The 72,089-nt window shown below is 40.5% G+C and overlaps 1 protein-coding gene across 1 annotated transcript; it reads left to right on the forward strand.

Annotated features, from left to right (window-relative positions):
* Positions 1 to 3,311: 3,311 nt before the first annotated feature.
* USP12 (ubiquitin specific peptidase 12) lies at positions 3,312 to 42,440 on the forward strand. Its single transcript, XM_065637429.1, has 9 exons — positions 3,312 to 3,592; positions 16,480 to 16,560; positions 22,435 to 22,648; positions 25,961 to 26,187; positions 31,555 to 31,631; positions 31,847 to 31,930; positions 34,414 to 34,611; positions 37,660 to 37,738; positions 39,799 to 42,440. Exons 1-9 carry the CDS (start codon positions 3,545 to 3,547, stop codon positions 39,898 to 39,900), a joined length of 1,110 nt encoding a protein of 369 aa, XP_065493501.1. The 5' UTR covers positions 3,312 to 3,544; the 3' UTR covers positions 39,901 to 42,440.
* Positions 42,441 to 72,089: the final 29,649 nt, after the last annotated feature.

The following is a 72,089-nucleotide window of genomic DNA, read 5'->3' on the forward strand; positions in this document are numbered from 1 at the left end:
CTGAATGGGATGAATTTACCAAACAATACAGATCTTATGATAACCTCAGCCTAAATTTAATTTCCCATTTAGTCATTCTTTTTCTCTCCACAGCACATCAGTTTTGCTTTCTCATTGCTGAAAATACTCATACATTTGTTTTTCTCAGTATTAGGATCCTAGCGCTTTCATGCCAGCTTTCCTGAGCGACTTTATCCTTCAGAGCCATTCAGTGGATTCTACCTACCTGTTTCCTGAAAAAAAATTAATTGTTCCCCTAAAGCCAGGCAGAGTCTGTAGTCTGCTGCTCTCGTTCCTCAGCCCCCACAGGATCATGAACTCCACTCCTCCATCACTACAGCCCAGGCTTGGATAACCAAGCCAGTGATTACCACATCCCCCAGTTCTTCCTTGTTAGTGAAGAGCAGATCCAGCTGCCAGTCACCCCTAGTTGACCCGGCCAGTATTATGAAGTTCTCCTTGATGCCTTTCAGAAATCTCCTTGACTGCTGGCATTCTGATGTGTGCTTGTAGCGGATGTCAGGCAGGCAGGCTGAAATTCCCCCAAAACTCAGGATGTCTGTTCAGGAGATTTGTTCCTCGTTGAAGTTCTCCACGGTAGGTTGCCTGGCCAGTTGGCAAAGATGCTCTTGTTGCATTTTGTCAGGTGGATCTTGTCTCTCCCCAGTGATACAAGAGATGACTGACATATTTTCTCGGACGGCGTTAGTTACCATTCTGATCTACATGTGTTATGGTGACTCTGGAACTGCTTTCAAGGCTCTGTATCCTCAAGAGTACACAAACACATGCATAACCCTGGTCTACCCACCCTTTTTCCTTAGCTGGTCAAATACCTGGAACACTTAATTTGTTAATAGTTCCAATAACCTCAAGGGGCTAAATGATGACAATTAAGGGATAATTTCCAATTGTCTTACTTGTTTCCTCATATTTTATCTCATTTTAACAGTCAATGGTGTAGAAAGTGTTTCTGTATTTCCCCTCGTTCTATGCAACAAGAGTTCAGTTTGCTCATAATGCAGCAACTCACACAGCATTTAAAAAATATCTGTCTCTCTGTGTGCTACTAATTTAGCATCTTCTCAGCTCCTCTGCTTAGTCTCCAGCCATGATTAGCTCACACCTTCAGATGCCGGCCAGCATAGCCTTACATCCCCATCTCTTTTCAAAATGTGGCCCAATATTCCACAATATCTAAATTTTCCCTTGGAACCACAGACAGAAAGAACACTTCACACTAGGTATATTCTGCCTTCTTTCTCTAATTTATGGGCAGGAAGAAACTTCAAGGCAATCTCTGACTTTCTGTTTGAGTGCCTTTCAAGATTCCTGCAGTTTTCTATGGCTTGTATGGTTTCACTTGGTGCCGCGTAGTTGTTTCCCAACTTAATTATCTCCCAGATAATCTTATAAGCCTCTGCAACAGTGCAATTGCTTTTTGCGTTTTTGCTTTAGGGAGGCAGCATGCTGTCATAGTTTCCTCGTGTCATTTTTGAAGACTTCGTCCACTCTGGATTGTACGGGGATATCTCTTGTAGCATGTCTGATTAACGCTGTCAGGAATCATATTACAGATATATCTTGCTGCTTTGTATTTCAGTAGATGAACTGTTGGATATCTGAAGGTTTAACACTTCTGGCTGACCAAATACTTGTTCTTGCTTTTTTGTGCATAAACGGCCAATCCACTTCTTTTGTTTCTATTCTTTCTCATTCTCCTGATGCTGTCCTCCCCCATGGTTTCTGTAGCAACAGTTTCTGAATGTAGTCATCCAAGAGGCGTTCATTTTCTCAAATACTATACTTTTGAAATAAACACTTCTTGACCACAGATATTATATAAAAGAATTCCTTGAGGATATTTCAGGTTACACTAGAATTCAGTTATAAGACTTTCTGAATTCATATTCTTATGTTTCAGCTGAAGGAGAATTTACTATTTCCATTATTTTAGTTGCTAAAGAATGTTTATTTCTGAAGATCATAGAAAGCATCATGATGTATAGATATTATAATATCTTTTTTTACAGTGAAAGGATGCATTTATGATCTAGGCCTTAGGTACAGAGACATTCTTAATGATAAAGCATCTTGATCTCCTCGATATTTCCCATATATGAAAAAAAGACTGGGTGGGACATTCCATGCCAGGCACTGGAACAGGCTGTCCAGGGAACTGGCTGAGTCATCACCCTTGGAGGTGTTTAAAAAGCATGTATATGTGGTGCTAAGGGACGTGGTTTAATGGTGGACTTGGCAGTGTTAGGTTTATGGTTGGACTCTATGATCTTAAAGGTCTTTTCCAACCTAAATGATTCTGTATCTTAGCTAGCTCTACGCTTCTGTTATGCAGACATCAACATCTCGAACAAGTCATCCAGATTTCTGTTACAGACTGTGGACAAACAGGCAAGTCTAGATGATTCATCTCATTCCCAACTAGACACCTCAAGTAGTTGATATAAATGACTGCTCTACAAATCTGATTAATTTTCCAAAATGTCTGAGGCTGGGGCATACAAATCCCACACTCACAGAAACCAAAGAACTGGTAATCTAGAGATGAAGCAGGAAAAAGAAGAGAGAAATTAATAGGCACGCCCCTCCCTGTCCCCCTGTTCTTGGGAGGAACACCACTGGAACAACTTTGACAAAACAACCGCCATTCAGACGTCACAAGTCACTTTGAAGTTAGCCTGGCATTAGAGCGACTAAGTTAATAGGAGGCAAAAGTTTTCTTAGTTATATTTTTTAATATGCTTTTATCGTTGGTTTATAAATTACACCTATTCGCTCCCCTCACCTCTCCAGGCCACAGTGGAACTCTTTCCCTGAAAGCAGCTCAACACTTGCAGTAACGAAACATCCACCAACCCCACCAGCTCTTCCACCGTCACCACTCACCCAGCGGCAGCCCGTTAGATTTCAACTCCAGGGCCCCAGAAGGAATAAAAAGAACAAAAAAGCCGAAGAGCTATGTGCACCGCAGCCCGCCCTCACACCCGGCCCCGCACCCACCGCCGCCTGGAGGCCGAGGCCCCGCCCCCGCCCCTTCAAACGGCCGTGCGCGCGCCGCCGCCCCGCCCCCTCCGCGCCGCGCATGTCTGTTCGGCGGCGCCTGCCGGCCGGGGGGCGGGGCTAGGTCCGGAGAGGAGCTGGCCGGTGGGCGGGGCGCGGGAGCGGGGCGCCAGGCGGCGCCGAAGCTGAGGGGCGGGCGGGGAGCCGGCCGGTGACCCGGCGGCGCTAGGGCCCGGCGGGAGGCGGGGCCGGGCCGGGAGGGGCGGTGCGGGCTCGTGCGGTGCTGGCCGCGCGCGGGGCGAGGGGGAGCGAACCTCTGTGGTGGCGGCTGGGAGCCGCGCGCCCGGCCGTTGGGGCCGTTGGCGCTGCCGGGGCTGCGTGCGCTCCGCGGCGGGCGCTGGCGGGGCGGCCAGGGCTGCGCCCGGCGGCTGCCTTCCCTTCCCCTCCCTTCGTACTCCCGCCCGGCCCAGCCCGGCTCCGCTCGGCTCGGCGCTGTGATTGGGCGGAAGATGGCGCTGGGCGGATGGAAATCCTAATGACAGTCTCCAAAATCGCCTCCATCTGTACCATGGTGAGTGAGGGGCCGGGGCGGCTCTCCCCAGCCCTGCCGGCTCCCCGGGGGTGGGGACGCGGGGCGGTGGAAGGGGCTGTGGGGCGGCGTGCGGGCGGCGGGCTGCGCGGGAGGCCGGGTTTGCGCAGCGGCCGGCGGTGGGTGGTGCGGCGGCGTCCCGGGCTCGGGAGCGCTGCCGTGGGTGGGGATCGGGAGCCGAGCGGGGTTAATCGGCTTTGGGAGACTCAGCCGTGATGCAGCCGCTGGTGGGGTTGGGTTGGGCTCGGGGCGAGAGGGGAATCCTGGCTATGAGCGGGGTGGATGTGCGTGGGGTTGGACCACAGCTTTTCCCCAAAGCGTGCTGAAAGCTGAGAAGGAGAGCTGCGAGACGTCGTGTCCCGTCCGGGGTTGCTTATTGCAAGTGTGGTTTTAGGGCAGGGTTTCTAGAAGCGCTCTCCTTCTACCGAAACTCTTCGTAATCGTCCCCAGCTTTCCGAGTACGTTACTCGCGTGGTGGGGCTGTAACTGCCTCGGCAGTCAGCAGAGGGGTGCTCCCCTGGTTACCCGCAAAAGGGTTAGTTAATTAGCATCCCGCGGGTCTGCTCGGCCCAGCGCGCTCCACGCACTGGCGTGTAATTCCACTTGTTTGCAGCTATCTGGGTCCTGATAGCAGGCTGCTTCCAGTGATTGCTTTTTCATTACTCTCTCTCTTGATAAATTAGAGTTATGAGCAGATGCACAGATGTGATAAGGCTTTCTTGGTGTTTTTTAAAGAGCAGTGAGGAGCTCAGTAGATTCACTCTTGGAGGAATGCTGCATTTAAGGAAGGAAATATCCCTTAGTCAGTAGAAGTTACTACCTGTCATGGAAGAGATGTGTTGATGGTCCATAGCTGAAGATCTTGCATTTGTGCTCTTCTCTATATATTCCACGGCCAAATGAAAGTTCTTGTTCCCAAACCTGTTTCCACCAGGGAAGGGAAGAGATGGTTAAGGAACAAAATGCACTCTGTCATCTCGTTTGTTAACTTGCTGAATTGGGATTATAATGCCTCGTGATGTCAAACGGTGGGAAATGCTTACATTTTATATTATTGGAAACTGATTTATGGTTTTCATAAATCTTGCTGCAAAGAGGCTTGGGCATGTCAAACAGACATTTCAGAGGTGGCTCATGAGAATTTTGAATGAATAACTGTGAGACCATGAGGTGAGATTGCTCAGATGGTTGTTCATCAGCTGGAGTAATATTTTTGGTGAAATGGGAGATCATATCTTGTTGTTTGGACTTGGAGAGTCTGGCTTCTTGAATTCATGAGCTGTATACCAAGATCTTCATATGGCCAAATGTTGTAGGACAGATACTATGTACTGCAGGAGTTTTTCTCCTCTGAAGTAGTTAGATTTTAGGTTAGACTGTTGAGGAGTCAGTGTGGTTGAACTAGGACAACCTCATTTTATTGCAATTCTAGTTAATGTCTTTTCACCCACAGTTGACCACTGGCTTTTCTGCCATCATAAATTAAGTGCTGGCCTATTGATTTAGGTCCAGTGTAGGCCCTTGCTTTTCTACTTCTGAACAGCATAGAAGTTGTAGGTGTGGACAGGCCAATCAGCTAGTTTAAGAGTATTCTGTAAGTATGGTTATTAGAAATGACGTTATGTCATTGACATTTAGGTCAACCCCAAAACATTTTTTTTCAACTAAAAATCTTCTTACGATTAGCTAAAGTGTCATTCTGATGGCAATTAGGTATTATCTTTCCAATCATAATCCTGTGAACTGAGATGGATAAACTCCAGGCATAAGATTTTTCCTGTGCTTTTCTGATTCATGAGCTTTAAATGTGCTGTAGGGTGGGACAGCTAGCATAGGACACCTGATGTAAAAGTTTTTTCAGTACTTAATAGATAGATACAATAGATTATCCTTTAAAATATTTCAGTAAAGATAGTATGAAGAAGCACTTGGTATTTACTGTGGAGTTGTTTAGAACTATGTGGTTAGGCAGATCTTTTTAATTTTAACAAGAGTCATATATTCATGTTTAAGCATATATTTTGCAAAACCAAAAAGGAATATAATGCTGAATAATAATTTTTTTTCCTGGCAATTCTTCTTTGTGTCAACCCACTGTTTGATGAACTGCCAGACACTTTCCTAAAAATTCTTAGAAGTTTTTCTTGCCTTTCCCCATGCTTCTTACTAAAGCTCTCAGGCTGTTACTTCTCTTCTTGTGTTTGCTTAGTACAAAACCAGTAACAGGCAATTTTTTTCAAGAGACTTTTTGTGCCCACACAAACCTGACATGCACGTACACTTACAATCTGTAACAGAACAGTCTGGAGCTATGTTGAAGAACCTCTTCCATTGCAGTCCTGCATTTCATTACTTCCTTTTATATGTCCAAATTCAAGTTTCACTTCTACTGACTCAATTCTACTTTATGCGTTTTATCTTGGTTGTTCGAGCTCTGAAAATTAGAAAGCAATATATTATGTTTTACAGTACTGGCAGGTTGTGTGGGTACAGTGAAGACCAATATCCAGTATTTTTAGTTTGTTAACCATGGTGCATTTTGAGATGATCTTACAGGAGCACATTCAGTCTACAAAGGGTTGGTTCTTTGATATGCTTCATTAGTTCATTGATCTGTACTCTGGTATTCATACCAGTGGTGGCAGAGCTTGTCCTGTAGTATTGTCTCCTAGTGTTTTATCCCCTTTGAGCTTCCTTGGATGTCTTTGCTCTACATCACCACTCCTGTGGTTCCTTGTGCTGTAGTAAGTCTTAATTACATAGATAGAGATTGTAGAAAAGTACTGGAAAATACCATTGCCCTAGAGTGGTTTACCCACCATTCTTGTTGCAAAATGGATGAGGTTAAAAGTGTGTGGTGGGGTTTTTTTTGTTTTCTTTTTTTTTTTTTTTTTAAATGTCTTTGCACTTAAAGTAGAACTTGGTCTTTTACCCTCATCCATGCATTAAACTGCAGTTAAAGTCTCACCTGACTGAATTATATGGAGTTTTTATGCATGGCTGAGAACTGGTAAAGTAATCCATGCTAACTGCAATGAAGATGTGCCCCAAGCTATGCTCACCATAAACCAGAGATTGAATCTAGTACTTTCAGTTCTGTTGTTTAAAGTCCAGCAAACACTTGCCAGCAGTTGAAGGGTATCAAGTCTTACAGTAGCTGAAGAAAAGAGAATTTTCTTTGTAGCTTAAAAGCTACAAAAAGGTACAAAGGCATCAGTCTCGGAGATACAGAAGGAAGTTGTAATGGTAGTAGTACTTGTTTCTCCGTGTTTCTTCTAGAAAGTGGTTGGTTATGTTAGCACAACCTGAAGAAGTTTAATGAAATTTAAAGACTATGCTGATCTAGAAGCTGTAGTACTATACATGAAAATCTTTTCATGTTTCAGGTATTTGTCTATGTGTTCCCTCCTCTATCTGGCAATTTAACATTTTATATACAGGGCCAGTGTCACTAATGCCTTCAGTGATCAATTCAGCCCCCAACACTGACATCGAATACATAGTTCATAGCCAGATGTGGATTGTATGATGTAACAGTGTGTTCTGTGAGATGAGAAATCTGTGTATATTTTAACAATCCAGATTTTTGTCTTGTTTTTGAAAGGAGTAAGGCTTGTGGGATCATGTTGAGTGGCTTGCTATTGTCCTTTTCCTGCCTGTCTCCTGTCTAAGCGTACTGTCACCAGTACCCTTTTGCTCATTTCAGTTACATTTGTCAAAGGTGAAGAGGTGTTGGTGATACTTAAGTTCATACAAGCATGTCAGGGGAAAAAAGGCAGTTTAGAGGAAACAGACCCTGGGAGCACCCAGCTGAGGGAAGGCTGCGGTGCTCCTGCCTCAGATGTCATAGAAGAGAGGCTTTACAAAAACACTTAATTGCAGGAAAATTTTATAATTAACTGTGAGATAGGTACACATATATAGACTTCATTACTCCATAAGGAATTATTTGTTTACAATAGGGTTTTCAAACCCGATTGTGAAATCTGCACTTAATGTAAATTGATGTTTGCCAGAGTTTGCAGTCAGCCAGAGATGACTATGATGTACTCACTCTTCTTCCTTCCAAGTGCAGTCTCCTCTGAAGTGCAAGTTATAATACTTAAACAGTAATCAGTAATCAGGTTACCAGATTACATAGGAAAGAATACAGAAGACTCATGCTGGAAGAAGTGAGAGCTGAGAGTTACAGCAGGGAAAGAAAAGTTGTGGAAAAACATAACTTCAAAGTGAGGAGGTGATAGAGAAGAAAGCAGAGGACAGGATTAAAGTAACACAGAGGAAATATCAATGTTATGATATTGCTTGATCCAGCTGTCTGACTGGCTTATGTAGCAGGGTTGGCAAGAAGGAGCATGTGCTGTGTCTCAGCTACTGCATTTCACTTTGGCATCGTGACCTGAATCCACCTTGATCAGTGGTCTGGAGTGTTCAGGCACATGTTCTCTTGTGGTGATTCTGTTGCAAGCACATTAAACTTTGGAGTATTTGTTAGGCACTTGGGGTAAGAACTTAAACCACAGTAGGGAGGTTCACTCATCTGTTGGCATTCTTATCAGGATAATATTTCATTATAAATATGACACTAAGACTCCAGCCATGTCATTTGTCATAATAATTTTTGTAGGCCTAGGTGTAATGTGCAAATTTGCTTTACATTTGCATCAAAATATGAATTTGACTCTAAATTAATATTTTAAAAGTCAAATATGAGACACGAAGAAAAAATTCCTGAAGTTGTGTAGCTGTAAAGCAATATTTCTGCCAGCACAGAGAATTATTTAGTTGACATATGACTTAGTTGGATAATTTCAATTATATAATCGGGTGTCAAACTCATTTTGGCCGGGGGCCACAACAGTCTCGCGGTTGCCCTCAAAGGGCCGAATGTAATTGTAGGACTGTGTAAATGTAACTATTCCTACATTTATATATAAATGTTCCTTTTTCTATTTACCTGTCTATATATACATATATATATATATGTATATATATTTACCTGTATGTATGCATATATTCATCTTGCAAGTTCTAAGCACAAAGAAACAATGCACTACGAACTTCGACTCTAGTCTTGCTGACAGAATTTTTAGGTGTGTCAGTGAGAATAACTGATTCTATTACTAGACAAAGCTTGAATATTTAGGTTGGTCATTTGTATAGTTATATTTACTTTTTAAACTACTGAAGCAACTAATTTGCATTAAAACTTCTAGGAATTATTCTGTAAAAATGTGATAAAATTATGTCTGTCCATTAATTGATTTTGTATACTTTCCTCTTTCAAATTTCTTGAAGGAAAGAGGTGTATAAAAGCCCTATATAGGGGATAACTTTTGTTTTCGTACCTTAGGGAGTTCGCTAAAGTGAAATGCTTTTAATAAATTATTTATTTCAATAAAGTCTACCTGATCTTTCAGTTGAAAAAAAAATCTAGGTCTTTTTGTGTTGTAAAACCAGAATGGTATATTAACACAAGTAGGCCAAACTGGAAAACATTTTTACTAGTTTTTATAAACTCAAATTCTTTTTATAATTCCATGAAAATGGGAAATTACAAAAGCAACATATTTGTTTTTATGAAACAGGAATTATGTGGGTTAAAAAAGCATGTGAAACATACCACAGTGTGCAGCTTATCAACAGAAATAGTTGAGCAAATATGTTCTCTTTTTTCTTTATTTTTTTTTTTTTCCTCCCCTTCTGCATTTTGGGTGATTAGATAAGTCTAATTGTTCTAGAAGATGAATATAAGTCTTATAACTGTCTGTACTTTTTAGGTAGTGAAAGATTTCTAAGGTCACCATCAGATCCCCTGTTAAATACATCTTGCAAACTTCCTATATTGTCTGCTAGAGTAATTCCAACTTTAACTAAAAGTCTTTGAAGGTAATAGTTTTGATCTTTTGGGACTCCACTTAATAGGTGTCATTATAACATATGTTGCATGAATGCTATTGAAAATCCATCTGATCGGAAGAAACTGAAGCAAAGGCACCTGATATCATAAACAGTGTTACCCCAGGAATTTTCTGGAATTATACAGTATAAATACGACTTATCTTGTCAGTATTTTAATTTTTATCGGTATGATTTCATTCTGAATTGGGGGTAGTAGATTAGATTAAGTCCATTTCAAGTCTGGCAGCAATTGGGGAAGAATTGTAGAAGCTTCATAACATCTTTTCATGTTTTGAAGATCCATTCCACAGAAGAGCCAAGCCCAGAGCCCTAATTCTCCGAGTCTTCGCTTTGTGTGTGAGAGTAACTTATCTTTGACTTCAGTATTCAAAACAGAAGGAAGTATGACTGTATCTCGTTACTGTGAAGGAAAACACGTTGTGTGTGCTCAGTGGGGCTCAAAAAGATGGGTGTGGTAGACATTCCAAATGTGAAGAGGAGGTAATTTTGTGCTCTGCTATCATTTTCCTTGCCCAGGCAGAGATGGTTTTACTTTGTACTCAATAAAAAAACCCCCTTTTGTCTTTGCACATGACTGGAATATACAGGACTACGTCTTTAAATAATTGGTGAAGAAAATATCACTATTTGTAAGTATATTAAAATATTAACTGAAAATATCCAAATATTTCATAGTTAGATTATCAAGTTGTGCATTGCTACGGCATGTTTTTTTGCAAATAAATGAACAACAAGGATTATTGAATCCCACTCAGTGTATTTCACTTCTGCTTCCTGGGCTAGACACAGTATCAAAATAAATGTGTTTCCATTTTGGCTGGCAGTTCAAACAGCAGATACAAACTAATTTAATATAGCTATTCTGTTTGCTCTTAATCCTGTTTCATATAAATACATGGAAATGTAGGAATTCACATATTCTGATAAAACATGACTGGAAGAGTACAGTGCATTAGTTAGTGTAGACTATGAAATGCTGTATACCTTCACTAGTGGCACTCACAAGGAAGAGTCTTCTAATACACGGCAAAAAAACCTGAAAGCACTAGTAAATGAGTGCTTCTATACTGAGAGTTATTTTTGAAATTTATAAATAGTTAAATTAATTTTACACTTGTAATGTTTTTTTCTTGTTCAGGAAAGCATTGCTATTCCTGGTTACTGAGTTTCCTTTTTATTTGTAATGCTCTTATGTCTCTAGGAAGAATAAAAGTTCTGTTTCATGGGGTTTTTTTATTGTTGTTAACATACCTATAGCCAAGGTAATGTTTAAAAAAATTGGCTTACATGTTCCTATGCAACATAGTTTGGTTATGCAAGTCACCTTTATTTTTTTTGTTCCTTGCTTCTTGAGGGAGGTGGATCACATTGTAGGGAAGGATGTAGCATAGTTCATGTGTGAAGGATGAAATGGATCTTCAGAATTTTGACAACAAATGTGAGTTTTGAGATAAGAAATTTATTTTAAAGGTGAAATTTTTTGTTTTATTTGGGAAATTTGCAGCTCAATAAAACTAGAGGATAAAGCTGTTACAGCAAACTACTGAAAAGATGACCCACCAAGTTATCAACTGATATTTATTCTAGAAAAGGATAGATCGAACCCTCTTACCCCACCCCAATAATGCCAGTGTAATCTTCAAAGCACGGTAAACTGGTTATGAATCAAGTCTTTGTAAGAGAAATGCTGCCTACTAGGCTGGATGATAACAAGAAGGTAGGACACTTTAAAACTGCAATTGTTTTCCTGCTTGCTGACATGTTTGTAGACAGTATTTTTAATATAAGGTGGCTCTTCTTTTTTTCTTTAGGCAAGTGCTGGGTGCATTTATCTTAGTGTTTTAGTTCAGGTAAGGTGTGTGCAATTCTGAAATGATTCTCCCAGGCATCCCAATTGACCATATTTTGGGTTGCATCTTGGAGTGGTCTTGGAGTGCATAAATTAGATTCCTTTTGGAGGAAACTAAATCAAGTAACGTAGTTCAGCTGCACCTTGGTGTTCAGTCACAGAGCCAGCCTAGAATTAAGCTGGCAAAACACCTCTGAAACCTTAAGTGTCTATGTCAGATCATAAGCACCAACTGATTTGCTTCACATATTGGCTCTAATTAGTTTATCCATATGTTAGCTGTTAGTGTGTTTCAGGAGTACTAGTTTGACATGTAGCACCACAATAGCATGGTCTCTGAGGCAGTGAGAAAAGGCAGTAATAAAAGCAGAAATGGCAAATGATATTATTGCTTTAGCAAACGAAAAACTAAATAAACAAACAAAAGCCCCCTTCATATGTCTGCATTTTATATTTTTTCCCTTTTCCGTTGAAAGGTACAATGACAACCAATGGTAAGACAAGGGGTAATGGGTGCAAACTGGAACACAAGAGGTTCCACTTAAATACGAGAAGAAACTTCTTCTCAGTGAGGGTAACAGAACACTGGAACAGGTTGCCTAGGGAGGTTGTGAAGTCTACTTCTCTGGAGACATTCAAAACCCGCCTGGACACATTCCTGTGCAACTTCATCTAGGTGTTCCTGCTCTGGCAGGGGGGGAATTGGACTAGATGATCTTTTGAGGTCCCTTCCAATCCCCAACTTTCTGTGATACTGTGATGTCGGAGTTTTTTTGGTTTATTTTAGAACTTCGAGATAATGTATTTCTGTAAAACTTGAAAATCAGGAAAATTCAACTGTACTTCATTAAAAGATACTACACTTCCCTCTCCCACTGTGTTTTCTGGGCTTTGATTCCACTAAATTGAAATAAAACACTAATTTGGTTAATGTTAAATGTGTTAATTTATAGAAACCTTGAGCTCTTTTGAAAATAAAGGTTGAGAAACTTATTTAAAGGCCTTCCATGGTAAACAAGTATTCTTATTCCTTCATTAAGCATCTAAGGGGATCTTTGATAAATCAAATTATACAGTCTTCTTTTTTTGAACTTTGTGGAGGAGATAAACAATAAAGTTAACTGATTTGAACATGGTGAAACTAAGATTACTCATGATTTATCTCATATCAGTTTGAAGGTAAACACAGGATGAAGTGTATAGTAGTAGTTCAGCTGTACACCTAACTTTCATTATGTGTGAGAACACTCTTTTATAATCATTGATATCTTAACATTGTTTCCGGGATCATTTTCAAAAACAAATAAAAGTTATGCAAATCTTGATTTCATATTCTGTTCTTGTATACACACCTTAGTTGCTGAACTTTCCACTTTATAAAACTATATTGCCTTAACTATGACAAATATATCTTCTACATGCCTGCACAATTATCTCTGTACTGGAAGGCAGGTAATGTAAGGCAGTGTTTGGTGATGTATAAGTTTTATACTGATATGATGCAAAAACCAGTAAATGCTGGTACTATTGCAATATTAGCTTTTTTTGTATTTCTGTTGTGCCTCTGTTTCTTCCCACTGCTGGATGATGACCTTGTGTGCTTCTGCTTGGAAAGGTAGGGAAACTGGAGGTGGGTGTGCTGACTGAAGGTGATGTTTGTTTCTGTCCTCTGCACAATGTCAAAGGCAAGTTCCTGTGTGGGGACTGGGCACCTCTTGTATGGTTTGTTCAGAATGCCCCAAAAAAGCAAGGTTCATTTTGAGATCTTCCCACATCCCAGTTAAGTAGCAGAGGAGAAAATTCTATACTCTGCAGCACAGATCACAGACTGAAATCTCCGAAGTCTAGTTCCCAAACGCAGTAAGTCCATCTCTGCTGATGGAAAGAGGTAGACTCCACTTCTGCCTTAAAGCTTTGCTGGCTCCTGGTCCGAAAGATCAGAAGATACCATGATAGTTGGTCTGATACCATGATAGTTGGTGATGTCGCAGTGCTTCCCCTCTGTGTCTGTATTTGCATAATTGTAGAGTCAACTGGTAATATGTACTGTATTGTTGAATGGGAAACATTTTGTAGTGAGAGATAGCTAGCTTTTAAAAGAGCTTTTATGGGTCAGATGTAAACACACATTTTAGCATACTCTTTCAAGCCACTGCTGCATACTGTGTTTTTGCTCCATGCAACTAACACACCGTGCATCGTATAAATGATTGCTTTGGGAGGAGGAATAACTTCTTTTATGACAGACAAAAGGAGAGCTGTAGAGGGAAGCCTAAGTAGCTTGATGGGTTTTATATTGGTGTAAAACATCTATGCTGGTTTGTAGTAAGAAAACAGTCATAAACAACAGCATTCAAACAGGCAATACTATGCTTTCAAATTATGTGAAACTCTAAGCCTCAAGTGAAACAGCCTTGAATAATCAGAAAACCATAACCATGTTGCGGTATCTTAGCATGTCTTTTTTATTGCCAAGTCAGGATATTTATTGTGCTAGAAAACTAAATACAGTGTTCAGGTCTGTACAAAAGAGAAACATCAAAGTTTATACCATAATATTCTTCCTTCCAAAGATAGAACAAAGCAGCTAGTCCACCCTAGCTGTGAAAAGAGAAAGAAATTCCTAAAAGCCTGCTCTAGAATTTATTTATTATTTAAAGAAGTAGAGATTTTAACAATAGGATAACAAGGCCTCCACAGTTCCTTAGTTCCTTTTTTTTTCCCCCCCCTAGTTTATTTGTAAATAATGTCCACTTTGCCAGAACTTGTGGATGTATTTCAATAATGCTGCAAAACTAAACATTCGGAAGTCATGGATTGCTTTTATCTTAAATGAGGCTTTATACCCCTTTTCCTTACCACCATCATCACTATCTGAGAACAGCTTCTAAAGTAGTAAACCCTGCAGCCAAATCCTCAGTAAAGGAGAAGCTTTATCATACTGGATAATTACAGGGGATATGACTGATGAAAAACAGCTGGGACTATGTTGTGAACGGAGTGGATATGTACTCAAGTGTGGAGTTGCCCTATCTTTTGCTTTATTCTAATTCAAGTTGTTACATTCCAGTTTCAGAACTACTAAACTAGATTGTGTAACTGCGCTAAGTTCTGCAGTACCACAATCATGTCATGGCAGATACCACATAATAGAGTTTCATTTTAATTTTATACATTTTGATACGGTCCTAATTTTATTTCTATCCCACTTCCCTCTGTCTGTAATTAATCTGTGAAATCCTGTGTGCTGTTTTTAGTGCAGTTTGTGATTTTTATTTAATTTTATTGTTGTAATGTCCAGAGCTATTTGCTAAATCTTTTGCATAAGGAAAAAAACTTGTTGGGAAGGAGTCACATCTGGTTTTAAGACTGTTTGCTGTATACTATGTGCTAGTTTAGGTTCAGTTAGGCCTGACTTTAGACTGGAATATTACTTCTTGTGTTATTAGTTTAATAGTGAATGTATACATATATGTGTGTATATATATATATCAGTGGTGTTGTATCCAGCAAAAGGGATTTAGGGACAGATACATTTGCTTTTCTCTAAAAGCAGTCAGTGTAAGAGCTAATAGAAAGCAAGTTGGGGTTTTTTTGTTCTCTGAATTTTCCATAGTAGTGGTTTTTCTGTATCTAAATGAAAAGCGTCTCTTCCTTTGAAACTCAGTGTCTATTTCACCAGTTCTGTCAACAGTCATTGGCTGGAACCACAGAGTAGCCAAAGTTGTCTTCTCTCACTTCTTGTTGAGGATCAAACTCAACAGATTTGTTGGACAAAGGCTGCAGCATTTATAATGCACACCAACACTAGCTGTACTGTGCTGTCTTTTAATATTACAAAGTTGACGGTATTTAACAAAGCACTTTGAACATTTTATATTATCAGTGTAAGAAAGACAGGCCAGTTTCTTTGCTTCCTGTGGAAAATCTGCATTTTAAAAAATTTTTCTGAAATGTGCTACGCAGTATGAGAATTACACTTGTTAAGCAGAGCTCATCATTTGGTCTGGTATCGCCTGCTTTGCAATACTATATTAATGCAATTGTTTTTAAAGAAGATCACTCTGAAAATAATGAATACAGTACATCAAAACAGTATAATTGCATGATAATACATGAAAATGATAGAACTTTGAGATGTTTTTGAAAATGATGTACTTGGAAACATCTATCTCTAAGGTATTATGGATTATGTTGAAATAATTTTCTGATGGTGGAAGAGGGAGTGGTTCCTTATTGTAAGTATTAAGTTATGGCACAGAAGACTTGCTGTCTGCTTTAAGACCTGTGTGAAATGATTTCATGGACAATCTAAACAACCTGAGAGTGTGAATCAAAAGATATCTCAAAGGACTGATTTTTCCACATCCATGGTTAATATTATCCTGCCTACAAGCTTGTCTTTGCATTAAGCAATAGACTAACTAAACAAGTTTGGTTCATTTGCCATGTATGATTGTTGAGCTGGGTCACAAACTCCACTTTCTCCCCCCTTTCAGGGTACAGATAGGAAGGTGTCTCATCTGTTTTCAATATTTAGTCTCTCATTTATTTTTGTTTTCCTCCCTCATGACTAGAAAGAGCTTCAGTGTAAGTAAGTTTAGTAAACCTTAAGTCTTAACGGTCTGAGATCTGAAGACACTGGTTTGGTGTTAGCAAGGTCTATAGTTGTGACCAAGGTGTGGTTTGGTTTTGTTTTTCCTGTCGGTAAATCAAGATAAATCAACAAGTTTTGGGAGATAAAAATATTTGACTGAGTTACTGGACAGTATGCAAATGTAAGAATCAGGATTGAAATACAAATGTTAAAATCATTACTGCATTTCATTACAAATGATATAAAATATAGCTTATTTATGAACAACAGCTCATTGCCCCATATATTTGCTGTGGCCAGACTTCATAGTTGTGACTGTGTTTTAGATGCTTGTGACGTGTATGAGCTGCCACGCATGGCTGTAGTTACTCATTTTAGAGTTTTCAGAGACAAGTCAGTTATCTTTGCCAAATTTTTTTTTTCTTTTTTTTGCCTCAACTAGTTAAATTCACTGTGTATGTAGTTGCGACACTAATACTTTACTGCTTTTGATTTTTCTAGGGCGCCAATGCCTCAGCTTTGGAGAAAGAGATTGGTCCGGAACAATTTCCAGTCAATGAGCACTATTTTGGTTTGGTTAATGTAAGTTTCAGTCCATAACTTCATTGCTTTGAAATTCCATGAGTGGTTTTGTTCAATTACAAAACTGTGACTGGGTGCATAATTAAAACACTGAAAGATAATAGTCATTGAATATACACACCTGTTGAAATGTGTTTCAATATTCAGTGTACTTGTTGAAAAATATGCTACTGAAATAATTGCTGAAAGTAGACTGTGTATTTAGTCCTTTATTTCCTTTTCTTAATTGTAGGATATTTTAAAAATAACTTTCTTACTATTAAAATAAGTCTTTAAAAAAAAAAACCTGTTTAAAATATGTAGCTTCTAGTTCATAATATATCGATCTAAGCGAATGAATACAGTGAAAGAAAAAAAATCTATGAAAGACTGATGATATGAAGTGTTTACATCTGCTATTTGTATTAAGATTTAAAAAACCCCTGAGCCCGAAGATGAAAGCAATGGTGGAAAAAACATACTGAATTGGTTGATTCATGTGTGAGTTTTAAGGAATAATTTAAATTTTAATTTCTGCAATTAACCTTGAAAAGTATATCTTGCTAGAAATTGCATTATTCTGAAAAGAAATATTAAATTCTTTTCCTTATTGAGGCTTCAGAGTACATATTGAAACCAACCTGATTTAACAAGAGCTATCTTCTTGCTTTTCTTGGTGAAACTAATTACTTCTAAAGCTGTCCTCCTACTCTAACATATGTTTCTACCTTTAGGTTCTTAGCACTAACATGGTTCAAGAGTCTGCAATCCCAACAGACACTGTGCAGTCAGTAAACACTCTTAGTGATAAGCTGATTTACATGCGTCTCAAATGCCATGACTTAAATCAGTATTTTTTTCCTTTCTCGTGAAAATTGAAATACCTTGAAAATGACGCATTGTTTCTTTGAAAAGAGGACATACAGTAGTTCAGCTGTTAATATTTGTTAGTTCTGTAGCAGAGCTTAGGCTTTCCATCAAAGCTGTTCTTGTCTTTTTTCAGATCTGTTATTCTGTTGACAGATAACCTGTTTTCCTAATTTCTTGTCCAAGAAACTTAACAATAAAATTGTATTGTGTGCCTAATCTTGAAGTTTTACATATTTTGTACCCTTAAGAAAAGTTTCAATCAAGGACAATCTTCCTAATATATAATAAATATAAAATTCTGTCTTTCTGTAGTTTGAAGGGTGTAGGAAATTTGAGGGGACATCTGTCTTTACGTCATCGCCCTCAAGCATATACATAAGAGGCACGCAGCTAAGATATCTCAGAGTGCTCTTAACTTTGTGTGTAGGACAGGAATGTTGCTTATTTTAGCTTCAAACAATAAAGTTTCATTGACCATAATTCTTTGAATTGTAACAAATAGTAAAATGAGATTCCATTTCATCTATGGCACAATGATGCCTTGTTTTCCAGGTACAGTGGTAGGCTAAAGAAATTCAGTCATCTTGGTTTTTGGATGGTTTTCAGATCTGTTATACTGATTGTGGCTACTAACACAGTATATATATTCCATAAATGTATAATAAGCTTGCAGAATTAAAATCTATCAGGAAAAGGAAAGGTAGCGACCTCTTCATTAGCAAATTACGGCCAATGGCCATTGAGAAAGTATGGCAGAGCTAATGATACTTAAAAGAAATATTAGATAGTAAATCAAAAGTACTATTGAGAAGCGATAGAAATCACAGGTTTTGCCTTCATTGATTTCTCTAATTGTTTTATAGCAATTACGAGAAGTGAAGCTCTTAGAGGTTCATCAACATTTACTACTGAAGTTTTCTAATTTGTTTATCGATTTTGTTTGTCCTAACTTTGTCCAGAGTAATGGAAAAATGGAGATAATGAGGAAATCAATAGTTCTCTTCCAGCTGTGTGATAGTGAGCCATTTGAGATGTCTTGAAGGCAGAGCAGGATTTTAGATAAAGATGATAATTCCAAAATAGAGATCTGTCCATGGTAAATGTCACATTTTTCCAGAGGTAGTGTAACAGAAGAGAAGGCAGAAGCACTGTCTTATCTCCTCTTCAGCTTTATGGTGGAATCTAGGGATTATTCAGAGGATGTCTGAATGAACAATTTGAGAGGTAAAAGAAGAATTAAGACAGGGCAATTATGGGAAGCATATGGAAGACCAGATGGTTGATGGGATGCTTCATTCTGTCAATGAAAACTCTAAATGGAAAATTCAGCTTACGCTTGAAAGGACAATACCATTCACTAAATCAGCAGGAAATAGTTAAAATATGTGGTAAGATGAAAATGTTATTAGTATGATGTCCCATGCACATGGAGAATCAGGAACATCAAATCTGCGTGTCATTCTTCTTTCGCTCTACAGTGCAGTAATGCAAACTATTCAAATCTATGTGCTTCACAAATTAAATTGATTATTTTATCCAATGAGTATGAAATAATAAACATTTTTACTCTCATAGGAGCTACTCTGGTAGCTCTTCAGCAGTTTACCAGACTTCTAGAGCAGAAAGTTTGGTTATTCAGTCTCTTGCAATGGATCTGTGTGTTTTGGATAAATCCTATTTACTGGCCTGGCTCATTGCAACAACTAAAATTTGTCACAGCCGCCAGTGCATCAGAGCTGGGACGAACCCTAGTGCTGCACAAAGACAGTGCTCTAAGCAGGTCTAAGTTCTTGTAGATCTCTTGTTCGTTTTTGTAGATCTGTGGTGTTCAACAACCAACTTTCTTCGCAGTTTTATGTTGCATCTCAAGAGTAAACTATAAGGCGATAAGCCTTAGTGAGTGTGTGGTGGTTTTATTGCAACTTTCGTTATAGTCTCATTTATTTTATTTCCACGTAGGTTTGAGTGTTGTAACTTTGATTTTGGAAGAAAAAAAAAATGTGTGTGGGAAACATACAGAGTACAGTATTTTTGTGAAAGGAAATAATCTCATTTCTCAGAATTTGGAACAGAAGAACAATATGAATTGAAAAAAAAGAGAAATTTTGGTTTTTTACTTTTCCTAGATACATACATCTTAAGGTGGTCCTCACAGAAACAAGGAGGCAAGCAATAAACCAGTTAAAAACATAGGTTAAAATAACTCTATATAGTCTCATTACCTTGCCCTGAATGAGAGAGAGGAGTTTCAGTAGCCTGTACAGGCTGGCAGATTAAGATATAATTTATAATGATGGTCTGTCTTAGAATTTTCTGTTATTATTCTGAGGCAGACTTCACAAGTGTTTCATTTTCCTACAATTGTATTTTGAATAAAGCCTGCTAATTTCTAAAGCTAGCTAAATATCCTTATTGTTTTGAATAGTCTGATAGTCTTCCAGTGCTGTGCGTTTTCATATTTCAGAGTGGTGTTGGAGTGTTTAAACTGTCACTACAAAACATTCAGATTATGGTTGCAAACTTCTTATTATACAGTGCAGCACTTGCACATTTTCTTACAAGTGTTGTGCTTCTGAGGCAGCACCAGCTGCAAAGTGGGGGGAGAAGGAAGGCTGCATTGGCAGGTTAGCAGCAGAGCTGAGTGCTGAAAAAGCAGAATTAGGAGGCGAAAAATAGGTGTGCAGTATGAGGTGGGAGGATGCGGAGACTGGATCAAGGTCTTGGGTGTTTTCTAAATGAGAGGTGTGCTTTTGTGTAGGAGTCGAAGATGGGAAGTACAATAATAATAGTGGTAAGACCAGCATGTATTTGTGTAACAAATATTTGCTTAGTCTAGAAACCTCCCCACCTTTTCCCCCTTGTTGTTTAGTACAGGTGTCATTATCATTTCTGAATTATTAGAAGCTTTTATTTTAAAAATATTTTAGGATTTGAAGCGATGAAGACTGATGCTTTAGATACAAAACAAATGTGAACTAATAAGATTTTCTTCAGGAGGTTGTTTTCAAATGATCTTATATTGCCTACTGTCTTTCTGAATTTGATTGAAGAAAACCTTTTATGAACTTAACCTGCTTGCTTTTATTTCCTACCCACAGGCATGTAGGTTAACATACATTCGTATTAAATTAATCTGAATTTTGTTCAGTGTTCTGAGTTCTCTGTTTCACATTTTGGTCATCCCTCACTGTGTGTTTGCCATTCTAATTAACTTATCATCAGACTGTTCTTTTTTTAAATTGGAATGTTATGAAATTTCTAGTTTGCTGCCTTTTCGTCTTTTGACACTTGCTGTAGAAATTTTAGCACTTTTCCCATTTAATTGAATTTCAAGATGTTTTTTAACATTTTAATGTAGTTTTCTTTTTTATGAGTATTTTTAATTGTAAATTCATAAATAGTTAGCTTACAATACTAAATGTTTTGTCATGAACTACTATGTGATTTCATCTGTTTCCTTTAAGGAAAAAAGCCCCAGTTAAGTTCCTTGACCTACTTGAGTGCAAATTTGGACCACAAAGAAACTAGTATAAATGTTTTTCCCTAGCTTAAAGAAATAAAAATAATGGGCATTAATTTCCTCACTTTTTAGTATGGAGATCTTAAGACTTATTAATATATTTTTTAAAAAATACACTTCTTATTCTTTGAGTTTGTCTTTGTCTTGGGTATTTAGAAAGTAATTCTTTATATTTCAATAATTTAAGGGAAAACAATTTACTTTCCAGTTTTCTGTTTAAATTGGATGGTGTTCTTGTTTGCCATTTTCTTAATTGGAAGAGAGCAAAAAGCAGTTACTTCCCTGTTATTCCTAAGATGTAAAAACTTTTAGTTATTTTTCTCTGTTGAAAGAACCTGCTTTTAAAATATAAATGCACTCTCTTTGCTATTGAACAGTGTCCCTATCACAATATACTCTTAGAATTTGCTACCCATATATGCTACCGTCTTTATATAAAACATAAATATGAACATTATTTTCACATTTTACAGAATGTGTGTAGTAGGTGTGGGCTTCAATTTGCAGGTTGAGTGACTGCAGCAGAAAGGTTGGATTACTTGCTGAGGGCCTTATATAGATTTTTCTCACACTTTCAGTGTTAGATAATAGGTTTCACTGGAGGTGGGCAGCGTAAAATGAGAGTGGTTCTATTCACTGACAGCCCATGATGCCTTCTCAGAGATGACAGGGAGGTTTGCAGTGTTGGAGTGAGCTGGAGACAGCGTCAGTGATCACAGGACTCAAGTGCCCAAGGGCTAGAAGGGGTCTGGGGAAGAGGAATATCTGGAGCATCCTGGTGCAAGGGGTTATAGATGCTTTCCTGCTGCCCCATTTAAAGTCAGTGGCCCACCTCCTTCAAAATGCGCATGTGCAAATTGTGCATTCTTTTCCTTTCAGTCTCAATTCTAAACGACCACCTGTGCCATAGTTTTGAATCCTAAACAAGCTGTGTTGTAATCTTTTAAGAAAACTGCTAAATGCCAATCATGTCACCCTAAAATGAGACCTGAAAATGTAGGAACAGGTTAAAGCTGTTATTTCAGACTTTGATCACCACTAGTAAGATTTGCAGTATCCAATTTCTGAAGTGTCTGAGAAGCTCTCAATTTACAGCTGAATTTCTTCACAGTACAAGGTCATGCTGTGCCTGTTCTTTACTGTCGCGGCTGACTTGTGTTAGATGGATAGATATTTTTACCTGGGCATATTTTGGGAGCTGTGAAATTGGTGGTATTTGAACATTTTGACCCAAGTAAATGCAAAATATTACTAATAAATTAAATTTCAAAGTGAGACAAAATCACCTAGTGTTGTTCAAATTTATCTAGGTTTTGCTTGCATTTACTTACAGGGTACTTGGTGATCCTTTGTGAAACAGAAATATGCTTTGCTATCTGAAAGTCAAGAAGAAATGACTTGCAGAAAATTTGCCGCTGCTTATGCATTCTCTTATACTTTGGATTTAATTTTGCCTCTCTACACTAATACAATGCAAGCTAATAAATCTCTCTCTTATTTTGTAGTTCGGGAATACATGCTACTGCAATTCAGTTCTTCAGGCACTTTATTTTTGTCGACCATTTCGAGACAAAGTCTTAGCATACAAGAGTCAACCACGAAAAAAAGAGAATCTCCTGACATGCTTAGCTGATCTCTTCCACAGTATAGCCACCCAAAAGAAAAAAGTTGGAGTAATACCTCCGAAGAAATTTATAACAAGATTACGAAAAGAAAATGGTAACTTTTTTTTCTTCTATAATAATCATAGCAATTATGATTTAATTCTGAAGTTGACTTGATTGAATACCTCCATATTTGTTATGCGTGGAAAGTGTTCTTGGTCCTGCAGTATAAAGAAGTGACCCTAGAATAAAGGTGTAACCCTAAAGCTGTTTTGAAAGAGAATCCTTGTCTCTCTCTCTCTCTCTTCATGTAGAGCAGAGTGTATTGTCAGTGGCTGTTTTTGAAATTGCTTGCTAGTTTTGCCTCTCTATGAATTGTATTTTTATAATTCAAATTCACTGTAAAGCTTTTGTTCTGTGTCTAATAAAACATTGCTCTTTGAATGCAGAAATCAGTCTATCAAACTGAGTGTGTGGAAAGGACATTAGGACTTCTCTGCAAGAATCTAGCTTAAAAACCCATAAATTTTTAAATTCATTTAGAATTTATGCAAAATTTAGTTTTACTTACTTTTTAAAAGATTAATGAATTTTAAAATCACTAAATAGTTTTGGCTAATTTTTTTTAGTGCAATTGGTATCCTAAATTTCAAGAGATTCTTAACATTTTGTGTTTCTTATCTGCAACCTAGTTGGTCAAAATATTTTAGAAAACCATTCAGTGTTCAAACATAAATGGAACCTTGTAAACTACTACTCAATCTGGATACACTTTTATAAAAATATATTTTTTTTCTAAAAAATAACCACTAGGTTTAAATAAATTGTATGAGGTAGCCTATTTGACACTGCTGCAATAGACATGTTCATACTGTTGTAATCTCTCCAAGACTGTATATGCAACTAAAAAGTGTTTAAATGTTGTTATGACCATCTCTGTAGTAAAAACAAGAAAGAAAATATTATAATGACATTCCTAATGTGAAGTGACCCCTCTAGCAAATACACACCGTGAGTTATAATAATATTGTTAAAAAAAAGCTCTCAGGTGATGTACAATCTCCTACGTATGCAGAATAGAAAACTGTCATTCAATTCTTTAGTAAGTATACTTGAGTAAGTGTGCTTGTGTGTTGGATGCATTTACAGAAATAGTTCATTGTGTCAATGAATGTTGACTAACTCAGACAAACGTGGAGAATGGTTCAAATGGAAAGCAGAAAGTAAACCACAGGAGCCATTAAGTTCTTTCTAGAAAGTGTTCTTTCTAATCCTTAATTATGTCATGACACTAAAATTCTAAGCAGGAGAAGGCAATTGGAAAATCTTCATTGGAGAAATCAGATGTGAAAGTTCAGCTCTTGTTGGCTTTTGAGGTCTCTTTTAATGATGATACTCTCACCTCTTTTACAAATAAATGGCTAAATTGTCAGACAGCAATTACATGAACATCACATATGCTATTAAGTGCTTACTGTAAAGGTATATAATTTTGAGCTTTAAAGAAGATTCAGCTGAAGGTATACTGTTAGGTTTGCTTAAATTTCTTCTAATAATAAAATGAACAGTATGTAACTTTCATTCTGTCGTATTTAATGCTAGTTTACTGACTGGGCCCACAGCCCTGAGAGGTCCATGATGGAACACTGTGAAGAATCTTTGAAGTGTTTTACCTCAAGAGTCTTGTAGCTCTTGTTTTGCCTCGACTTACTTGATTAAAAAAACACCCTACAATTGGCTAGATTCAGAATTGAACTTATTCTTCAAAAATAGTGTAGTAGTTAATTAAATAAACTTCTGTCATACTCTTGCCTGACCTCTTGCACTACTTAACTTCTGCAAATGATCTAGGTTAGGATCAGATTCTCCCTACTTTGCTAATAATTGAGGATTTTTAATTCTGTTTGAAGTTTACTCCAGGATGCCATCAAGGGAATGACAGTAAAGCTTCCATGTGGTCCCTGTATGCACTTCAAAACTTAACCTTCACTAAGTATATTTTTCATTCATCTTTCCAGTCCTGGGAACTACCCCTCCACTGAAGGCCACTCTCTTAGTATGTTCTTGGACTACAGGCAAATTGCAAATTATAATTAATTAAAGTAATTGCACATTAAAAGACTTTTATTATAGTAGCCAGTGATACAGAATGCTTTTTAAATTGGCAGGTAAACTTCCTTGTAATAACTCCTGGTCAGTGAGAGAAGTAGTAGTTATTACTAAATGTGATTCAATGCCTTTATGGTTTTCTTAGTCCTGTTCCGAATGTCAGGATTTGTAGCAGCAGAGGATTTCTCAGGTTGATATCCCAGGAGACTCCAATAAACAATGTTTTCAGGTAGTGCCAGTTTGAACGTAAATGAGAGAGTAGACTTGCGAGAAACGGAGTTCAACTTTATGCTTTAATCTGTATCATTGCTGTACATCTCAAGTATGTGCCAGTGAAACTATTCCCCTTCCACTGAATTAATCTTAAAACTATTATGCTTAGAAATGTTGACAAACTGAGGATGTGAAGTGGAAAGCACAGTGAATCCACTCTTATCTATCCAACAAGTCTGCCAGTAATAAAGGTACCACATACACCCATCTCCAGAAGCAATATTTCAGATCTTGACAGATCTACTTGAAGTCCTAATTTGAAACCTGTTTACTCTTGCTGTGGCTAGAACTTCAGTCTAATTTGGTATGGCTTCTACAAATACTGCCTTACTTAAGGAGATTTGAGAAATAAAATAGTTGTTTAAAAATATCAGTAGCTTGAAGTTTTTAGTGTTAATCTTATTTTCATTGATAATTTTGATAACACTGTGCTTATGACAGAGCAGCAGTGGACTTAAAACCCTAAAGATGAAAGTAAATAAACCAATGCTTTGACCATTTATTGTTCATGTTCTTCCTGTGACAGAACATAGAGAAAATGAAACATTTCCTTTCTTAAATTCTCAGTTCATTTCTGGAAAATATCAATATCTAATGCGATTTGAGATGCCCTGTCTTATCCAAGACGTTGGCCTAAGCTTGGCAGAGTTAGCATAGCCCCTGGAAGAGATCCAAATCATTGTAGACTGGCATCTGGAGGCTGGACAGGATAAGCTATAACATTTTGGGTGGTACTATATAGTACACCTATGTGTAGATAGTTGAATCATGCCTTAGTTTTCTTGCAGAATGGTTTACACTTCTGTTAATTCTGATCAGCTGAGAGATTTCTATGAATGTTAGCTGATTTGCCCTCACCTCTTCCCACTCCCTATATTTTTGGTTTAATTGATGAAGTACACATTTTGGATTTATGTTGTATTGTCACGAGTGATTCATGATGTGAAATAAAGACTGGTCTTGAAATTTGACTTCTTTTAAAAACTTTTTTGTTGTATAGGACTAACTGATTAATTAAAAAATCTTCTGTTTTTTTATCTTGTAGAGCTTTTTGATAACTACATGCAGCAGGATGCACATGAGTTCTTAAACTATCTATTAAATACAATTGCGGATATCTTGCAAGAGGAAAGAAAACAAGAGAAACAAAATGGTCGCCTACCTAATGGCAACATCGACAATGAAAATAAAAGCCCACCAGACCCAACCTGGGTTCATGAAATCTTTCAGGGAACATTAACTAATGAAACTAGATGTCTTACGTGTGAAACTGTAAGTCTGTATATACTTTGTAAAATGAATTCTTCCATGTTTCAGAAATTCATGTTTCATGATTAATTTTTCTCAGACTAACATGCTAGATTAGTTTCTTTCTTTAGAAATCTTACATTCATATAGTGATTTGCATTTTTAATTTATTAGTGAGAAAATTTCAGCAGCTGATGCATGAATTGTAGGAAAAGGCTTTTGATTACTATTAGGAAAATGCCCAGCTGAATTTTTGCCAGTGTGATCATAATCAGCTTCAAAATTTATGTTAGGAAATTCTAAATTGATGTATTCCTAAGAGAAATGAAGCCTGCTACCTGAGGATGTGGAGTTCTTGTCAAATTCAATGTCTCAGTAACTTAATGTCATGCATTCCATAAATAAGTATTCTGAATCAGTTTCCACCAATTTCTAGTTTTTAAATTTAAAGCCATTGAAATCTAGATACTGTGGTTGGCTTTTGGCACTGAGACAGTAAACTGGGATTCTCAAAGATGTGCAGGAACAGTAATCCTTTCCTAAATGTCTGTCCACAGGAATTCTTCTAATATTAGACCCTGAGAAATAAACTCCCTCTTTGAGTAAGCTATACTAAAATTTTCTTTGAGAATAGGTCTACAATAAGAAAAAGCATATACTTCAGAAAAACTTGTAATTGAATTTTACCTGCTTGAGAAGGAGAAATAGCAGCATATTTTGAAAATTACAGTAATTCTGTCATGGTTTATGCTTTAGATATTGTAAAAAGCCGAATGACTGTATTTTTATGTATGACTCCTCATACCTATTTTCCTTAATTAGGTTATGCACATATTTCAGCATGACATTAGAAAGGAGGAACTAATCACATTAAATATATGTATTTCACATGTATTTTTCTCCGTCTTCTAGAAATACCCACCTTTCTTTTATTTCAAAGAAAATAGCTTCCTAATGCCATATGTAATGTAACTGCAGACTTCGTTAGATCGTGGTGCTGCGTAATTTAGGTCCTCATTTACAGCTGCCATATCTTCTTTTCTGGTAGATTTCCCCTCCCTAATAACTATTTCATGGCAACTGTGGATTGCTTCTCTTTTAGTTCTGGAACTGATTTTTTTTTTCTTCTTGAAACATGAGTTTAGCTTAGTCTCTTAACATGACTGACACCATTACCTTTCTTCACTATGGATAGTGACTTACCACTGTCAGGATTTTGATCTAGGTACAGTCCTTAAACAAATTTTAAAATGCCAATGTGCTCTTTGCCAGCATATTTTATTAGTTACCAGGCCTCTCACAATTTTGAGAGTTTTACTAATATTGGTCAGTTCTATTTTTCTGTTGGCTGTTGCTGAACAGGATATGCCATGTCTGCCACTGTGTCTCCTTGGCCAGTCAAATTTTAAATTCAGTGTTCTAACACACTTTTTTTGGTATATTAGGACATTTGTTTACCAGGCCCTAATAATCTGGAAACTATTTTATCAGCTTCTGTCTATTCAATATATAAGCTTGTGTCTAGTTAAAACACAGTCACCTGAAAGTAGGCACTTAGAAATACATTTAGACCCATTAAATAGGTAGTACTACTGTGAATAGTGTCTGTCAAGGTTTGATTGCAGGGTAACAATAAACCGTGGCAGATGTATTGTTAAGCCCCTCTCCTCTCCCCCCGCCCCCGTCCCCTTTTAGCCCCTCCCTCTCCCCCCTTCCCACTAAGGACAGGTGATTGGGAGGGCAAGAAGGACAGAGAGAAGAGAGTTGGAAAAATTAAAAATGTTTTACTAATGCTACCAATAAAAATAGAGAAAATAATACAAAATATTCGAAACCAATCTTGAAAGTCCCGGCAGCTGCTCCGGCAGATGTGGGGCCGGCACCTGAAGTCCTGGACTGGACTCTGCAGCCAACCGGAGCTGGATTCAGTCTGTCACTAGGCCTCAGTTCACAGGGACAACTCGCAAGGGCCTCTCCTAATGTCGGCCATAAGGAAAAGGGACTAGATCCTCATGATCTCCCACTTTTATATGAAGTATCATATGAATGGGATGGAATACTCAATTGGTCAGTTTTTGGTCACCTGTTTCAGTTCACTGCTCTCGGGGGACGTGCATCCATCCTTACCAATGACCTCGTGTTCCATTGCTATGTCTACCAAAACATGTATCTAGCTTTCAGGAAAGTGCAGTTAGTAAGAAGGCATTAGCTGGCAAGAAAATTCTCTAAAAGAGAAACTTGTTTTTAACAAAACCAGGACAGGGTCTTATTTTCAAATTTGGTGAGCCTGTATGATTGTTTTAATGGTTTTTGGAAGCTGTTGGCATTTAGAGAGTCTTTCTGTTTTTATAAATATAACTTAAAATGTCAGGAGTGCTTGAATATAGCTCATATAGAAGATGACACAGCAATAGAGGATGAATTAGTGCTTACTAATGATAACAAAATAACCTTAGTATATTTTTTATTTAAATTTGGAGTTTAATGTATACTTGAATATAAAGCCTAATATATCTGCTTTAAGTGAAAATTATCGTTTTCTAACTGGCCAAACCTAGTCAAAGTTCCTAAAATCAGCATGGCAAGATTTTATTCTAATTTCAATTGTCCTGGCTGAAAAGAGCTTCTTTCCAGGATATGCTATCTCATTAGCCCATCTTAAGATAAAAAATGAACTAACTAAAGATTTATCCTCATTTTAAATATGGACAGTGGAACGTAAGGAACATAGATATGATTGTTTAACGAAGATTTGTGTCGTGGTTCAAGCCACACTATAAAATAACTAAGTTACAAACCGGACTTTACGTACTTTTAGTGTGATTTCTTGTTTCCCTCTTCCTTGATAGAGGCAGTATGAGGAAGTAAATGTTATAATTTTTTGTGGCTAATTGATACAAATTATCTAGACATTAAATGGTTTTACAGATTTCTCTCACAATTTAAGGAAAGAATAACAGTTCTATGATTCTGTGAACAGTAAACAGAAATGTAATTGACTTCATTAAGGTTAAATTTGAAACAGCTAGAAGTGGGCAGTAGTTCTACATAGAAAAAAACTCAGGAAAAACTCAGTGATCTTTCTTACAGGAGCACTATAGAAGCCTTAACTATGACCTAATTTTTTTTCTCCCCCCTTTTTTTTTTTAACCAAGATAAATCATACCATTTGTTTCAGCTTCATTTAAAAATAGTTTCTGTCTTAGCACACACAGTTGCAAAAGCTCTTTTGTCAGTGAGCTGATTCATATTGCTAGTAAAATTCCAAACTGAAAGAAAGAGAGATTCCATGAGCGTTAGCCTTCCGAGTTTTCTGTTCTGTGTGGCATTGGTCATCAGTACAGCTGAGCTGGTTTGCGTGCAGATTGTGTCCTTGACGTGAGAACAACATACCATCCCCTTTTAGCCAGAATACTGGACCACCCCAGTTCTTCACTATTACTCAGATGCTCATATTAGGAGCACTTAGATGGTTTCTTGAACACGTCAGGGCTTGATTCTGCACGTGACGAGGTTTTCTGACCATGTTAGTATTTTTTTTGTTCTATAGATGATTGAAGTATGTTGCATTGGTGACTTCAGTCTGAGGAACTTACATTCTGTTTCAAATAAACATCACTATGGAAGAGGGGCGTCCTGGTTAGAGGGGAGGGTGACTTTTAAACTTTTTTTTAAATTAAAAATTTATGAGGCAATCTCTTTTAATCAACTACACCACATCTCTTTCCTCTTCTCCATCTCCTCCCTGCCATTACAGCTTTTGCATAGGATAAAGCTGGCTATTAAATCTTCATGGAATTCATGGAATTTTCTTTGATTAGATCAAGAGAGGAAGAATTATCTAATTGCATGTCCGAATAACACTGATCACATGACTCAATTCCAGCTGTCCTAGCTGAAGTGTGCAGCAGAGTGTTTTCTAGAGCTGTTTGGTTTTTTTCTGAACAATTCTTAATCCTCAGGCTAAAGAGTTCATAGTGTTACAAACTCAAGTTTGATAATTCCAAGTGGTTTGCAATGGGATATTTTTGACAATTGTGCACACACCTAAACTGTAGTACATCCCTGAAGAAATGTGCAGCACATGAAGATGCAGGTGGCTTTTTTTTTTCCATTCTAAAAACAGCTTGGAAGTTTTCCATATATGTTCTGTGATCCCTTTGAAAGTATAAACGTTACACTTCAGTATCTGAATGGTGTAGTAGATGTGATGTGTACTGGCACAGTGACATATTTTTTGTACATGTACACTTACTCTTGGAAAGATTAGCTACAGCAGAGTGGGAGGAATCTTTGGCCAGTCCTCTCACAGGTATTAACAGAAGCTTTTAACTTTATTTCCTAGGTTTTTGGATTTGCCAAATAGTATTCTCAAAAATAGTTGTCTTGACCACCTATATTTTTCTTTTTATTCCCCATGTATGCTGCGCCTAGGAACTGCGTGTTTCTTATCTCTTGATAATCAGAGAACAACTTTCCAAATTTATTTTCATTCTGGGTTGAAAATGGAACATAAATCTCATATGTTTTAAAGGTCAACTTACATTAGTTTTCCTCTAGCTTTTTAACTTTTCCTGCTTTCATCAACAAACTGCAGCCAGGCATCTTTTCTAAAAGCATTTATTTTTGTACCTGGGAGTCATGGAAGGCAGAGGACATTCTCATCAGTGGCGTTGATTATGTCTAAATACAGAGAGGAAACACTAGCAGACAAAAGTTAAGGTTGCAGATTGCCATTTCCTAAACCTTTTAATAACATAGTTGATTTTCAAGGCAGCTGTGGATTTCATCCACCACCATTTTTCAGGATTTGTGATGGAATTTATTCTCTGCTTCTAGGATTTTCTTTTTTACTTCAATTGCTGTTCTTGCATTTTTGTAAGAAATGGCTATGCACTATTCTGCCTCTGTCAGATGAAGTCCCAAGCTCTCATTTAAGAGTGTTAATCTAGATAGGGAGAGGATTCAAAACAGTTGTGCTCTTTTTTAGGGACACTATGATATGCAAATACATAAGTTTCAGTTGGAGGGAATCATAGGGGAAGAACAAAGGTGGGAGGACTAAATAGAAGAATCCCAGTGATTGTATTCTTTTGAAAAGAGTGAGGTGTTGAAGGAACTTGGCATTAATATTGTTGAGCTGTAATCAGCATAATGACAACTGGCATTATATACCCCCACAGACACAAATACACTTCCCTCTTACTCTTTCTGAACAAAATCAGAAACAGAGATCTAGCAAATCTCTGAAATAGAAAGGCCACTTGTAACAATTTTTAAAAGGCTGTTATAAGGTAAAAGATGCATTTTGTCCATAGAAAATGGTACTAAAAACAGGTGAATTAGTATAACTAGTTTTAACTATAATCTATTGGTTCTTTTCTCCTGCAGATAAGCAGCAAAGATGAAGACTTCTTAGACCTTTCAGTTGACGTGGAACAAAATACTTCAATCACTCATTGTTTAAGGTAAATGCAAATATCTGAATTTTCATAATTTGTCTTGTATCTGAACCTAGAAAGCGGGAAGTAAAACTGAAAGCTCACAAGCTTAGCAAATTTGATCTTTGGTAGACTTAAGAATATAAAGTTATGTTTATATTGTACATGTTTATATGTATATTTCAGATAAGAAACTAGTATTCTATGATCTATAGTTTTTCCTTTTTTTTTTTTTTATTCAGGGGTTTCAGCAATACAGAAACTCTGTGCAGTGAATACAAATATTACTGTGAAGAGTGTCGCAGTAAACAAGAAGCACATAAAAGGTACATCAGACACAAGGAGGAAGAAAATAGCCCATGCATTTCATGAAAATACTCTTGTATTTCCTTGTGTGTGTGTGTGTGTATGAGATGGGGAGAAGGTTCCTTATCCTTAGTTTTTCTCACTCATCTTCCACTTAAGAGTAACTTGATTGCATTCCTCTTGCTTAAATTCGATGAGCCTACTTGCCATGAGGGATGAGAATCCATATAAAGCATTTTGGGAGTCCTTCATTCGCTATTTATTTTATGAACAAGAAAAAGGATGGTCTAAGGACCAAAAAGAAGTTAAAAAGACAAGTTAAAACAAACTGCCAGTGACTAATCAACAGTTATGGGTAATGATGAAAAGTCATTGATTTCATGTGACTTTTTAAACTTTGTTTTGTCTCAATAATAAAACAATTATTCCAATTGCTGTAAAATCACTTTGATATCACTTTTTTTTCTGATTCAGACAGAATGAGGCTTGTAACTTTTGTTGTTAACTAAGTTTCTGGTTTCTTAAAAGTGTATTAGTTAAGCTAGACTTCTACTTCACAGTGCTCCTGAAAAGCATCAAAAGCTCCGTGGAAGCCTGAAATTCATTATGTTTAAAAATAATTCTTGTCTGCCTAATAATTCTTCTAGTCTTGTTTATACCTTTGCAGATGCTATGATTTTGTGTACTGTGTGGTATTTATTATCTGAGAAGGTATTTTGCTGCTTGCAGATGAGTTGAAGGGATGGGAACACTGACGTGCTCTGCAGGTTATACCACTGATTCTGGGTATTTGGTTTACCATAGATTTAGCACATGGCTTTTGGCATATCTCATCTGCAAAGTCTGCCTCCAAACATTGCCTGAGCTTACTAATTGGTGTGTATTAGAGGGTTGTGAAGCCACGTCTGTCCTGTTGTTTTCTGTTGCCTTAGCTCATTTTCTTTGGTGGAGGTAATGTGATCCCTGACCAACATAAGCTGTGTTGACATAAACCTGTACTGTAGGCACTACCATATTGGCAAAACACAGCTTTTATTGTCTATATTTTGCTTTTCATGCAGGGCTTAAGTTCAGTTTCACTACAATAATAATTTTCCTCCATCTCTAACATGAAGCTTATCTATGATAGTGTCTACTCAACTAGCAAAGGTGGTGTACTGAATTTCTTCAGTGAAAGAGTTTCTCTTATCAAACAGAATTGCACTATAAGAAGAGGGACTTTCATTTTGAAAAAAAAAATAAATAGAGAAGAAATTATATCTGTATCTCAGTAATAGAATAAAAATGTATCTCTCTCTAGAAATAGTTGCTTCTGTCATCTTTCTGCCATTCTCCATGTTTTCGCATTTCCTAGTTCCCTTGTGGGCCATGGGGAAAATTTGAGTCTAGCAGGGTTTCCTACAAGTTACTATCAGTCTAAGTTTAATGAGAAAAAGGGAAGGAAGGTGAGTCTTCAAGGATTCTGTCTTCATCTCCCTCTCTTTTGAAAAAAAGATTGTCTTGTACAAGTGTATTTCCTGACATTCTGAAAGTATGGTCTTAGTAGGCATGTCTGAAACCTGAGCTGTATTGTTGAGACTGTTGAGCTACTGTTTGGGGCTGAAGGCAATTTGAAAAATTCAGCATGGTGCTGATCTAAGGCAATTAGCTGTGCCAAGCAGCAGAGCTCTCTGCGTGGTTGTTTTCTTAGTATGGGCAAATTTATTGCCTGGAGAGGAGAGGTCTGTGTTTGCGGCCAGCCCAGCTGTGGATGGCTCATGAGGATTTGTAGGCACTGATGCGAGATCTCAATATCTCAAACTAGGGAAAGGGGCCCTCAGTAAAACTAGATTATCACTTGCTGGTGTTGATTGCCATAAAATACCGCTGCAGCATTAGTACAAAATTATTGTGCTAGAGCACAGCGTTATCTTATTTGAGTAGCATGAGGTAAGGTGAGTAACAGTGGGCTATTTGTGTCTCTTGCCCATGTTGAATGAATGGCTTGATAGGAAAACTTGGAGTAATACATATGTAACAAAGTGGTGTAACAAAGCTTATTTTAAAAAGCTTGTTTGACTTGGCTAGTTTACTGAAAAATTCATCTAGAACAGGATCTATGGAACAATTTTGTTGCAATACCTCCACTGTATGCCAAACGAGCTCTACATTTTGCATTTGGGAACTCAGGAAAGCTATGGGGAGGTATGTTTAAAAATTCAATTCTGTTCTATGCATTCATTGTGTCTAAATTATTCTGTGGGTTCATCATGGCCATTATCATTATTATGTATTATAGCTTATTATTTTAAATACACCTTTATTTATTTTAAATCCACCTTTAGTTTAGCAACACAGAACATGTTCAATATTTGTTAAATGGCTGATTATTTTAGCGTTTAATACTTGCAAAATTTTTTAGAGACTTAACAGGTTTCCTGTTCGTTGATATCAACTGAATGTTTTGGCTGGCTATTGGATACACTGTTGCTTTGGTTTTGGTTTATTTGTTTGTTTTTTTCAGGATGAAGGTAAAAAAGCTGCCTATGATTCTAGCTCTCCATTTGAAGAGATTTAAATACATGGATCAGCTGCATCGATACACAAAACTCTCTTATAGAGTAGTTTTTCCTTTAGAGCTTCGTTTATTTAACACCTCAGGAGATGCCACCAATCCTGATAGAATGTATGACCTTGTTGCTGTGGTAGTTCATTGTGGAAGGTAATAACTCTATTTTACACAAGGGATTTTTATATAAGCTTAGCTATGTTTAAAAAACAAAACACCCACTATTATATAACTAATGGCATTTAAAGACCTTTTAAAAGAAAAGTTTCTTAGGAAAGAAAACATTGCAGGGATGTGCTATCAATCCTGACAAAACATATGACTTTCTTGCCATGATGGTTCTTTGTGGAAAGTGATAACACTGTATTTCACATGACAGATCTTTGCATGAACTTAACTATGTTTAAAAAACCAAGCACAATACACGCAGTATCATATAACTATAATAATATTTAAAGATAATTTTTTAAAAGTTTCTAAGAAAGGAAAGCATTATAGAACAGATTCCTTTATAAAGCATTTACTTTAGGATGGGGGTTTTTTTGTAGGCTTGAGCAACATTTTCTGAAATGTATCCATAAATTATGAGTTTTGTTGATTACTTTGTTTCCTTGCTTTCAAAAATGACTGTTAGATTTGTATTTGATTTTGCTATATTAGGCAAATGTTCTTATGGTTTCATGTCTTAAAATCAGGGCTGCTCTACAAACTGCTGATTGAGTATATAAAAGCCCCGAAGTGGAAAATGATTATTTAACATCTGGAATCACAGAATAATTTACATTGCGAGGTCAACTATTTAAAGCTCAAAGCAGGACTAACTTTGACGTTAGATTAGGTTGCTCTGGGCTGAGTTTCATGCCTAGGAATGCTGATTTCATTGCCTTTTTGGGCAATTTGTTCCAGTCCATCAATGTTCTCACAGTGATTTTTTTTTTCTTTTCCCTATATCCAGTCAGAATTTTCCTTGCTTCAGTTTGCAACCACTGCCTCTTGTCATAGAATCATAGAATCATTTTGGTTGGAAGAGACCCTTAACATCATCGAGTCCAGCCATAACATAAAACTAGCACTAAACCATGTCCTTAAGAACCTCATCTATGTATCTTTTAAATACCTCCAGGAATGGTGACTCCACCACTTCCCTGGGCAGCCTGTTCCAATGTCTGACAACTCTTTCTGTGAAGAAATTTTTCTTCATACCCAATCTGAACCTTCCCTGGCGCAATTTGAGGCCATTTCCTCTCATCGTATCACTTTTTACTTGGGAGAAGAGACCAACCCCCTCCATGCTACACCCTCCTTTCAGGTAGTTGTAGACAGCGATCAGGTCTCCCCTCAGCCTCCTTTTCTCCAGGCTGAACAGCCCCAGTTCCCTCAGCCGCTCCTCATCAGACTTGTGCTCCAGGCCCCTCACCAGCTTCGTTGCCTTCTCTGAACTCTCTCCAGCACCTCAATGTCTTTCCTGCAGTGAAGGGCCCAAAACTGAACACAGTTTGAGGTGCGGCCTCACCAGCACCGAGTACAGTGGGATGATCACTGCCCTAGTCCTGCTGGCCACGCTATTCTTCACTGTGCATTTCTGAGAAGAGCTTAGCTCTGATTCCTGTATAACTCTTCTGGTTTGGGTAGTGGAAGACAGCAGTTGGATTCTTCAGGCTGAATAAAGCCAGCACCCTCAGCCTCTCTTCATCCAACTGGTGCTGTAGCCCTCTGCCACTGGACTTCCTCCAGTTTATCAGTGTCTCCCTTATACTGGAAAGGTTGTGTCTGGAGTCCCATGTCCAGTTCTGGGTCCCAAAATGCAGAGTGATGGGGGTTATCATTTCACTGCTGGCCCTGCTCTTACAGTGCAGGCCCATGTGTGCTCAGCCCTGCCACCAAAATGATGCGCTGCTGGCTAACAGCTCATCTTGTTGACCCCCTGGGCCAGCTGGTGCTGTTGGATGGAGTTAGTCTGGCATGACACTTCGCATTCATACTTGTTAAACTTCATGAGGTTCTTATCAGCCCATTCTTCCAACTTTTTCAAGTCTCTCAAAATGGCAGACCTGTCCTCTGGTTGCCAGCTGCTGCTCTTTGTTACACCTCCACCCCCATTCCTCCCTAAATAGACCTAGGATTAGAGTACAGATAAGATCCCTCAAGTTGCCAGGACAGTTTCGGAAAATAAGCCTTTGTGCCATAGTCTTCTGGCACACTTTTTTTCTGGATTTTAGGGAAAACAGAACCTGTCCATTTCTAACCATTTTGTCCAATTCTGACCTTTTCTTTCTCTGTCATTCAAGCTACGGTCTTTGAAACTTACCGATTCTCAGAGTCATGAAAGGAGATCAACCCCGTTTTCATTGGGTTACATGATTTGGTACACAGACATGTCCCTCACAGATGGCAGCCTTCCCTCTCTAATCTAGACATAAAAATTGTATGAGTGCTGTTAGCTGGTTCAGACAGTTCCGGAACTGCTTTAACTAATTGTCCACTTTCAGTTTTAAGGTTCAGCTGCTTCAGAAAGTGTTTTATTTCTTTACTTGAAATCTGATTAGAAATAGGACACTTTTAAAGATGTGTTGTTGGTTTTTTTCTGTTGTAGTTGTGGAGAAATTTCTTGTCTGCCATAAACTGAAGAGCTGTGCATTATAACAGTTTTAATATATTTGAGAGCCCTTCTCATTGTCGTGAAGATTCTTGAGACTTCTAAACTGTCATTTTAATTAAGTTTTTATTTACAGTGGACCAGATAAAGAGGTTCCTCATTGAGACTGTAAATGAACATCAGCTCTACAGTTTTTTCTTTCTGAAGATCGATCAGAAATAGTTTGGAATCTGTTCTGTTCCTCCAGAACATCAGGATGTTTTCTTGATTACACTTCTCTGTCTCCCTCTTTTTTTTTTTTTTAGTTTCACTTATATTTTCGATACGTGTGCTGGTTATTCCTCATTTGAAATTATATTCTTTTTTAGCACAATATTAAATGTATAGATAAGTAGGACCTCATTATGAAGATAAGTGGAGGGTAAAAACGAAAAGAAATGTCCAAACAGAAATTGTACTGGTAGCTATTTTAATCACTGTTAAGTATTGCTTTTCTGCAAGGAAAAACAAAACAAAACAAAAACAACAGAACACAACAATTTAATGAAATACATTTGTATATATGTGTGTTACTGTCTGTGTTCTTTTCTAATTTTATTTTACAGTGGCCCTAACAGAGGACATTATATTGCAATAGTGAAGAGTCATGATTTTTGGTTGCTTTTTGATGATGACATTGTTGAGGTAAGCTCTATGTAACCCTGGACTTTTTTGTCATACCAGCCAGACCGCATGCACCCCCCTTGCTTATATGATTACTTAAAGGACTGGTGCACTAATGAAAAGAGGGTTCAACCCTAGTCTAAATGAGCAAATAGCTGAGAGTGCAGAGCTGCACCTTACTAATATGACTGTACAATGCTTTGAATTGCGTTTTGGTTTTTATACTTCTTAAAAGAAGCTGCTTTGTTTATGGCCACTGTCTTTCACCTTTGTTTAATAAGCTTTTCCTGTGGCCAGAAGACATGGCAAATAAAGGTATAGATATATTGGTTTCACTGCAATTCTTTTCTGAGGGCAATTTGTTGGAGCGAGTCATTTGTTCTTTTTTTTCTAGGAGCTTATGATTTAATGGAACGGATCAGTCTGGTAGTCTGTTTTATCGAGTATCCTGGATTGTTTCAGACAAAGGTGTAAAGAATATCAAAATAGGAAGAAACTTCAGATTTTTGAGGTTTCGCCTAAAAGTTAATCCCTGAAACAGGAGCCTTTTGCTCCTGGTGGTATTCGTGCTAATATTAGTCATGCGTCCAGGAATTCTTATTATTAAAAAAAAAAAAAAAAAAAAAAAAGGTTTCTAATTCTTTTCTTGGAACAGCAGAATTTCCTTCACCAGTTTTGACTTTGTCATCTGTCTCATCGGTTAGCTTTTGTTCTTTATTGAGAGAAAGAGCAGAAACTGCTGGTCTCCATATATTGTATCATCTCAGGTTTTTTGCTTGTTCTGTCATCTTCCTTTTGTTTCCTTTGTGCTTATGCATGAACAGAACATGATTGTGCTGTCCAAGTCCTTTTCCTGACTTTATTTGAATTAATTACATCTATAAAATGAGTAGTTTATATTTTCCTTGCAATACACAAGAACTGCATGATTAAAAAGAAGAAAAATGAGTGAGACAGGTATTGGACTTAAGTTTTTAATTGGCAGGATGGGTCAAGGGTATTGAAGAGTTATTCTCTCCAAGCCACATTATGGACAGTTTTTCACAAAGGAAATGACAAACATAGAAATACAGAGCTGATGGGAAAGTGAAAGGATTTCTTCTGTGCCTTATCAAGATACACAGTAAATTGAAATGTCTTGGTAGGGTCAAAAGTTCACTTACCTCCAGGGAAAACAGTAAGAGCTGTAGCAGATCTCACATCATTTCACAAACATCAGGGACAATCTCTCCAGTTCCAAAGCAGTAACACCTGGCAGTAATGTATTTTTTTTCTCTTAACCCTTCTAAAGAGGAAATAAGGAACTTTTTGTTCTTAAATCTAAAACATCTAATTGAGATTTAGGCCCATGGCTCACTCCTTCCTGAGAGAGTTTTTATTCCAGGTAGTGGGAGTAAGATTAAATAAAATCTGCCTAAGTGAAGGAAAAATTATCTTTCCACCTTTGTTGTTTGTAGCCTAATTGCCTTTATTTTAAAATGTGGCGAGAGAGCTTACTTTGAGTTTCAGTTTCTTTTGTAGCCAAAAATCATGACAATGAAAACCGAACAATATTTTTCACCTTCCTAACACAAGTTTTGCATCTTTTCCCAAAAATCTTGATTATAGGAGGCTTTCTAAGCTGACAGGATCACAAGCAAACATTCTGTATGAAAAACAGAAAAAGTTAGCCTTCATTCTCTGCCTTTTCCTTATTCTCCTCTGCGCTTGATTGACTTACACTGCTTAGAGTTAGAAAGAGAGTTTGTACTTGCATTCTTCAGATTGATGTAAAGTATCAATGGGATATCATTGTCTTTAAATTTTTCTGTGTGAAAGTTGTACAAGCAATGTACGTAAGATTGCACTCACTTAACACTTAAAAATGTATATATAAAACATATATAGCTGCTACCCTCTGTGCAGGTGATGGCAGAGGGGAAATCAAAACATAACAAGTTTAAGAATTATTTAGATTTTATTACTTTATATAATTATGTGAAAGTTATTTTTGTTTGACCATAGTTTTTAGAGTGTAATTAATGTCATATATGTGTCATGCAAGGTATTCTTACTTTAAATTTTTGGGTTTTTACACACAGAAAATTGATGCACAAGCTATTGAAGAATTCTACGGGTTGACATCAGACATCTCAAAGAACTCTGAGTCTGGTTACATCCTCTTCTATCAGTCTCGGGATTGAGGGGGAGCTGTAGTGAAGAGAGATTTTTGTGTCTTGCATCTTCTCTATCTTGAAATGGAGCAAGCACTGGAAAAAAGGAAAGCAGGGAGCTCCAGGGGCAGTAGCACAGTTTGCACACACAACTAAACAAAGAGTTTGGGATTCTTAAAACCTTTGTGTCGTTTTCATTTTATTTGCTCAGGTATTGTGCTGAGTACGCATCTCCACTGCATCCCATAAGCAAAAGAGAGATAACAGCCACTCTTGCAGGAGCTTTCCTTTAGGTAATACTGTCTCTGTGGTCCTAATTTAAAGCCCATTAAGGTCGCTGGAGAACCTTTCATGGACTTCAGTAAAATTCGAATCAGGTTCTAACTGCACTGCTAGATTAGTGCAATAGGAGGAGCATTAGAAATCTGTATTTTATACAGACTTTATATATAAAAGGTAAAGGACTCTTTGTGAACTTAGTTTCCTGTGCTTAAGTTTAAAAGAATGAGGTTGGGAGGGTTAACATGTAAGCAAGAAGATATATCTGGGCCCAACACAATTGCCTTCTTGATGGTAGTAGTTTAACTGAAGATATAAACTGGTGTCAGGGAGGCAAATATGTTTTGCTTCTCTGAAGAAGCTTATGTTATTTATAATGTATGATCGGGAACAATCAGTCAAGATTATGGCTTTTAATCTCCGTATGGGGAAAGATTTGGTTTGTAATAGTTTATTTTTATTTATAAATTATTGTAACTTAGGATCTTGTGTATTGTCCTATATTCTAACAAGTATTGGAAATTTTATATATTAATTTGAATTAAAACTGGTTATGTTTAAATGTTAAAGAAGAGCCAATATAAATTCTAAAATCAATGCCTACAGTATCTGTAAGTGAATAACACAAAAGAGAGATTTGCTTCTGGAGGAACTGGTATCTAAGTGAGGTACTTTAATTAAATTAGAATATCTTCTTTCCATTAATGGGAGAAAAAAGAAGTGATCAAACTGTCACATAGAAGACTGTAAGAATGCATATCATAAGAAGATGATGGAGCAGTGATGGTATACTGGTCCTTATAAGTCTTTAATAATTTGTTAATGGTTCGTACACTAAGCAAATTAGAATGATTTGGGTTGAAGTAAACCATTTTAAGAATAGCATTCCCTCTTCTAAACATAGATCCACTTCTGTTCCCAATAGCATGGGTGACTATCTCAAAAACCACTCGAGGTCTCAAGTATAAATTATGTCTGAGTAATAAGAAGAAACAGGCTTGGAACTTCATGAGACTAAAGATACCACATTGTTTAAAATTAATAATACTTAAGTCCTGTAGAGTGAAAATTTCTAAAACCAGGCAGTTTGCCTTGTTTTAGGTTAATGAAACAGCTTTAAGAATTAAATCTTGACAAAACACCTGATCTGTAAGAAATGTGAACTATTGATTTGACATTCTCCAATTTACCAGTACGTTATCTGACAGTAGCTGAATGTAATTTCTGGAAAGTCATGGGATGTGCATTCCAGATTATGGCAATCAGGTCTTGGATGTCCTTGTCACTCCCTCTTCAGCTAGCGATTTTTACATTCTTGTAGTTTTCTGAGGTTATTTTATTGATACTGTTACAACTTTTAAAAAGAATGTCTCCTGTCTGCTGCTATAAGTGACTATTTACTTACCTGTATCTTTTAGCTCAGGAAATGACTTCACCTATTCACTCAGTTGAACAAATCTTTAACAGGGTCATTAAATAAATTGGGCTATTTAGCAACTGTCATACTCTAACAAATTGCTTTTGTAAAATGCAAAGTTTCTAAAGACTTGGTTTGGCTAGAATTATTTTGTATAAAATAATGTGTTATGATTAAACTACCAGCATTGTAAAGCAAAGCTTAAATATTGTGGGAGATGCACAAAATATTATTGGATTCTTCTTAAAGAATTCAAATAATTTTAAACCTTTTTCGTCTTTCAGTGGGAAAAGGGTCGATGGGTGAATAAGTTGTATAATGGTGCATGTTAGAAGGATGAAGTCCTTTGCATACTAAAGGTACAGTATTGTAAAAGAACTGTCTTGTTACTTTTTGCTAATTTAAAATGTTTGGTCATATTTTTTTTTCTTTTTGGTGTAGTTAAAAGCTGAGACTAGTTGCTAAATATTTTATACCCTAACAAAATTTAAAACATTTTTGTTGTTTCACTGGTTTAACTCCTGCAATGTATTTTTATAAGATACTGACTTTTATTTTGTATAGGGGTTTTGAGGTAGTATTCCAAATTGTATATTTCATTTTTCTTTTAGTGCAGCTGAAATAATTCTAAGTTCTTAATTAAACTGATATCAGAAACTGCAACTTAAAAAAAAAAGAAAAAAAAAAGAAAAAGGAAAAGAGGCAGGGAAGTACAAAATATAATTGATTGCTATGTAAAACATTGTAGGATTTTTTTCTTGGCTGTAATACATTGGGGAGTGTGGGAAAGTTGTCAGTTGTTGTAAATGGTGGAAATTATTTGCTGTGTAACTATGTAAATGTTAATTGGGACCACAGTCCCCTATTTTGTATATTGGAGCAAAAAACTTCTATTAAATAAAGTATGTTCTCTAAAGGTAAGTACTGTATCCTTTGTGGAGCCCAAATGGTCAGTCAGCTGCCTTTTGTGCTTTTCCGTGTTTTCAAACCTAAAAGTATCTGGAATTTCCTATATTAAACTAACTGCTCTGAGCTGTGGGGGGACAAGTTTGTTTAATTACACTGCATTATATATCTTTGTAGGTGCATTGTTATGAAAATAGTTTGTTGGCAGCCGTGGTTTTAGTGGTGTACTTCTGTGGAATTAGTTTTTAAGTAAGTTTTTGGTTTCTGAGGTAAAGGAGAAGGAAATGTTTTGAAATACTGTTCTTCCTGGACTTCCATTTGCTCAAAAAAAGTCTGTACCTTGCTATAAAATATGCATCCAAGTTATCTAAAGGATTTCTTGGGTTGCCACCTTGTGGGAGGGGAAACTAAAAAAGAAAAATAGGAGTGTTTACAGTACTAATATATAAGAGACTGACCAAAGAACGGGAATCCAGCATCAGAAGAAAAAGAGGCAGCTGCTTACAATATCCAGGTATGATTTGGCATCAAGTCATTCTTCACTTGGAGTGTTTGCTACTATTTGTAATAAATATACGTGCTCACGGTTTTACAAGCAGCTCATACCCTGCCATGTTTGTAGTTGTGACACCCATATCCGCAGCCTTTCACTGCATGGAAATAGTGACTTTTAAGTGTTCAGGTACTCATATGAGTGGTAAAATTGAATTATGTTTTCAGAAGTTACTCATAGATGAGGTGCATATCTCTAGGTGGCATTCAGATGTTAGCACATGAGGATTTGATTTCAGATTTTCTGCCATACCCTTCAACCTTTACATAGGATGGGCAGGTACAACATAAGATCCACAGATGTGCATCCTTCTGGACGTCCTGGCTTGTTCCCATGTCTCTGTCTTGGTGTTTCCACAAGCACTGTTGCATATGCTTTGTTTGGAGCACATACAGATGAACATCTGTATTACTTGGTTACTTTTTTGTGGTGATGTTTGTAAAGTTTAAAACCTGAAGTATCTGAGGACTCTAGTTACTTTCATAGTTCACTTATTAAAATTAAAGAAACTTTATCTTGTGCTATTTGGTCCAGTCTCTCAGCTGTAGGTGTAAGATGATCATGTATAGACTTGGCAATCTCGTCCTTGTAACTAAAAGAAACATTGATATGTGAAATCTTCAGTCTTCATTTACCAGAACTTATGTAGCTTTGTTTCTTAACATTTTTCTAGAAAAATTTCCAGTTGCCCTTACCAGAAGAATCATAACTCTGTACAGTTAATGTCATGAACAGATCCTCATAACTTTCTTCATAACTGTTCATTCAAAATTAGTAGTCGTCTCTCAGCATAGTATACCTCCACAACATGGATTTTAAAGGAACAGGGATTAATTCAGTTATACACAAAGCCTCGTCCAGTTACACACATGAAGAGGTGGCATCTTTTTTTCTGTTTAACTGGTTTGTTCAATGGCAGAATTCAGCTTGGGCTGAAAGGTGGCAGTGGGAACTTTCTAAAAAAGTGTTACAAATGCACCAACAACTGAAGATGCCAAAAAAAAAAAATTGGTTTGTGGGTTTTGTGTGTGCGTGTTTGGTTTTGTTTCTTGTTTTGTTTGCTTTTCATTTTTAGTTTTTTCTTTGTTTTGTTTTTTATGTTGCCTGAGAGCATTTATTTGAAACTAGCATGTCATCTCTTTAGGTGTATTAGTATATTACACCAGCAGTACCTGTATCTTTTAATCACCTTAAGTATAAGAGGAGAAAACTTAATTCCAGTAGACATTAATAATCTGTGAGTTGCAGTATTACATTGCAGATACTTTTGTGACTTTTAGAAAAAAGTTTAAATACTGCAGGTAACAGTTTATTTGCTCTCAAAGAGTGACTCTAAGCTGTCCACTTCTCCCCCCACATTTGTCTGGGTTGTTCTTAAGTTTGTGTGTCTTAGAAATTCAGTTTTTGTTTTCCCTCTTATAATGCAATATCCACATTTTAAGGTTTTTGCCTTGAAAGGCTTCAAAGTTCTTTAACCTCTCAGAGCATGACATGAAATGTATAATACATTAGTCTCTTTACATGCAAGCCTCCAAGTGCTCAATTATTATTGAAATTAATATTCTACATACTCTGTATTCAAGGGCTGTTCATTTTGCAGCAGCTTTACTGCTGATCGGTATAAATGAACCATGCAGGTCAACTATCACACAAACACATGCTTCATCTTCTAAATTCAGAGATCTCTGAAATCTATTGTTTCCAGATTTAATGGTAGCGTGGCAAGGCAGAAGTAAACTTTCTTTGGTCTTTATTCAAAAATGTCTGCAATATTGTCTGGCTCTTACCATTTTTCTTAAATGAGTTAGATTTTAAGCTAAACCTAAGAATCGATGAATCCTTTTGTGGAAACTTGTGTAAGAATGTGTTGGAAATAAAGGGAGATTGTTTGCAGACATCACCAGTTTTATCCAGTTCCTTCCAAAAAGTATGAATAAATTATATTCTTTCTTTCCCTCTAATGGCTTGTGGTTGCTGCCTGCGTAAGAGATGGCAAGGGCTCAGAAAAGGGCAAGGTACTTTGTACACAGCTCTTTGTATAGAGCTCGGGTTGGCAGCATTAGGGAGCTTTAATTACAGAAGGATCATCAGTCGTGTCCTTGACCTGCATTCTGCAGGTTATCTAATCCAGGAGAGCAAACACACAGCAAGATCTGTTAAAGAATATGGAAAGTGGCTTTACAATTTTTTGCTAACATATTAGATATAAAAGCAGCATTTCCTAAAGGATAAAATATTACATTTAATGCAGATTTCTGGTGCTCAGACTAATCAGGGGATGCTCAAAGTATCCTTCCTTTCTAGGCTTTTGTTGCTTATTAAAGAGTCATGCCTTTGTGTGTGCGTTGAATTTGCTATTTAAGCCCATACTTGAAATTTCCATCTACACAAATTTGCTAGATTGATAGGATTGTATTAACGAGCACTCCTCCAGAAACCATTTGTGCATGTATGTCAGTCAAATGGAATATAATCTTTTAATGGTCTGCTCTACAAAGCGTTTTTGGCTATTCACTGGGATTCATTTCTGTGTTTTCTGTTACTAATTTTAAGTTAGAAAAAAATTGAAGGTCTCCCAATATTTTATTAGCATGCTACGTGTGATATTATTAAGTGATTCAATATCCATGGATGCCTAAAAGTCTGACTTCTGTCAAGTATTGGCTGTTGAGAGTTTGAATGTCATCACATAGTAACGCAAGTACATCAACTGCTTTGAGCTGCTTTTATGTTATTTCAACTCTATTTCACTAAATGTTGCTTTATTGTAATGGCTGCTTTAATCGGTTCTCATGAGATGTGCTAACAACATTCAGCTCAAGTTACATACTTTCATGCGTGCACATTTATTTGTGTTTCTAGAAGCTGATTATCCTAATGTTATGTCACGTCAGTCTTCTCTCTGCATCTCTCGTGTCAAGTAAGACTGCAGATATGCAGCTACAGGCAATGTTTGCTAAAATACGGAGCTGTATTTCAGAGATGAGATCAATGTTTAAGATTTGTGCACTGAAAATATCTGTAGCTTTTTGCCTTCTAATCCTCGTGCCTCTCTGGTAAAAGTACTCTTCAATATCAAAAACCTTTTTTGGAGTCATGGGATTGAAAAAATACAATGGAGGTATACTGCTTTCTTCCTCTTTTTTTAAAGGAGACTCTGAAAGACATTCAGTGTTTCTCCTTAAGATTGTTACAGAATCAGAAACATATTTGGAAAAGGAAACATTTGTTTTATGAAAGATACTCTTCAGATTATTTTTGAGTTTGCCCAGATCTGACTGTGGAGCCATGGTGATATCCCACCGAAGAGATCAATCAGAATGAGTGGCAGGTTATGTTAAGACCAGTAGGAGCTAGACACCAAGGAGATATCGCTGTGTTTGCTAATCCAAATGTATTCCAGCAGGACCTGAATTCTGCTAATATCTCCATCCATGATATTTTCAGACCAGCCACCAAGAACTTTCAGTGCATTCAGCAGGACTTTATGCAAGTGCAAGGCTCCGAGATTGGCCACTGCTCCTTTTCATTCAATTTTTTTTGATAAAAGACCATATTGAAGATAGAATTTTGATATGCATAGTCTGTGTCTTCATTCACCTCTCTTTGCAGTAAAATTCTGGTAACTTTTTCTGAATTGCAGAGTCTTAGCGGGAGGACTACAAGTTGAGATCAAGAAGTATGTTCCACACATAGATCGCAACACCAGTTAGCTTCTTTTTCTCTATATATTGCATGTAGGAAAATTCCTAATTCACCAGAGGAGAAACAAGACAAAAGTGACTATAATTCCTAAACTGTTCTTTGTCTATCTTTGTTAAGAAGGTAATATATATTTTGGGGGAAAAAAAGGTTAAAAAATAACTTAGGCATTTACAAAAATGATAGTCCGTGATAATTTTGTGCCTCAGTGAGTAATAGTAATTGTTAAAGAATATAAAGCAGTGAAACACTGCTTTTGGCCAAATTTGCTAACTTCTAAAACTAACTAGCATACTGAAAGCTTATTAATAAGGATTAGAGTGAGATGAAAAAAGCCCCGACTGTCCTACCAGACTGGAAGAAAAAAAAAGGCAGCTGTTTGTGCAGGCTGGTAGGGCCAGTCTGTGTGATACAGATTATCAGCCTGCACTGTCAGCATGCGTGTCCAAAAAATGGTATCTCCTGGTGTTTATGCTGTATGACGGATACATCCAGATACAGCAGAAGATGCAGCTGTTCATTCAGTAGAAGACTTCCATAAAGAACATACCCATGATAATAGTTACAGCACATGAGTATTTAATTGCATAAATATCAACTTAAATTTTGGAAATTGAGAAGGAATAATGTGAAAATACAGCTGCCATGTGTGTCCACCCAAAAAAATAACTCTTGAGTTTATGGGGATGTCGAGTGTCATTTTCTGGAGTCCAGAATAATCCAATACCACTTTGGTGTTTCCCTTCAAGAAAATGTGTGTGTCTCCCTCTACTCTGCCCTGGTGAGGCCACATCTGGAGTACTGTGTCCATTTCTGGGCTCACCAGTTTAAGAAGGACAAGGAATTACTGGAGGGAGTCCAGCGGAGGGCTACGGAGATGATTAGGGGTCTGGAGCATCTTTCTTATGAGGAGAGACTGAGAGAGCTGGGTCTGTTCAGCCTGGAGAAGAGAAGGCTGAGGGGATCTCATCAATGCTTTTAAATATCTCAAGGGTGGGTGTCAAGAGGATGGGACCAGACTCCTTTCAGTGGTGCCCAGCGATAGGATGAGGGGCAATGGGCACAGACTGAAGCACAGGAGGTTCCATCTGAATATGAGAAAAAACTTCTTTACCTTGAGGATGCCAGAACACTGGAACAGGCTGCCCAGAGAGGTTGTGGAGTCTCTTTCTCTGGAGACATTCAAAACCTGCCTGGACACATTCCTGTGCGATCTGCTCTGGGTGAACCTGCTCCAGCAGGTGGGTTGGACTGGATGATCTCCAGAGGTCCCTTCCAACCCCAGCCATTCTCTGATTCTGTGAAATCTTTGCCCGAGGAGCCTTCCCTGCCACTTACTCCGCTGTGGCCCAGCATAGCAGCCACTATTGAACTTGGTACTGTGCCCTCTACGTGAAATGCACATAAAAATTCTATCTTATAGATCATTCTTTGCAAAATTAGAGGTAAGACTGGGTAGAAGGCTACATAGGCTGGTTGCTTGCTCTTCCACTTGTGTGCAACAGGTACAGCAGCTTCTAGCACTTATGTGTCTCCTTGGTGGTTTTTTATGTTAAAGTCATCCTTGTTCTAACTTGCTGTGTGGTAGTTTCTAGCTGAGGGGCATCTAGCATCTGCGCATGAAGATTAATTATCTCATTAAACCATGATCGGACTCCAATTTCCATTACTGGCAGGGCATGGATAGAAAACTTCCTGATGTTTCGTAGCTATTTACCCAAGTACTGAGAGCAGCACTGCATTTTCTGTTTAGTTCCCTCAGGGGCTGGATCAGATAGTAGGGGTCAGCATGCAGAGAGATTACTAAAATCCAATTAATGATTAGATTTAATAGGAGTTAAGTATTTTAAATACCTTTGTCAATAAGGACCAAAGAGTATAGTGCAAAATCCACAGTAATTTCTGCAGAAGCACGGAGTGCTGGAAGTTTGGAGTCTTGAATATCTGAGAGAACAAACCTTCCAGGTGCTCCATAAGAGTATATGGACCCTCAAAAGGCAACAGTTCTCCCTGAGCATCGTCTTGGAGGTGCTGATTCAATGCAAACAACTTACCTTATCTGCTGAAATTAAAAGTGGTGAAGCATTTTTCCCATTCTGTAAGCAAGATCTACACAAATTTTGAGGCTGGAGATGTTTTTAATGGAAAATTGGTTTGATGCTTTGTGATTAATAATTTACTGAAATACTTCTCATAGATTATTAAGTGAATTAAAGTTCCAAATCTCCTTATATCAATGCTGGTTTCCCATTATTGCTGTTATTTTCTTAATTATAGTAAGGAAGATGTGGAGATTAGAAGTCAGCTGTCACATTAGCATTCCATTTATTTGCCAGATTGGTCTTTTGTGGATGTCTAGATAATTATATGTAAATCAGTGACTCTTGCTAATGGCCAACTTCAGGGTTTTTCCCACAAATCTGTCAGTTCTTGAATGTTTCTCCTAAAGTGTGAGGAGGAACTAAAAAACATTTTGACATATTCGTGCAAATGTAAGCTGAATGTAGACATGCAAATACTTAAACTCTGCAGTATCTAAATATGGATGCTTTCAAACTGCTACTTTTATACTGGAAAATAGGGTATGTATTTAAAAACAAAAACTTTTGAAATGCAAGCGCCTGAAGCTAATCTCAATATGACTTAAAATCCACTTGTCATCTGAATTTTTTTTTCAGTGTCATTAGTAAAAATCCCCTAAAATGACAAGGAGCTACATAATCTCGATGTCTTTTTAAGGGTCATTGTAATGTAGATGCCTAATATTGAGTTGGAGGCCTAACTTTTTACATAGAGTTGACAATTTTGCCCTGATTTATTAACAGAAGTTTTCAGTAGCTTCACATAAGGTAAAGAATCCATCTTGTGGATGTGGGTGAAAATCTACAGTTCCATATAATTGTAAAGAAATTTTTACATTATTAAATCCTAGTTTTCTTAAAATTACTGGAGCTCATAATAGCAGTGGTCAAAGCATTAGGAATATTCTAAGTGTGGTGTAACAGCATAGCACAGTCAAACCTGTGTGAGCCCAGATTTGTGTTTATGGATGATTAATGCTATTCATACAAAAATACTAACATCAACAGCAGAGCTTTCACGTACCAAGTGTGGGAGAGAAGCTCCGTCTTCTTTAAATAGTCTTTTGGAAACAGGCTTTGCTTATAACTTTACTGCACTTAGTTAATTGCACAAATCTTTCACCAAAATTTCATCTAGTCTCCTTCAGATACCATTCGGGACTTGCAGAAAACATTCACGGTAAATTTGGTTTCCTTTGTAAACTCGAATGAGTTTTGAACTAAAACGAAGTTGATTAATTCAGTCAAACTTAGTTATGATTAGTTTGCTCACAGCTCAGTAATAGCTCTCGTCACATGTAGACTTTTAAATATTCAAAACTGAATTAATAATGCTTGGAGAACTCTGCTTATTCTGTTTTCTTATACTGTTGACCGTAGGGGTTTTTTTTGTTTTGATAAGCATACATACTATTTGAGAAGAAAAGCTCTCTTCTATGAAACATAATAAACTAAATTACAGGTTTATGTAAATATATACATGTAATTCCGTGAAACTGTGTATGTCTCTCATAAAATACTGAAATAAACATTTATGGTGATCCTGATTTAATAAAGTGCAATTCTGAGCTGCAGAATGGCCGGCTAGCTGGAGGGTTTGGGATTTTCGTTTTGTAAATCCTGCTTTGGTTGCTGGATGTAAATATTGGTCTTTCCCTGATGTCTGTCTTGTGCTCAAAGAGCTCTGAGAATAAAAACTGAACCTGGTGTTCCTGTTGCTGGGTTAGAATTGGTAAACAAAGAGGAATACTGGCTGCTGTATATAACACGTGTCCTTTATTTCGTACTAACTGTGACTAGTGTTGCCTCATATTGGATATTAGGATTGGATATTAGGAATTGGATGTTAGGAAAAAATTCACAGAAAGGCTTGTGAACCAGTGGAACAAGCTGCCCAGGGAAGTGGTGGAGTCACCATCCCTGAAGGTGTTTAAAAGCACATAGACGAGGTTCCTGGGGACATAGTTTAGTGCTAGAGTTAGGTTAGGTTATGGTTGGACTCGATGATTTTGAGGGTCTCTTCCAACTGAAATGATTCTATGATTCTATATTACTCAAGAACAAGACAAACTGAAACACTATGGTTATGGAACAGATTTATCCAAATTCATGCTTTCGTGAAAATGCAATTGAAGGTTCACCCTGTGACTAACCTGCAGTGACTCCCAGGCGATGCTGACCGGAGAGGGAAGGGGTCCCACTGAGATGCCCCCTTGCCTGGGCTCCATCTGCAGCTCTGGCTGCCGTGTCGGAGGAGGAACATTGCACTGCCGCAGAATTCACACACTCTCATTAAACCAGGCTTCCCGAGGCAACGCCACACATGATATGTGCTAAGTATTTGATCATCAGCAGGAGTTTCACCGATGACTAATGGTGTATTAGGGATTTTTTGTTTTAGAGTGCTGTTGTGAGGAAAAGTAGTTGCACTCATGTCAGTGATACGTGCTTTTAAAAGCAGGGCTGCCTGCGCAGCTTTGTGGAGAAAGAGAATCTAGTTCTGTTGAAACACGTTTCTTTGTCAGAAATGAAATCCAGCAATTTTCTTGGGCAAACACTGGGATTACAGGAGGGAGCTTTGGAGAAGTTCCAGCGTGCTGTGAGCCACCAACTAAGCTACGCTCGTCACAATAAACATAACCCCCTGGTGCTCTGAGCCCTCTGCGAGCTTCCAGTGAGATACTGGCTCGGATCCATCGCTCTACTCCTGGTCTTCAGAGCGCCAATGGAATGCACCTCAACTTTCTCAAATCCTGTCCTTCTCTCTCTGATTAGAGTCAACAGAATGGAGATCACCAAACTGCCAAGGGCCACAGTAAAATGCACTAGTGGGGTACAGCGCTTTCTGAAGAGGGTCAGCTCCTGTCTTGTTTGTGCACTTGTGTCTTCAGAGCTACAACCGAGCAGGAATTTTCCAGCAAAGATAATTTTTTCAGAAATCAGTAAGTTGTGAAAACTGAAATGCTTTGTGGGAATGTCATTCACCAATTTGTGTTGAAACAGCTGCAGAGCAATCGGTTTCCTTGCTCCCCAGGTCATCGGACAGGTTTATGGGTAGCTCAGATTTTAGGACTCAGGCATAACTTTGTTATGTGAACTCTTTAGTGGCAGGAGATCCCAACTGGAGGAGCCCTTAGCCCACCAGGCCACTGGGTAGTCATGAGGCTTTAAGACAACGTAAATATCTGAGGCCGCTGTGCTTGTTCAAAGTCTTCACCATGGCTTCAGTCTAAGCATTTGGGTATTATTGTGTATGGACCAGGAGTCTGGATTAAGATTGCATTCCTCCCATTTCTACCCTTTGCATGCTTGACTTTACAAACTTGATAATATTCACTGGGGTTTGTAGCTTCCTGGATTTTAATGAAAGGGAACAGGAAGAAGCAGAAGTGTTTTCTTGTGCTGGTAGATTATCGGTATCTAGAAGGATGGGAAACTTTGGATCTGTCTTTAAAAACTGTCATTTGAGCTAACAGAGCAAGAGGTAGGATGGTTATCTTCTGAACAGTTTGGTATGAAAAGAAGTGAGTCATGTGAGATACCAAGTGGGCTTCACAGAGACTTTTTGAAGGAAATAGGTGACCTTGGAGTGAGCTTCTGACTCCCCAGGCTGGAGGATATTGTTTCACATTTAATCCTCTGTTGTCTCACACCTGCCCATGGCAAGTTTTTTTAATTGCTTTCCCATACCATCCTCTTGTTTGCTTTTAATGCTGGGGAATTAGATGGTTGGTTAGCGAAAGACCAGGAACTGTTCCCTTCTGAAAGCTGTGTTCAGTGTCTGTGGTCAGACCAGATTGCTCAGGGCTTTCTCCATTTAAGTCTTGTAAACGCCCAAGGCAGAGACTCCACAGCCTCACAACCTGCACCACTGCTTGACTGTCCTTGCTGTGGAAGTTTCTCCTTGTGAGTCTGAACTTCTCTCTCTTCAGTTTATGATGATTATCTTTCATCCCCCCACCATGTATCATAGAGAATAGCCTGGCTTCCACTTTCCATGTTTTAAAACCAAAGTAAATGTAACCTTTTGTGTATCACAGAGCTATAAATTTCATCCAGCTGCTCCTGTGGCACACCTCTGAGTGGTACATGACGCTTCATTTAAGGTGCCTCTTGCTGGCATTTCTAACTAGGCTACTTGCTTGAACTCAGTACCCTTCTCTCCTGCTGCCACCTCACATGTGGTCAGTCTGAACCAGCAATTTCCTCCCATCCCATCTGATTAGTCTCTCCTTTCCCATGTTTGCCTTCACCCTTGACTCTGGTCCCAGTTTGTGTGTGTGTGTGAGTCTCATTTTCCATATGACCTGCTCCCCACCACCGCGTTCTACCTGCATCTTAGGGCAGATGTCTGCACCCACGTTGTTCTGCTCTCCATTCTTCCCTCTGCTTTCCCCAGCCTCAACTCCCAGCCCAACTCATCCCACCAGCTCCAGTCCTGGTCTCCTCTTGTTCTCTCTCACTTCTCCTCTGGGATCAATCTGAGATTTATTCCCTCTATATTCAGACTGGAGGTGCGTGGCCCTGCCCAGGCTCAGCAGCAGGATGCTTCTGCTGCAGATTCAAGTCTAACCCACAAACCCAGTGTTCGGCTTGTGTGTGACTCATGAGTCCCACCTTTGAGACCTGCAGATTCACAGACTCAAGGCAGTCCATGTAACGTGGGGTCACCCTTCGCCAGGGCCTGAGCAGCACTGCCTCCCAGAGGGGACAATACCAATTAGTCTGTTTTTAACCTGGAAACCCTCTCTCCTGTGCAGTGTTTTTGTTGTGCTACACAAAAGCTACATGCTTTAGTTCCCAGTCTTCCTACCTGTCAGTGGTCTGCTGCTCATCTCTAGCTGCGCTCTGGCTTGGACAACTTCTAACAAAGCCACAACACGTTTTCCTTCACCTCCATTTATGTGTAATATGAGTACTCTGCTTAAAATTTAGTAATTTGTAAACTAAAAGCATTGGCAAGATGACTTCACTTCATTATCTCCTTCCTAAGCAAAATTATCCTTGAAACTCACCTGTGAAATCATCTGATGTACTGTGTCTGCTGCTAATAATATCATACTTTTTCTCATTCTCTAATTTTAAATTTGCACTGCTCATATCAATTTATATCTTCTGGTGAGTTACTGCATTATCCTGAGATTGTAGGGGCAACCAGGTTATTAGCACCTGTTTGCAGCGCACGCGTCCACTGGGGCTGGGGCCATGTATGCTGTGGAAGTTCAGTCATAGCAATCATTAGCTATGGAGGATATTAGACACTCAAATAGGAGGCATTTGAGGTGGCGAGACTTGAGGAAGAAATTTTTTACAAAGGTCGTGGTGAAACACTGGAGCAGGTTGCCCAGAGAGACAGCAGATGCCCCATCCCTGGAGACATTCACGGCCAGGCTGGATGGGGCTCTGAGCAACCTGATCTAGTTGGAGATGTCCCTGCTCATTGCAGCGGGGTTGGACTAGATGATTTTTGAAGGTCCCTTCCAACACAAACTATTCTGTGATTCACTGCTGTTGAGCTCAGATTTATATTTGTATCCACCATGACAGTGATGGAAATGACTTTTTTCTTTTTTTTTTTTTTTGTGATGAAATTGGTTCGGTGTTATTTCTAATTCCTTTATTTTTTTCCTCCTGTGGTGGTGGTGGGGATTTTCATCTGCTGTGGGATTTCTCATTCTTGGCTCCATGTAATGAATTGCCACTTTCATGTTTTGTCCTGCACAGTGGGAGCGTTGGGGTTTCCTGGTGCTGTAATTAAGCCATAGTGGCAGACGCTGGGGGCACCGGGGGGTGGTCCTGGGGAGGCATCCAGGGGTGCAGCGCCCCAGCTGTCCTGCTGCAATCCCCAGCCCCAGGCCAGGGCAGCTTGCCCAAACAGCATCACCCGACACCCAGCAGGTGCCGGATAAGGCAAGGAGGAAAAGCTGCACTAAAACAAGCTGCGTTACAACAGCTTTACTGTGTTTGGCTGCCTTACCACTGCTGGGTTTAACTGCAGGCCTGTCTCATCTCCTCTGCAACAACAAACTGAGGTTGCTGGAGGACTGCTTTCTGTGTAATGAAGAGAGCTCAACCAACACTTAGAATTTCTGGTTTTCTGTCAACAAGTAATGAGCAGATGCAGGATGAGCCCCTGAAAAGTTGTTCTTTTCGTGTTTCTGATGAGGAATGAGTTGTTGCCATCCATCCAAACAGTGCTCCTGTTCGGCACACTGGTTTTCGATGAAGAGAGATGGAGTTTTCCCCGTTGCTGCCAAGCAGAGGTTGCTCAGGGGATGCTGCTGCTCCTGTCCAAGGCAGCAGCCGCCCCTCCAGCTGCTACCTGATGCCTCGGGGGGCGTGTCTCCCCAGCACCCCCACCTCCCTTTTCCTCATCAAAATATCAGCTCTTGTCCCCCACCAAGGGAGGCGAACAGATTGGCAGCAACACAAAAACCCTCAGAAACGAACTCTAGAGGAAGGGCTTTATAAACATTGTGCTAATTCTCTACAAAACGGCATGAGGCTCTAATCAGGAGTAATGAGAGGAGGTGCGATTCCAGCATGCTGCTAATTAGTTACTAAAAACCTGAGCACAGTTGTCAGCACCTCTCTCTCCAGTGATAATTCAAAATGTGGTATTCTTCCCCTGACAAATCCCCACTGATGAATAAATAAAGTGACATTCGGTTATAATCACCTAAAGTTATGGCAAAGCCCATTCACTTTAAGCTGTTAAACATCTAGGAGCAGTCTCTGGCAAAGTCAAGAGGGCTCATTCCAATTACGTTGAAAGATGAAAATATCTTATTGTCTTTTTTATAAACAGTTACTGAAAATTGTGCTTGTTATTTCCGCATAGCCAATGGCAGTAGCGTCGCTTCCTTGCTTGGCCAGGCTCCAGCCCCAGCCCGTGCTGGTGCTGCCATGGCTGCTTTGGGAAATCAGCTCCCGAGCTGTAATTTATCGCTCCAGCTGGTGCCTGTGCAACATTACTGTGGGGATGTGCTAATTACCTGGTATTAATTCAAGCAGAGACAAGCACACCACATTTTCTAATTTGTATGTAGGATGAAGATGTCGGACGTTGGTCCTACCTTTGACAGCCTTTTGGTTCACTTTGGTGGTTGTTGCCCTGGCCGAAATTGATGTTACCAGCTTGCAGAGCTTTTTGATATTTGGATTTTATTTCCTCTCTATTCCGGCTGAGAACAAATATGCAAATGTTGGAAACTTCCTCCAAGTCAGAAGGCCTCAACACACCGATTTTTAGATTTTAAAATTACATGTTAAGTGGATGTCATTTGGGGATTCATAGCTGTACTTCGTAGTGCTTTTGACAAGACATGGTGCAAAGGGTGCAGACAGTCCATATTTATTGCTTGAAATCCTGAAGGGACGGAAAGTGGCTGCTTCTGTTTAGAAAATCGTCTCTTTCCTAGATCATGCTCTCATCTTCTGTGCTTCCAAAGAGAAAATACATGCACCAAAGGCTGGGCTGTGCAGAGAGAGATGCTGGGCAGCACTGATGCTGTCTGGCAAGCAACATCTGTCCTCAAGGCTCAGGGGATGCTCGGGAGGCTGCTGGTCCTTGGCCTCTGCTGTGCCAGACCCTCCCTGCCAGCCAGCAGCTCCCCGGGGGCCCGGGTGACAGCCTGCCCCCGCTATCGAGTCTCCCAGCCCGGCAGGGACCAGACCGAGGACGACAGGGAAAGCTTTCATCCTCGATCCCCAATGAATCGAAAATCCCTAAATGATGGAAAACCTGATGGTTGGCATTACTCTTCTCGCTAACAGGTTGGATAAACTGGGAGGTCTAAGGGGGCTGTGGCTGTCCAACATCACCAGTTCACTGCTGGGGCTCAGGATCCCTCTCCCTTCATTCCTGCTGCTGCCAGCCACGTCAAAATATCAGCTCCTGTCCTCCGCTAGGGGAGGTGAACAGCTTGGCAACAACACAAAAAAAACCTCAGAAACAAACTCTCAAGGAAGACTTTTATAAACATTGCAGAAGTACATTTCCTGAAGCTTGGAAGGCTGGGAAACTAGAGGTGGAGCTGTTTACCTCTGACGTTTACCATAGAAGCAAGAACAAAATCCAGATCAACAATGACAGACAGGTTGGCAGGAGGTGCTTAACCCAGGAGTTTGACGAGCCAAGCAGACAGGTTGCATTTGCTTTGGAGAGGAGCAGGATTTGGGCTCTCAGCACCTGGTGAAGGGCTGGAGTGCCAGCTGTCACTCTGGTGGGCTCCATGGGATCCTCTCCTCGTCCGCTGCGCCCAGCAGCTCCTCCTCACTGTAGGGTGGCTTTCCTCACCTGAAAGGCTGTACTGTGGAAAAGCTTCCCCTGAAATTTGTGCCTCACCTGCAGCCTTCCCCCCATGCTGTTTCTACAGCAACTTTTGAACCAAACCTAAGCAAGGTGCAGGAGTCTCAAAGGTCATGAATTTTCTCCACACTTCATGCATACTGGTGAACGAGTAAAGGAGAAGACTCCAAATTATTTTTTCTACTAGTTGTTTATTTAAAGTTTTCAAAACTTTTTTTGAGGAATTGGGGAGTGAAAACCATCTCTGAGAGCTGAAGATGGTAAAACCAGCTCCCTGCCAAGTGCCAGTGACCTTGTCCCAAATCCCAGGTATGTCTCTTTAACATCACTGCCCTCTCAAGCTCTTCAAATAATTCATCATTACAGCACTCCCCCTATACAGAGGGAACTACACCTTTTTTTTTAGGCTGAATCTCATTTTATTTCCATCCTAGTTTGTATTTTCCATCAAAAAAAAATTCTTCCTCCAATAGCTTTGTCAAAACACACGTCAGTGCTTATTTTTACTGACTATTTATAATCCTTCATTACGTTTACACTGGGTCTTTTCTGAGAAGCTTCCATTATGGGCTCTCAAACCTCAGCACAGGGAGGTGGGTCAGAAGTGGGGCAGGGTTAAATAATGGCAGGATAGTTTGATCCCAGGTATGATATGAAAATATTAACCCTGGTACCAGTGCTAGGGCCTTAGTTCTGGTCCATCTGCCTTGCAAGTGAAAGTTCATAGGATTACAGAATGGTTCGGGTTGGAAGAGACCTTTGAAGGTATCTAGATCATGATATGCCATGGGCAGGGTCATCTTCCACTAGATCAGGTTGCTGGTGTGTAGCTCTCTTATTATAGAAACATCCTCAACTAGGGCATACTCTTGGTGTAAGCAAATATCCCAGGAGTTTGCAGCTGACTCGACCTCCGAGCCCTCTGCTGTGGACAACACCCTTGAAGTTAAGCTCAGCAGCCGCAGCCAGGTGCGGTGCCCTGGCCGAGCCCAGCCCGCCTGCCCTGGGCGGCCCCGGGGATGCGCTGCCCTGCTGCGGCTCAGCACAGAGCCCAGAGGCGGCTCCTCTTCCCACCCACTGCGCTGGGCAGCCACCCGAAACGGTGGAGTCGGTCCAGCGTTCGCGTTTCTTCGGGTGCTCCTCTAACCCCTTAAATCGTGCTTCCTGCTTTGCGGCTAGACGTATGCATTAAAGTCCCACAAATATTTCAGCTGTCAACAAAGGCAGAAAGAACTTGAGTAGGCAGCGACTTATTTTTAGAGCTGATGATAAAACCATGGAAAGGGTTTTGCGGTTGCGTCCATGAATATATTTCCGCTTAATATGAATTATTCACCCACTCTGCCACAGTTTGCTTGTCTGGAGTAGGCAGTGACTTGGGCTTCCAGTCATGAATCCTCACTCGCCATGTCTGATGCCTCCCAGCATGGTTTACACCGGGCGGCTTGGGTCAGCCCCTCAAGTACGTCTGACAAAGGCAAGAGAAAGACGAGCAGTCGGTCAGCTCACTGCCGTCGGCGAGGAGGAGGGGGACTCGGTGCAGCAGAGACTGGGGACCGGGGCTCTTCATCTCTCCCCAGGCAGCTGAGGATTTTGTGCTGCTGTTAGCAAAATGGACCTTCCCCCTCTTTTTTAACTCTGAAAAATATAACCTGTTCTTCTCGAAAATAATTCTAGAAAATCGATGACTGCAAGGAAGTACCAGGGAGAGGAGAAGTTCTCCAGGCAACAATACAGCGGTCTCTTGAGCAGACAGACACACTAGCACCACGATGTCTCAGGTCTGTGTGGTTAACCAATCTCGTAGTTAATTGATTTATGCTTTGCAAATTGCTAGAATAGAAAGATAGTTAATTCTGTTATTCAATGTAGAAATACTAGAAAGAAAGCAAGAAAGGGCCTCTTGGCTGCGATGAACAGTGTGGGCAGCATGGGCAGTGTTGAACACATGGCAGCTGCCAGACGGATTTTCCCCTGGTCATTAGGGCCTCTGTGAGAATCAGATTGCACTAAAAATGCTAAAAACTGCTTGCACGCAGTTCTGGCAGGGATCCCAAAACCTGAGCAGAGATGTGCTTGGTCTGAAATGAAATGAGAAGTCCTTGCGGGTGGGCACGAAGAGGGTCTCCACCTCACAGTGCTCCTACTCCTTGTCCCAGAGCCTTGCCAGGGCTTTTGGCAGGGAACAGTGTTAAAGACAACCATTGCCTCCCTTCCAGATTTGTTTCTACCCAGGCCTATCATGTACAAACTACATAAAGAGACCAGGAACAGGATGCCTGTCCCTCTGGCTGAGAGGACAACACTTGCTTGGGCATGAGAAGGTCCCCACTGTCTCAGTTTCCACGTGTGTGCCGCGTTACTTGTGACGCTGCGCCCCAGTTCAGCAGGAGGAGCGCTCGGGCCGCACGCCCAGGCCCTGGCTGGTGCCTTGGCGAGCACTGAGCCGTGCCTGGATGTGGGCACCACCTTGGATGTTGGAGACAGGAGCCTTGAAAAGAGTCGGCAGCTTTGGGTCGGTTGCTCTCTGCAGCATTTTCTGCTGGCTTACTTGATCCATCCTTATGTCAGGTATATCGTGTATATCATGTGAGAGATGTAACTGAAGAACGGGTGGCAGCCAGCCGTGACACCCAGACGTGGCGGTGGGGCCTGCAGCTGCCGGAGCCCTGGGGAGCCCAGCACCGGGCAGCCAGGGCCGGCTGCCACTGGGCACCTCTTCGGCATGTCCCTATGGCTCCACAGAGCCGCAGCTGCTGCCCTGGGCCCATGGCTTGGTAGCCAAGCTCTCATCTGGACAAGCGTGTTCGTGTTCCTCGGCAGACAGGGCAGAGGTAACATGTCCTTCCAGAGGGTCATCTAGAATCTCCCCAAAGAGACAGACAGACCCAGCTTGGGTTAGCTAAAACAACACATTTATTTTAAGGCACAGACAAGTAAAAGATTCAGCAAGACATGCAGGAAGGTTTTCAAAACCATTTTTTTTTTAAAATCCAAGTCTGTAGGAGGCAAAGATATTACATTGTGACCCTTGCTTTAGGCTGTTTGGTTTAGTAGGTCAGACTGAGCACAAATGTAATTTCATTCCTCCCTCTTCTGCCTGCCGTCTTCAGATATAGGCCAGCTTCCCTTTAGGTACAGTTGAATGGTAAAAGATCTGATTTCCAAAGGTCCAACCTACCTGTACCACCTGCTGCCTTCAGCAAAGGTCAGGAGCTCCCGGTGTGCGTGAAGAATCAGCACCACAGTACATTGCACACACAGCCTTTTCTCTGTAGGTCTGCAAGAGCCTGAAATCGGTTGTCATTCGAGATCCCTGTGGAGCAAAGGGTTCATCTGATTCAGTGACTGGTTTGGGACTGCCCCTTGTTCTACTGCCCTTCAGCTGGTTGTGCGGAGCTGAAGCACGTGAAGGGTGGAGGAGTGCTCACCCCTTCGCGGTGCATGGAAAGGGAAGATGGGGGCAAGGAGAAGCTCTGCTGGCATGAGTGCCATGAGACCTGATGGCTGCAGGGTAACCATGGGCCACTGTGGATTTTTTTGAGGGTGATCGCAGAATAACTTGGAGAAACAACAGGCAAACACTAGTGTCAGCTCAGTCCAGGTACCCTCCAGGGATCCCCTGAGTCACCCCACTGATGTCTCCTCCAAGAAAGACTCTTGCTGTTGGGAGAGGCTCTGGGTCTCCTCTGCATGGGAAAAACAGCAACTGGAAAGAAGAAAGAGGAGGAGCACCTTAAAATGAGACAACTGGAGTGGAATATTCCACTACAACTCAATTGTAGGAGCAGCACAGCAGTGGGAAAACAGAAAGTCTTCACTCTGCCTCTCTACAGCCCACCTCATCATCCCCCACCTTTCTGAGGGAATGATTCTGGTGGGACCGCATCAGAGAAGTGGGCATTTGCTTCTTCAAAATGTGCAGGTAAGCATGAATGTTTTTATGAAAACCTTTGGCATTACCATCTCCACGTGGGGAATAGAAGACAGCACAGCAAGAGTGGGCCAATAACTCTTGATACACAAATTTGCTGGAGGAGCCAGGGGGAGACTTTGAAGTGTGCCAGAGGAGTACAAAAACATTTATACACCGTCCTTCTGGGAGGGTGGGGGCACCGGCAAGCCAGAGCTTTTGCCAGCTCCCTGCCGGCGTGAAGCCTCTTGCTGGAAAGCTCTTGCTATGAAGGAGTCCCTGCTCCTCTCCACCAGAAGAGCAGCATGCTCCTGTCTGCCTGCATGGGATCCTGACCTGCCTGCTGGGATAGCATTAGTGCAGCTATAAAAACTGCAGCAATATTATTTATTCCAATTAACCTGTTTTCAGATTAAAGTGATCAAGCCAGAAGTCACACATTTCACAGAAAGGGCCTTCAACATATTTTCTCCATATCGCTAATGCTGTCACAGGAACCCGGGATCCAAGCGCTGAAGTGCCCTGGGCTTGCCAGCTCCTTTGTCCTGTGTCCACCATGGTTGCTTTGGTGCACCCGGCTGTGGCAGTATGTCGGTGCGACCAGCGCTGGAACATATGTGAGGACAAGCTCGCTTCAGTAATATCAATATTTTCTTGTGCAATGTGTAGTGTCCAGGATCACACCCACTCAGCTCCTGGGCTGAAAATGCAAGTGAAAATTCATAGGATTACAGGATGCTCTGGGTTGGAAAAGACCTTTGAAGATCATCTAGACCATGATAGGCCACGGGCAGGGTCATCTTCCACTAGACCATGTTGCTCAAAGCCCCATCCAACCTGACCTTGAACACTTCCAGGGCTGGGGCACCCACAGCTTCTCTGGGCAGCCCGTTCCAGTGCCTCACCACCCTCATAGTGAAATATTTCTTCCTTATGACCAGTCTATACTGAAATCTCTTTCAGTTTAAAACTGTTGCCCCTTGTCCTGTGACTACAGCCCCTGGTAAAATGTTGTGTCCCCTCATCATCTGCTGTATGTGGTATGTGGGTACAGAACCATGGTCCCTCCTGTGCACATACCCAAGTCAGCCCCTGTCTGTGGTTCAGCTGTGGAAGGACCAGGGGGTGGTGGCTGGGGGTTGTGGCAGCTCCTACCAGCACTTCCCTGTGGGTGCTCGTCTGAGGCCGCTCTGCAGGGAAGCTGCTGGTGTGTCAGGAATATGCCTTGTGCCTACAGTGGTAGTGAGAACCTGCATCTTGTTGCTTTTCTCCGCAACAAATTGTATGTAGGTGGAACCAATTATATGCAATGCACTTCAGCTTCCTAAATGCAAAGCACAGGAGGCTAAAATGTGCCCCAGATTGACGTCAGCAGTATTTCAAGTGTGTAGCTGAAGGCAGTATCCCTTTGATATCTGTCTATTAGTATCTGTTTTGCTGATGTCATGGGTAGGTTTTTTTCTTCTATTCATCTGTTTAGAATTTTTTTAAACTGTATTTTAAGTAATGATTTTCACCAGTAGAATGAAAGCGAGTTAGCAAAGACTTGGAGGGGAGAGGAGGGACATGTGACAGTTTCAATAACATGATGCTGTAGAAAATATTCCTTTGAGCTTTCTGGTTTCAGAAATAAGCCCAGAGTCACATCCTTCGGAGGTGCGAAGTATGTCACTCACAAGCCAGTGGACTTTAAACTGTGCCTGTGTCTCCTGCCTCTCAGGGATCCAGGTAATGGTTTTGCTTTGATAAGCACATCTATTCAGTAAGAAACATTTATCAGCAGCTTCAGAAATGACAGAGCTGGCTCAAAGCTGTGCTGACAAACTCACTTCTGTCGCAGGCAGCAGGGAGGGAGGAGCGTGGAGGGAGATGGGGGTGCACATATTTGAGGGGTGTTGAGGATGAGGATTGGCCTTCAGTGGGCAGGGGCTGGGCTTTCCAGGGGCTGTTGTTAGGGTGCCTCTCTCTTCACCCCACACCACCTCCTCCCTCATTCCCTTGGGGAAGGGAGAACCCCACATTAGCCTCTCCCAGGTCTTGGGAGCCAGAGCCACCCTTCTCTCGCCCCACCAAATCAGCCCTTGGGGAGATGGTAGGCGATGCACCAGCAGCTGTAGAACGCAGCCCCTCGGAGCCATGCAGGAGCCTTCCCACAGGTAAACAGCCACAGCTCCTGTGAAGGGTGTGAGACACAGCATCCAGCAGCTTGATGACCTTAACAAACAAAGAGAAGTGCCTGGGATTGCACAGCAGGCTATTAGAAGATGCTCACTTCTTGTTTGCATGAAAATTACTGTTAATTCAGTCAAGGACAGAGATTCATTTATGAGATGCTGGGTTTATTTAGCACACACAGTAACCAGCTATCTCTTTTGCACCAGTCAAGATTTACTGCCACTTCAGACAGCCCCCAGCACCCATACACTTCATTGCTACTGATGTTTTCCCTGCCTAGGGGAAAAGGTGGAGAAAAAGAACATGAAGATTTATCTGTCTTCAAAAAGGGCCATACTTTCAGTAGCTGCTGACAACCTTCAGACATATATTTCACACGCTAACGTAATATTCATACCAATGCTTCATGCTGCGGATTTGGTATAAGCAATAGCTCTACATATGCTGCTGCTTCAGAAAACTCATATCCACCAACTGATATGGTGTAATTAGTAACTGGGGCCTTTAACACCATTATTTTAAATAGATTGTTCTCTGTGGATGGCAACAATGTCAGTTTGTTCTGTGTGTCATTTCCTTGAAAGATCTAGCAAGTACTTCTGCCCTCCTGATAACGCCACAGCTCGAGGAGTTGAGAAATGAGGAGCAACTCTGAGCACACAGGCAATTAGTTGAAAGTACATCTTATCCCTTCAAAATCGGGTCTTGTTAAAGGACACTCAGCCCACCACGCTCAGGTCTTACAGGAAATACCCCTAAGAGCCCATTTGGGAAAATTTGTTATGCAAAAACAACATGTACCAAACCCACTCAGGTAAAAGGACATTTGGGTTCCTGAGAAGGCAGCAAATGTCACTGTGAGGGCTGCCTATGCCAAGGGCTCCCGGCAGCCCCCGCTCCTCCCAGTGCCCCTCATTCCACAGCCATCACACACCTCTGTACCCATTGTCTCTGCCCATCTCACACCCCGGCCCTACTTTCCACTTCTCTCTGTCACCACCTGCCTCTCACGGCCCCTTTGACTCTCCTCCTGCCGGTCCCCAGGGCTGTCCTCATCCCCCTGCCCGCAGCCCTGCCCAGTGCTGGGACAGTTCTCTCCTGCAGCAGCAGCTGTGGTTGGGAGGGTCGTAGGTGGCCAGGGAGAAGCTGCTGGCTCAGAGCCTGAGCGCAACAGTGTGGGATGGAGACTGGGGCTGTGAGTAGATGGGAAGGGAATGAAGCTGTGCAAAGGGATGTGTCCGAAGGCTCTTAGGGACGTGGTTTAGTGACGGAGTTAGGTTATGGTTGGACTCGATGATCCTAAGAGTCTCTTCCAAACAAAATGATTCTATCATTCTATGAATGTAGAAGTCTCAGGGAGGAAGGAGTTGGGGTCTACTGACACTGCTTTGCCAAACAAGTGTGCACTGAGGCTTAGAAGCTGGCCAAAGCTGTGCAGGGTTCAAAGGCAGGATGGGTACTGCTGGCATGCCAGTCACTTCAGCCAGCAGCCTCAGGGATGCAAACATTTCTCCAGAAGCAGGTCCTCTGAAGCCGCTAATGCTGAAAACCATGGTAGTTCCCTTTATTTTGTACTTGGAAATGGACAAGGCAATTTTGGTTCAGTCTATTCCAAGTCCACCTGTATCTAATACCTACCCCTGAAAAAGCCAGCATGGAGTTAAAGCTGATAAATTTAGACACAAATAAAACTTTCATTGGACAAAGTGTCTGTACAGTACGGAAAGGTTCAGCCTTGCTGAAAACGACTATCCTGAGCATCTCTCCTCAAATGAGTACGAGGAGGATGAAGTGAACTGCACTGACGCAGATTGAGCAATGCCACTTTGCCCTGCCTCCTGTGGAAATTACTTGCTGTGCCACATTTCATCTTGGAGAAGTATCCAGACAGAGGCTTGCACTAGGTTTATTTTCTCTTGTTTCCTTCTCAGTCCTGTCCAGAAAATGTACCTCACCCAACTGATAAGAAGCACCACAAACCACGCCATGTTTGTTGTTAAGTGCAGGCAGATCGTTCCCTCGGCCTCGCTTCAGTCGTCGTTACACGTGAAAGCCAGCAAAGGATAAAGCAGTAATGGGCCAGGCAGCAGGAAGATCAGCAGAGCAGGGATGCTGTGGCAGGGACTGTGGCATGAAAACCTCATTAGTCAGAGGGACAGTCATGCTGGGGTGACTCAGCTTGGGAAAATGTGCTTTTTTTGATGGTTTAATAAAAGGTTGTTTAGTTGTTTTTTATTTAAATAATTTCTATTACTGACTCATTGCTAGTGGATGTCAAGGACAAAGGGAGCATGATGGCATTAGCTCAACTAGCAGACTTGTAGCTATCACTTCAAAGCGTGCTCAACATGGTGCCACCTGTAGCTGCGGCTCTCATTTACGCCTTCCCTGTGATCTTGGTAACTTTACAATTTTGCCAAGGAGGCACCATTTGAACTGAGTTTTCCCGTGCTGATGGCCTGCCTTGAGCTCGTTATTAGTAACAGGACTGTGGTGTTTCAGCTGTTTCCGAGAACTAAATTAGGCGGAAATGTTTTGCAGATGACTCTTTAGTACATTGCAGGACGTAACACTAGAAGTTCTGGGCTCAAAACACCACCACAAATCATCAATGCTTCTGAAATTTATCAGCCTCTGCTTTCTCAGATCTCACGTGTTCCCCAGAGACTTCTCCGAATTCAGTGTCTCTGCGGATGCTTTATGCTGGTCCTGAGCCTGTTCTGCCCCGGCACATCCCTGGTGCATTGCTCATCCTACACACAGGCCATCTGCGGGGGACAATGACCCATGCTTCATCCAAAGGTCAATGTCAGAGCAGGACTTCCTCAGCAATAGTTTAATTTCAGCTCCTGGGTGCTATGGACCAGAGGCCAGAAAGCATCTCTGCTTTTGATTCTTCTGCCATGGGCACAGAGACGCAAGGAGGGAAAGGAAGTGTCTTTGCTCGAATGCCGGACAGAAAGAAGTTCATCCAAGGATAAACAGTACGGGGAGAGGAAGAGGAGGGCAGTAGGAGACAGACAGGCTGGAGACAGCAGGGACAAAAGGGGTCAAGCTAGCTTGGAGGGGATGAGCAGATGAAGAACAGCCTGTAACCAGTACAGCACACTCCTTTCTTGAAACCTGGAACAGGACCCAGCACTGGCAGGTCTTCGCATTCCTCTGCAACCAGCAACATGTCTGCCATCAGGTGGTGGAGATGGCATGGAGTTAGCAGTCAGGAGGCATGAGCACTGGTGCATGGACATCCCCCATGGGTTCTGCAGCAGTGTGTTGGCCACAAAGCCATGCGGTCACCTGCCGCATCCCCGATGAAAGCTTGTGTGAGGTCCCTGGGGTTCAGCAGAAGAATGTTACTGCTGGTACATGCTCTGGAGAGGGAAGGAAGGAAGAGAGGTGGGAGGGAAATGTACACGCCAGTATCCTACAAACCCTGTGCAATGACAAAGACATTGCTAAGAACACTGACAGCACCTGGGAAATGCCACCGCCCATGTGACATCCAGTCCATTCCTCAGAGAGAAGGAACAATCCTTTCTCATTTTACTCCTCACTTGAGTAACCCCATACTTTAATCAGCAAGCCTGAGTGGCTCCAGGAGCAGAGGCCTACAGCATGTCCCCTGCTGTCATGGCAGACAAACTCCTCGTCCTTTCCATAAGTCATTCAAGTCACCAAGGGAGATAACTTGGGGCTGGTCCTCCTGATCATCCAGGAAGACTGTCCCAGGCCGTCGCTTTTCACAGCACTCCTCAAATTCTGATTGCCTGCCTCAACTTGTTCAAGTTTAAGCCTCCTTATTCTCAGGCTTTTCAGAGTCCAGGATACATTACGTAGTGTGCAAAGGGCAATCTCCATGATAATAGATGACTCCCCAAAGAAGCAAAAGAGAGTCAGAATATGATTGATTTTTTTATTGCTTATGCTCCTATTGCTTGTATTTGTAATACTGAATGTTTTTGCAGGTATTACTGTATGTCAGCTGGAGTTATTGCACCAGACTGAACTTAAACAACAGCAAAAGTGTTGCCAATATTGAAAGTTCAAACTGACTGAGAGCTGTGAGTCTGCTAATGTTGTTCTTGTTTTGCTTAAACTTAAGCCCAAATCATCTCAAACAGGACAAGAAATGCTTGTGAGAACCGTAAAATTAAAACTTGAGCTGTGTATCAGCAGAGCTTTCTGTAAGACAGGTTAGACAGTGAATTTGTTTTATTGGCCATTTAAAATGTAACTAAGTAAAGCCATAAGAATGTGCTCTAAGAATAATCCAGCGCTGGCAGAAAGAACAATTGTAACATCTCTGGGCCTTCTCTTCAAGTTTTTATGATTCTCAAGAAAAGACTCCCAGTTCCTGAGAATGAAAAAAGGATTTCTCAAGTACTCGCGGTTGCAGTTTGTGCCAGTGCAGCCTCGACAAGAGCACGGGGACCTATTTCCAGAGTAAAAGAAGAGTATCTCAGCCCTTACATACACACTGGCCTCCTGGCACCTCCTCTCAGAGAAAGCTACCTTTTCTTTTGCCAAAGAAGCATCTTTCAGCATAAAGTTGTTGGGCGGTGGGAGGGACAGATCTGCCAACAGCAGCCACTCATCTCCACCACACATTCTAGGAAGCCTCACTTCAAAACTTCCAGCTCTTGCCCTCCCTGCAGCTTTCCCATGCCCCAGCTTTGGCATCAGCCCTTGCATTTGGGAAACATTTTCTGCCTTCCCCTTCTGGTCACATTTTCCTCCTTCCTCTTTTCTTTCTTCCTCATCCTTCTCCTTTTCTGCAAAAGCTGATATTCACCTTTCCTCTTCTCCATCGCCACTGAATCAGCTAGCCCATACGTTTGTGTCTCTGTCCATGTTCCCCTGGTCCAGTACACAGTTATTTGCACAACCTCCCACTCAAGCATCCTTACTCTCCCCAACCCGACTGCTCAGTCTTACAGGCCTGTCTCTTCCCATGTATTCCCTTCTCTCCAGCAACATCTAAATCACTGCATCATCTCCATGCAGTCTTCACTCTCTGTTCCTTCACCCTGCTTCCAGATAACACCTGGTGAAGTGCTGCCTGGGAGCCCAAGATGATATACAGACCTCTGCAGACATCTCGTCCCTGTCATTGACCTCCTCGTGCCAGTGGGACCGTCCAACTCATGTGGACTTCAGGTCCATCTCAGACTCACTGTGTTGGTCTCCACAGTGTGGAGTACATCCATTCTTGGTGTGCCCTGCATGTTCCTGATGCATCAGGCACAGACCAGCCGCCAGCAGCAACACCAAATTGTTTGTATGCATCATGTCCTGGACAACTCCCCCCTATCACAGCACCTCGGCTGGTCTGGGTGTCCTTCAAGCAGGGGATGACCACAGCCACCACCCAGCTGGAAAAACACCCAGGAGCCCCCGAGAAGTCCTGTACCCCACTCCTTAACACCTGAGGTTCTGCTTTAACTGAAGATAAAGGTGACACAGGACATGTAGCCATCTTTGGGGAGAGGTGGACACCCCCGCCCCAAGGAGGGGAGCGCGCTGCGGTGCCACAGCGCCATCTGGTGGATCAGAACTGAGCCGTGTGCTGCCTCCCCCCCGCCGCCTTTCACCCCCCCGTCTCGCTGCGGGGGAGCCGGCAGCACCCCGACACGGGTCCCCCCATCCCGGTCCCCCCCGCAAAGGACGGGGGAATTCGTGCCGTTCACGTTTTGTGGGTTGTCGTGGTTTAACCCCGGTGGGCAACGAAGCCCCACGTAGCTGCTTGCTCAATCCTCCCCAAAAGTGGGATGGGGGTCGGAGGCAGAAAATGGAAGGGCAAAAAGCGAGAAAAATCACTGGTTGAGATAAAGACAGTTCAATAATTAATTTTTTAAAGTTTTTGGGTTTGTGGTTTGGTTTTTTTTTTTAAGCAGAAAAATTCACAAAGATAGAGGAAAATAAAACCGAAGAAAAATAAGTGATGCAAAGGAAAACGGCTGCTCACCACCAACCAACCGATGCCCAGACAGTCCCCCACTATCGGCATCCCCCCACCAATCTCCAGCCCCCCTCTCCCCTCACCCCCCTTTTTATTGTTAGCACGATGTCGTATAGGATGGGCCATCCTTTTGGTCAGCTGGGGTCAGCTGAGCTGTCCTGGCTGTATCCCCTCCCAGCTTCTTGTGCACCCCCAGCCCACTCGCTGGTGGGGCAGTGTGGGGAGCAGAAAAGGCCTAAATGCTGTGTGAGAACTTCTCAGCGATAACTATAATATCCTGGTGTTATCAGCACTGCTTTCAGCACAAATCCAAAACATGGCACCATACCAGCTACTATGAAGAAATTTAACTCTTACCCAGCCAAACCCAGTATATTCTTAAGCAGATAAATGGGGGACTAGAGACCTCTGGTAATGTACAGCCCAAGGACACCTTAAATTTCGTCACTAACACACTGTGTTGTAACAGCGGGCAGTGTGACACACACGCTTGTGTCAGATGGATCGATCTTAAACCACAGCAGTTCGTCAGCTCTGCTTATCAACCTGGAGAGAAATGTGACTCGGCCTTGGGTCCACACTAGTGCCGTTGCTTAGCAAGAGCGGATCTGGAGCTGAAAAATCTGATCCCCATTGCTGTTCAAGCAGTTACCAGCTCCTCCCACCCCTCAAGCCTCAAGAGTGTTGGAAACCTTGAAAAGACTTGAAAAGCAATGTCTTTGCTTACAGACCGTGCACAGTGTTTCCTTTAATACAGGTGACTCGGAGGGTTAGCAAGACATTAGTAATAACACAGCCAAAAGGCTCCTCTGGTGTAGATGAAGTTCTCCCTGCAGAAAATTTGGCTGAAGCCACTTCCTGCACAACCCCGAGGAGCTCTTCTCAATAGTGGTGAGATTCCCAGCTCCTCTGCTTCCAGTCTTGTCTACATGCATTTGCGCACAGTGGCAACTCAAACTCACCACTGCTCATGCCGTTACAGATCTCCTGCTCCCTTGCTTGTATCTGGGATGACTGAAGCCTGTTACAACTCGCCCCCTGCCATTTCCACCAGAAACAGCCTTGTATTTTCCTTGAGGTTTTATAAAACTCCCACTATAGGTCCTATGGGAAATCAGATGGAGGGACAAGCTCGGGACATGGGGCGGGGCTGAACCGGGGCTCGCAAATTGTGGATTATAACCCTATCCTGACACACCTGCATGTCACCCTCATTTTTTCTACCTGCAAAATGATAAGAACAAGGGAGCCTTTTTTTTTTTTTTTTCCTGCAGCCTAATGATGTCCCCAAGAAAACAAAAACCAAACCAAAACAACAACAACAACAAAACTTAGGCTGTGGAGTCATGGTCTGCAGCTCTACAGGTGAGACCTAAGCATTTTGTGGAAATTGTAGCTGAAAGGAGAGCACTTGTGGGCTCTCCTTTAAGCAGCAGATGTGTAACCTGCGTGCGGGCAGCACATGCCACCTCCCCGGGGTCAGCAGGACCTGCTGCTCTGCCTCCCCTGCCTGCTGCACATATGAATGTGCCATTGGAAAAGTTATGAGCTTTTTATTGTCACTTGTGGAGTGAGATATTGAACCATCGAAGTGCTTATTCATTTCTGGTTATCTGATTGTCGTAATGTTTCTAAACTGCCAGTTGAAGGTAAGAGATAAACTCCAGCCAGCCTCAGACTGAAAGGCGCCTTTGACGTAGCTAGATTTTTTTCCTCCGGGGATGATATATTATTTATTGACCCACACAGGGTCACCTGGAAATATTTCATGCAGGGAATCGAAAGGGAAGAAGAGTAAATACTGAAATCAAAGGCCTGCAGGACCTCGTTTTGCTGGTGGAACGTTTTTTCTCTGCTTGTGTGGCCATGGTGGACCCAGCCTTGTGACTGGTGCCTCTGGTTCTCAGAGGGAAGAGAAATTCCTGTGCCCTCTGTCATTCAAAGAGGAACAAATGTGGCACAGAGCAAACCAGGCAGCTATGTTATTTATTTCTCAAATATTTCCCTGTCCCTGTTTCCATAACCTCACACTTTTAACACCGGCTTGGTGATGGTAAGCAGAGATTTAGGGGCCAAACTGTTGAAGCTACTTGAAGGACTGAACAGCAGGGATCTCTTTGGGGATGGCGGGGAGACCCGGCATCACTGCCGAAATGCCAGGCAGGAGGAAGCCGTGCTGTCCTTTATATTTCCCAGGCTTGCTGTCTAAAAACTAATACAAATGCATCCTTGTGAAACAGCATTCAAATTGTAAAATGGAAAAAAGGCTTCTCCAAGGCTCAGGGGAGTTGTATGTGTGCAGGGGTTTTAGAGATAACAATTTTCTGAACAAATCTTTGATGTTAACCTCTCAGCATACAATTTCAATAGAAGACAGGAGAGCCATCCATCTGCTAAAGGGAATATTTACCTCTTCCATTTCACATTTTGCTCACTGTTGCTATGGTCACATGTTGTTATAATTGTCTTTTATTAAAGAGAATCTCTTTTAAAGACTTTTCTACCCAATGCATCTTGCCAGCTTTCTGGTTCATGAATGTCTGTTTACCTATTTAGCCTGTCTGATGATGGCATTTTTAAGGCCCCAGGGTATTTGGTTTCCAAGCACTGATAGAATTAACAGAGAAGTTCCCAGCATGATCATGATTTCCTGAAATCAAAGGCAAGTTGAAAGTAGCGGGGTTGGATTTTCTTTGTGTCTGTGTGTGCTAATAAATAATATGGCCCTTTCTGAAAAAGAAAATATGTAAAGATTTTGGCTTTTTATCAATCAGAGGTCAGAACATAGAATCACAGAATGGTTTAGGTTGGGAGGGACCTTCATAGCTTGTCTGGTTCGACCCCCCTGCAATGAGCAGGGACATCTTCAACTAGATCAGGTTGCTCAGAGCCCCGTCCAGCCTGGCCTGGGATGCCTCCAGGG

This window comes from Caloenas nicobarica, chromosome 1 (genome assembly GCF_036013445.1).
Source record: "Caloenas nicobarica isolate bCalNic1 chromosome 1, bCalNic1.hap1, whole genome shotgun sequence".
Lineage (NCBI taxonomy): Eukaryota > Metazoa > Chordata > Aves > Columbiformes > Columbidae > Caloenas > Caloenas nicobarica.

Excerpts from the sequence above, each read along its gene's own strand:
- USP12 (XM_065637429.1), top strand. The coding sequence starts at position 3,545 with ATGGAAATCCTAATGACAGTCTCCAAAATCGCCTCCATCTGTACCATG. Across the intron at positions 16,561-22,434 it reads ACTATTTTGGTTTGGTTAAT|TTCGGGAATACATGCTACTG; the intron begins GTAAGTTTCAGT and ends CTTATTTTGTAG. Across the intron at positions 31,931-34,413 it reads AAACAAGAAGCACATAAAAG|GATGAAGGTAAAAAAGCTGC; the intron begins GTACATCAGACA and ends TGTTTTTTTCAG.